Below are 53,341 nucleotides of genomic sequence, written 5' to 3' on the forward strand. Positions count from 1 at the left end.
TCCTATTCAAGAGAATTACTTTATATATAGTCAATATAGGCACAGAGTTAAATTTTTTAACATTTTCTAATGGTGGTGTGCCTCGTGATTTTTTTCATGAAATAAGTGTGCCTTTGCCCAAAAAAGGTTGAAAAACACTGCATTAGAGGCTTTGGAGTTGGATGGGTTAGGAAACTCAAGCCTTGGCTCTCTGAGCTCGAGTCAATTCCTTAATGTCTAGTCCTCAGGCTATCTATAAAAATCATGGTGCCTGGCAATAGTTGCTATATCAACACCGGTGTGAAAACTTCCCGACCTCCTCAAGATGGGTTAGGTATTTGCCCTGCCTGTGCTCCCACCATAGGTATGTCACCTTTTATAACACCTGTCACACTATATTGCACTTTGTTGCTTTCATGAGTCTGCTTCTTGCACTGAATCTTGAACTCCTTGCAGGTAAAGACTTGGCAGTTACATTTGGAAACTGGAGAATGCCCTGAGTGAAGCAGAATGTACCTATGCAAATCACCATTTTCCTATTTCTTGTGACCAGGACTTATGCTGAAAATGACTGCCATACTGAAAGCATCAGTGTTCAGGTCGCTGTAACGTTTCTTATAAATTGCACCAGACTTTCACATACTAACAAGAAGGAATGTCTTCTAGGAGGATACTCCCAATTCCATTTCCAAACGATAGTGACCATCATGAAAAGGATAAATCATAAGATAAAAATAAGGTATGTAAAAATTTAATGCAAGATACATTCTGCTATGATATTCCGATAAATAAAACAAGGTTATCTTTATTCTGCAATATAACATGTTTCCTATTTTCCTTGGTGACTAAAATATATCTACTTATTCTCAAGTATATTTCAGTTTATGCCCCTTCTATGGGAAAATGCCTAAATTTAAAAAATATATTTTATTGATTTTTCACAAAGAGGAAGGGAGAGGGAGAGAGAGAGTTAGAAACATCAATGAGAAACACTGATCAGCTGCCTCCCGCACACCTCCCACTGGAGATGTGCCCGCAACCAAGGCACATACCCCTGACCAAAATCGAACCTGGAACCCATCAGTCCACAGGCCAACGCTCTATCCACTGAGCCAAACTGACTAAGGCAAAATGCCTAAATTTTTATTTTATATTGTCAGTAGAAAATAGCTGATTATCTAAAAAAATATTTTACTTATATAAATTATGTAGTAGAGAATGCTATTATTAAATGTCTTTGTTAGTATAAAGAGACTAAAGGATAGGCCACAAGTATATTTTTTATTTACTGCAAGCATAAAAGGATTGTTAAAAAGTGTCTACTCTGTGAATGCCAGGTTTTTACTCTTTCAATTAGTATTTTTCTTGTTCTAGTAGGACAGTGGTATTAGGATTCACTCACTGGTCAATGCAGAAAACCTCAGAAAAGAAAATTTCATTCTTTTTTTTATAAAATATGTTTTTATTGATTTTTAAAGAGGGAGGGAGGGGGATATAGAGATAGAAACATCAATGAGACTGATGACTCCTGCATACCCCCAACTGAGGATTGAGCCTGAAACCTGGGTATGTGCCCTGACTGACCAGGAATTGAGCTGGGGACTTCTTGGTTCATGGGTTGACGCCTAACCACTGAGCAGCACTGGCTGGGCAGAAAATTTCATTCTTTACCTACTATTAATTTCACTATTAAATTTGTTCAAGGACACACAAAAGGGTCTCAAGTCTCTGCAACCCTCATTGCTATGCCAAAGCATGGATATGTATACAGTATGGATATATATAACAATTATATATACTATAATATATATATATAACAATTATCACTGGTTGGTTCTCTCCTCCAAAGAAAACTTTAAATCAGTTTTTACAAATCAGCATTTTTCATATTAATATGCATTCATAAGAAGTTTATCTTGCTATTTTAAGTTATAATTGTAATCATATTAATATGCATTCATAAGTAGTTTATCTTGCTATTTTAAGTTATAACTGTATCTCAGATTACAGTTATAACTTAAAATAGCAAGATAAACTACTTATGAATGCATATTAATATGATTACAATTATATCTCAGATTACAGTTATAACTTAAAATAGCAAGATAAACTACTTATGAATGCATATTAATATGAAAAATGCTGATTTGTAAAAACTGATTTAAAGTTTTCTTTGGAGGAGAGAACCAACCAGTGATAATTGTTACTATTTGAGTCTTTTGTCTAGTGATAAGGTCAAAGCAGCACAACTTCAGGTGGTTTGAGAATGAATGGTGGCAGAATTGATCTCTCCACCTAGAACCCAAACCAAAGTATCATTTCTGAATACTGGTTGAATTAAAAAATAATAATAATAAAAATGTACATATACTGACAATGTCTTATCAGTTCTGGCTGCTGTAACAATATACCAGAGATTGGGTGGCTGATAAATCACCACAATTTATTTCTCACAGTTCTAGAGGCTGGGGGATAAGGTCATTTGGTGTCTGTTAAGTGCCTCCTTACTGATTCATAGATAGCCATACTGCCTATGTGTCCTCACATAGTGGAAAGAGTGAGAAAGTTCTCTGGGAACTCCTTTATAAGAGCACTAATCTCATCATGAGGATTCCGCCCTCATGATATAACTACCTCCCAAAGGCCATCACTTTGAGGGTTAGGATTTCAACATATGAACCTTGGATGGGGGCGAGGAGGGGAGGGGCAGGCACAAACAGTTCATAAACACAAGAATACATTACTATATATATGTAAAGTAGCCGGGATTGTTTATATGTACTACTTATATGGTGAAATTAGAGCTTATTCACTTAAATGAACTATCCACTTTGATCAATAATGTTATATATGAACAACTTAACAAAGTTGAATTAAAAATACAATAAAGCATTAAGTTAAATAAATATCAGGTAAATAATGCTGTTTCTTTTAGTGACAAAGAAAACTACCCAAAGCAATTAAAATACTGTATTTTTGCTAATATCATGTCCCCCCAAAAGACATCGTCCTAAACTTTTTTGAGGTGGATGCCTGGCTTTAGAATAGCCGACATTACCCTACCCCCGTGGTCGGCAAACCACCGCTCGCGAGCCACATGCGGCTCTTTGGCCCCTTGAGTGTGGCTCTTCCACAAATACCACGGCCTGGGTGAGTCTATTTTGAAGAAGTGGCATTAGAAGAAGCTTAAGTTTAAAAACTTTGGCTCTCAAAAGAAATTTCAATCGTACTGTTGATATTTGGCTCTGTGGACTAATGAGTTTGCCGACCACTGCCCTACCCCCCGTAGCACTGGGAAAGGGGAAAGGGGCTGGCAGCTTGCCCCATTGGTGATGTCAGCAGATCATGCCCTGGTTTCGTAGAAACAGGTGAGCTGGGGCGGGGGGGGGGAGGGGGGGGAAGAACAGGTGGTTATTTCCATTCTTGCTTTGCTTCACTAGTAAAATCCTTCTGAGTTTTCCATTCACTTTCTGATCTACATGGTAGGATATCTCACAGATTTTACAGACACATTCTATACTCAAAACAACTAATAGAAATAAAAGCTCATTCAACAAATATTAATATTACAAAGATGGCTTTATTAATCTAGCATCATTTAATGAAGATGAGCAGCAATTCAAATACAAAATTCTTTCTCAAGCCCTTTGACAGATCTTACCCCCTTCGGTGCTTGGAAGGTACCAGTAAAACACTTTCGGAGACATAAAATACATAACATGTTTCCTGATAGGGTGTCTCAGTAGCCAGGGAATCTCTGTTATCTCTTTTGGGGGGCAGATAACCAAGGCATGCATGAAACCACACCCCAGCGCAGTTTCCATAACCTCAGAGAAGGTGACCAAACATGTATTATGCAAACATACATACAGAACTTGGCTGAGAGCGAATAGGGTTCTGTTAATAATTACACCAGAACAAGAGGTGTAAGTAAATCAGGAGTTGTAAATGGAGAAACACCCTATAAACACAGAGCTGGGCAAAAGTAGGTTTACAGTTGTTAGGATGCAAAACACTGAGTTTATCTTATATTTAAATTTATTAATTATTGCATTATGTTCCATGCAGACAACTATAAACCTATTCTTGCCCCACCCTGTATAGTTAACCCTTCAACAATGCAGGGCTTGGAGCACTGTCATCCTTGTACAGTCAAAATCTGTGTATAACTTCTGACTCCCCCAAAACTTAACTACTAATAGCCTACTGTTGACTAGAAGCCTAGCTGATAGCAAACCATTGATTAATACATATTTTGTATATTATATACTGCATTCTTTCAATACAGTAAATGAGAGAAAAGAAAATGTTAAGGCAATCATAAGGAAGAGAAGATATTTCCAGTACTATAGGTATTTATTGAAAAAAAAAATTACGTGTAAGTGGACCCACGCATTTCAAATGCAGTTCCAGGGTCAACTGGACACCCTTTGTACCTCTAAGATATAAGGGCAATCAGGTGTTCGATACATTGCTTCTGGCTCCAAGTTGGGAGACTCACAGCAATAGAATTTTGCATTAAGAGTTTGCAAGAGGCCTAGGAGGGAAGCTTGAGTGAGAGGAATAATGCATATCTTGGGTGTTTACCCTTTCGAATACAACTATGGTTTGAAACAGATCAATTGAGGTAAACACACCGCCCCCCCTCATTTATCTTTTTAAGAAGTATATTCATTTCCCAAAGTATGCTTGCTTCCCTTTCCCAGAATGCCTTCACTGCCCCTTCCAACCTTCTTTAGGGCAGATATAGCCCCCTAAGTTTCCATATAAAACTTCGATTCTATCTTTTCTTCCTACTGAATTACTATTGATTTTTTATTAATAATACACATAGCATAAAAGTTATCATCTTAACTTTTTTCAGTGTATGGTTCAGTAGTGTTAAGCATATTTATCCAACTCTATCTTGCAGACCAGATGACTAGCATATTCATGAAAGAAAAACTACTAATGAATGCAATATTGAGTCTGAACACAGGCTTATTGGCCTTTAGAAACATCCCAAGATATTTACAAGCAAGGACAACAGTGGCATGGATTCCATGGAATATGTAGAATTACCTAGAGTTTGGCCTGGCTGACAAGTTTCTCCCCCAGTACGGTAGCAAAAGTTTTCTATGCCACTGTTTAAGCTGGGAGATTTATTTTGATCATCTGTCTTGCCCAGAACATCAACTAAGGAAATAAATAAAGTCCAGACAGCTTTAAAAGGAAGCTAAGATTGTTTTGTCGTTGTGGAAAATATTATCGTAGTCTATGAAACAGTGTACAAATAATGCAAAATATTATAAACTATAGATTATATTACTAGTCATTTGAAAAATACTTCCATAAATATGTCATGAAAGAATTCTAAGTTCGAGGCACTTCAAGCATTTTCTTTAAAATGTTCTACACTGCATATGCTTTCTATATGACCAGGCCTTTAAGTAAAATATCTGATCTTCAGAAATGCAAAAAGATTTTCAGATATCGGTAAATCTTTGTCTTCCTAGGATTACAAAATATTTTTTCTGTATCATAAATTGACAGTAAGAAAGCAAGCAAATCCTGTACTTGTAAGTTAATTAAAGATCAGAGCAAGTATGCTCAGTGAGAAGGCCTTAAAAAAGAAAATTCATCCATGTTTTGAAATAAAATGTACCTAAAATCATGGCCAATGTTCAGCCAGCAAGTACCAGTTTGTGCCTTACCAGTGGTTCAATATTTTGATGGCCATCCCTACTTACAACTGTATATAACCACTAACTGATGATATAAAAAGACAGCTCAAAAATGTCAGACATTAAAAGACATTCTAAAAGCCAACTTGTGTTTCTTGTTGCTACTTCAGTGATAAACATCGTTATCAATAAAAGACTGAAGGAGCACTACCAATACCAAAAAATGCACCTCTATGCTTAGTATTAAATGCAGGTGTTTAGAATAGTCTTAATTAACAGTTTTGGAAAACCTATTATGTATTAAAGCAAAACACCACCTACATATGGGCGTCTTAGGGGCTAGCTTGGCTGGTCGATGGCTTGGATTTTGCTTGTATGTTGAGGATGTAATCATGACGGAAGGATGAGCGGACAGTGCGGTTCATGAGGGGCTGCAGGGGGCGGAAGTTGTCCACCATTCTTTTCTCTTTCTCCCCCTCGGAAGTGAAAAGGAGGGTCCGAAATTGCTCAAGCTAGAAATAGAAACAGGAAGCATAAATAATTTAAATGGAAAAACAGCTTCACCGCATTAATAAATTACTTTCATTTTTATGACTCTGAAACATTCCTCTACAATGGGACACAGCAGAACTTATGCTGGGTAGGAAGGCCTTCAGCATTGGACAGGGAGGAAGATGTGTGGAGAGGAGAGCAGCAGCAGGTGGTGAAACCAGCTGGCCCCTGACCAGTTTGCTCAGTGGATAGAGCTTCAACCTGGGGACTGAAGGGTCCCAAGTTTGATTCCGGTCAAGGGCATGTACCTTGGTTGCAGGCATGTACCTCAGTTGTAGGGGTGTGCAGGAGGCAGCTGATTGATGTTTCTCTTTCATCAATGTTTCTAACACTCTATCCCTCTCTCTTCCTCTCTGTAAAAAAATCAATAAAATATATTTTTAAGAAAAGAAAAAGAAACCAGCCGGGCACTTGGAACCCAAGGACTATAGGTCCAAGGCCCTGTCCCCCACATATTGGCCATTTGCCAAGAATAAGTTACTTCATCTTTGATTCCAGGAACCTCATCTTGAAATAGTTAAAACAGCAGCTCACTGAATGAAAAAGGAAAGGCCTGGTACATAGAGTAACAGCACCAAAAATGTTTTTGTAGTCTGTTGATTGTTGTTTTTTGTTTTGTTTTTCCTTCAAATTTTAACTGAATTGTTAACACAATGTATCCTTGATTGCTTACCACCCCTGGACACTGGGATGCTCCTTGCTCACACTGTCCAATAGAACTTTCTGAGACCATGGCAAGGTCCTCTGCAGTCCATTAGGGTAGACAGAAATCATAGATAGCTTCCAGGCACTTGTACTGTGGCCAGTGTGACTAAGGAAGTGATGTTTTAATTTAATCTTCACTTTAATGGATCCATATTTAAATTTAAATGGCCACATGGGGCTAGTGGCCAATGTATTAGACACAGCAGCTCAGCACAAAAGGAGCAACCCCAAACTAAGGGTTCGTGAGTGTGGCAATAGCATGAATCAGTAGCACCTTGGCTTTCTGGGTAACTATGGGGTGGACTCAACTTCAAGCCAGCCGGAAAACCTATCCACAACCTTTCTCATTATTCTGTCAGGTGCAATACAGCTTGAAGGACAACCTGGGGCATAGTGGAGTTGCAGAGGTAGGATTGGGACCAGAGGCAAGCACCAAACAGTTACCCTACTTACAAATTACACGTATACCCTCAATATGCCCTCATTAAGTAGAAATATGTCCAAGTAACTAAGGTTATTCTGTTTTGTTTTGTTTTGTTTTGTTTTTTACAAATTGAAAAGATTAGAAATAGCCCAGACACCATTAGATCTATAAAATGGATTGGTACAAAGCCATTAAAAATAATACCGAAGATAATGATTATTATCTACAAAGTATTCCACACATCACAGAGTGAAAAGAGCAGCAAAATGGTTCATACGGAATGATTCCATCTTGTTAAAAAAAAAAAAAAAAAAAAAGAAAGAAAAAAACAACAACAACAAAAAAAAAACTACAAATATCTATACAGATAAGAAAGCTGAAGGATTTTTCCAAACAATGATTAACACTGAGTGGTTAGGTTATAAGTGACTAGGATTATAGATGACAGCTCTATCTTTTTGTTTTCTGTTGAAATTTTATTTCCAAAGACCTCCATATAGGACATTGACCGAATGGTTTCTTTATTTTATTTATTTATTTTTCAGTGTCATGTCAATTTTTAAATATGAAGGATAGTAGCAGGTTAAACGTATAGGCCACAAAGCCCAGGCTTATGGGCAAGATCTGTATTTTGCCATTGGTTTTTAATGGATTTCATCACACAGAATTTAAAAAAAATACAGTCTTAATTCACTAGTTGCTTTCTTTATGACTTCTGGTTTTGACATATAATTAGAAAAGCTTCCTCCATTTGGAGATAAAGGGGAGCAGAATTTGTGATTCCAAAATATGCCTTTGGCATAAGGATTATTTTGAGCTGATTATTTTTATTAAAGTGCAGACACAGAGAAACTCTGAAAACCCAGTAGAAGTTACCCTTTTGTATATTTATTTGTTTAAGATGTTCTCTTTTCTTTCTTTTAATATATTTTTTATTGATTTCAGAGAGGAGGGTAGAGGGAGAGAGAGAGAAAAACATCAATGATGAGAGAGAATCATTAATTAGTTGCCTCCTACATGTCCTTCTTTGGTGATTGAGCCTACAACATGGGTATGTGCCCTGATTGGGAATTGAACCAGTGATCTCTGGATGCATAGGTTGACACTCAACTACTGGGCAATACTGGCTAGGCTATTTCCTAAGTTTTAACTTCTCTTTCTGGTTAATTTGAAGCATTTCCTAATTCATATTTAAATTAGATAAAAAGTTAGCACATCTACCTAATAAAAAGGTAACATGCTAATCGACTGTACCTTCACAGCGCCCACCAGCCAATCAGGAGTGAGTATGCAAATCAACCCAACCAAGATTGTGGTTTAATTTGCATACACAGCCACCCTGCTGCCAGGGGCAGGTGGGATGCTTGCATCATGACCATGCCGATGATGCAGGCATTCTGCACCACTCCAGAAGCTCTGGGCCTCAGAGTAGCGTGGGAAGGCAGAAAGGCGGCTCTGGCCAGAGCGAAGGCAATGCCAGCAGCCAGGGGAAGGAAGGCCCATTTTTTCACGAATCTTTGTGCATCAGGCCTCTAGTTTTCATAAAAATGTATAAGCATTATAAGTTAAAAACGGATCCCAAAGTTTGAGCCCCGGCTTGATTTGAAGAGGAAAACTAGAATTTCCTATACAGAAACATGGAAAGAATGTACCTGGTCATGATCAACCTCTACCGGCTGCTTCTTAATGATCCAGGTGACGGACTCGGAGAGCGGTGGGGTAGTCAGGGATCCTGAGTAGGTCCAGTAGTCCGGGCAGGTGGGCATCAGGCAGGCAGGGTCGAACGACCCAAATTCCACTATGGTATCCTGGCCAAGAGGAAGGGTCACCAAACTATCATTTCAGGGTGATGACAACCACTCTGGAAACAGGTGACAAGGCAACAACTCTAGGAGTGTCTGCGGACCAGCCGTGGTCCAGAGGAGCTCCTTCGGGCCTGGACTGAGTCACCCCCATGCCTGCAATCAGCTCTATTTCTGACACTCCTCAGTGGGAGCACAGCAGAACCCGTCTGCTCCCTCCATTCTAGTGAGTTCCCAGCAGGTGGTCTCCTCTGAATTCTTGGGGGCATTAGGTGGTGGCTGGTGCACAAATAAGGAGGCTTCCTTTTTCAAGAGATTAATGGTATCCTTTCTAAAATGCAGTGCAAATTAGGAGGAGCCAGGATCCTAGACTCTAAAGGGAGTGAGAAAGAAGAAGGAAGGCAAGGGGGGGGGGGATGGGGAGGGAAAGAGGAAGAGAACAACATAGGGACATCCAGGGAGCAGCCCGTTTGGGATTCTGAATATTGAACAGCTGGTCTTGGGGCTGGACAAAGGTCTCCATCCTGAAGGAGATGGTAATTGTTATTTAGAGGTGGACAAGCCAAGCTTCTGTCCAACTTTTCTCTGCTTCCTGCATGAGGGAGGGTAGCTCGAGTCAAGAAGGCGGCTCTACGTGTGTCCACAAGGACTGAGAGGGAGCAGGTGGCAGGAGCAGAGGGGGGGGCCCATCATGTTCCCAAGTCCTCGAAGGCTCAGGGCATGGCAGCAACACCAGTGGCCAGCACCCACCAAGGAAATCCCTTCTGTACCCTGAGGGCCAGGGGTGCTCTCAACACACCAGCACCATAAGCCAAGCTGTTGTCTAGGAAACTTTCAAAGAGAATCTGAATTACACTGAAATTAATTACATTTCCTAATTCAAAGGGCTTTGTTAGTATTTCCACCCTGAGACTTCAACATAAATATATTACAAGTGCTTTTGGAAAAAAACAATATTACCTTATGCTTAATTGATGGTAACGTATCCACCAATTTTTGTAGCTCTTTATGATTTCTCCCTAGCTAAAGAAAAGGCAATGAGGAAATATTAAAAATAATTGGCATCTCACTTTTGAAATTACAACAGAATGTGAATTAAAATTAACCACCTGGTGAGTACATAAAAGCAAACCAACCATACTACTTAAACTATACTTAAACTGGTAATTTAGAATATTATAAATATCACTGAATTAAATTAGAACAGAACAAAAGAGCAGGCTGTTTGCTGACAGGATCAGCATGCCTGCAGGCAAAGGTGCCCCTTCATTTATAAGGTCTGAAATTTAAATTCATTAAAATTAAAAACTGTTCCACAGTCAAAGTAACCACAGTTCTAGTGCTGTTGCCACATGTGGCTTTTGACTACTCTATTGGAGCGTGCATTTTTACACCATTTAAAATCCTATATAATAAAAGGCTAATATGCAAATTGACCGAACAGCAGAACAGCCAGTCACTATGACATGCCCTTTCCACCAGAGGGCAGATGCTCAATGCAGGAGCTGTCCCCTGGTGGTCAGTGTGCTTCCCACAGGGGAAGTGCTGCTCAGCCAGAAGCACAGCAGCAGTGGTGGGAGCTTCTCCCCCCTCCATGGATGTCTGACTGATGGCTTAGGCCCACTTCCTCTGCATCCCCTGAGAGCTCCCAGACTGAGAGGGTGCAGTCTGGGCTGAGGAACTCCCCCTCTGAGTGCACGAATTTCGTGCACCAGGCCTCTAGTACATTCATAATAATCTTGTATTTTAACCATTGTTTATTTTTATCCCAATATTCTTAGAACTTAGGCATGCAATGTTCTGTCTTTTCATCCTAGAATACTACACATCAATTAAAGTTGGTAACTTTTTCTTACCTTTAAAAATACTCCTATCACAGCCAAACCATTTTCTTCCAGTACTGCATCCTCAAAGTTTTCAAATTTGACTGAATTCCAGTGCACCAGGTGCAGCTGAAACACCATTAAAAGTTGGTTTGACACATGACCACATAGGATCGATCAAAAATAGCCTTATTCAACATATTTTAACATGTTTCCTCACTCATAATAAAGCCACTGGAAAAAGCATACAGAATCAAAAAAAAAAAAAAGAACAAGAAGAAATGTATGCAACAGCAGAAATTAATTTGGACCAGAGACATTTATTTGAGGAGGAAAATAAAGGAAAAAAAATAAATAGCAGAGTCAGTAACATTTCAGTGAGGGAGCAACATTTGTCCATTCTCACCCTGATTTGCATGAAACACTCATATCCCAAAACCATTTGCATATACAGGAGAGATGCTTATCTTGAGAGAAATAGATTCTCCTTATGGGAATGAGATAGGAGTTGAAGACATTTCTTTGAGTGAGAACCAGTTAAAATATGTTTCTTTTAAAGCTAACACAAAACTAAATTAGCGGGGAAATTGTTAGAAGAAATTCTATGTGCTTATGTGCTCTCTATATTCCACTACAAATGATTCCTCATCCATCATTCATGAATGCTTCATTACCCAGACTCCCAAGTAAGACCCTCAAGGTCATGCTTACCTTCCTTTCCAAAGAGGACCTGCCTCAAGTGCTGTTGCTCTTAGGTTAGAAATGCTTGTTAAATCTCAATCTTTTTGTCTATTTCTTCATTTAGGTTCCCACCATCTCTCACTTGGATTAATTAGATGTGGTAGTCCTGCACTGTTGCCTAGCTTTTTACTCTAGACTGATTTGAATTTAGCTTAGAATTCTGAAAGAAGTCCATTTTGTAATCTTAAGGTTGATCTAAGCTATATTATTTGAGATGAGGGCAATTATCATTTTACACGTAATAATTGGGAATAATCTAATATGCCCCTGAGAGAGCTACTTAGATTTATAGGAATCACCTGATTCTTCCTGAGAATTTCTTCAAACCGGAAACTCAGAACTATCCCCACCCCTCCGCAGTTGACACTATTCTTGAACTTCTCAACGTACCTCTGCTGGGTAACATTTGCTGTCCACCGTATGCTCAGAGCCCCAGGCATCGATGGCCCCCCAGTGAAAATGGAACTGCTTCAGTCGATAGTTGTCTTCCAGGGGTCCCCCCTTGATCACTGAAATGACACATCCAACACTTTTAGGGCACAGTTTTGCACCCCGTGGAAGATGGAGGGGAAGGCCGAATCTGTGGGCGAAACTCCTTTATGAACTGTCTTAAGTGGAACACAGTGTGTTGAATACAAGTGCTTCTAAACTTAATTTCCATGCAGTTCATACATGTCGAAGGGGGAGATCTGCACTCTGAATGACACTGAGACTTAACTACAGTCCAAGCTATATACAATTGTTAAAGGCCAATTGTTGACTTATTTTTCATGTTCTACATTTACTGTGCCCAGTTTTTTTGTGGGTACAGTAAAATGTATATTTCTCTTAGCATATATATCCAACCCAATCTCCTAAAACTGAAATATGGGGACAAAAGATATTCTATTTATTTTTTATGCACTGATACTTGGTTTTTCAGTTTTTCTAGATACCCTTCCCTTTCATTGAAATAGAATGGGAAATTTGCAAGTTAAAAATTATGCCCATACTGGTTTTGCTCAGTGGGTAGAGCATCAGCCTGCAAACTGAAGGGTCCCAGATTCGATTCTGGTCAAGTGCATGTACCTTGGTTGTGGGCACATCCCCTGTGGGGGGTGTGCAGGAGGCGGCTGATTGATGTTTCTCTCTCATCTATGTTTCTAGCTCTCTATCCCTCTCCCTTCCTCTCTGTAAAAATTCAATAAAATATATTAAAAAAGAACTATCATCCATCTCCCTTTGGACAGAGTGAACAATGTGAGTCATCCACACACTTCACCACTAGGTTCACCGTGTTGGATAAATACCTTTTATTTAGACTAATGTTTTCTGAAACTCATGAAATCAATACATTACAGTATACGCAAAATATTTGGGTGTGATTTTTTCAAGTCACTCTTCCTCAGTTTTTGGGTGGTGCTAATTTTCTTCTTTTGTTTGAATTTGCTAAATCATTTTATTTCCTCATTTCTTCCACCTAATGAGACCTTGCAGATATCTGTTCATGGTTAAACTAACACAACAACATGAAAACCATCCATCTCATCTATTGTAATGATCTTTAGCATTTATCGCATCATTTGTTGAATTTTATATACACAAATGATTGAGTACAGTGATCCCAAGAACCAAATACACTAGATATGTCATACAATGGTCTTCTATATATTGTACTGGCTTTTGAAAATATTTTACCTAACTTCCTCTTTAAAAATAAGTTTTGTGAGCAAAGACACCTATAACTTCTTTGGGTGCAGGGAAGTTGAAGAGAATAATACCACATGCTTCACTAAATTAATAGGAAGATGGTACTAAAGTGTACTGATCTATAATAATGAAAGCGTAATATGCTAATTAGACTGGATGTCCTTTCCAGACTCTTCCGGATGATCTTCTGAATGAAGCCGGGGCTGCAAGGGAAGCCCGGGTCCCGGGTGCCAGAGGGAAGCTGATGCCAGCAGCCGGGGGAAGGAAGGCCTACTCTTGCACAAATTTGTGCACTAGGCCTCTAGTATAAAAATAAAACATCTCCTCAAAATTCTTATTTTTCTGTGCCATCTCCATATTGTGAGCATGACTTTGGCAAATAATTAACCTAATCTTTTTAATTCAATTGACGTTCTGGTCCCGAGTTTAGTGACCAGGGCAGAGGAGACGGTGAGCTTTTCTCTCCTATCCCCAGAAACACACTGGGAAAACTTCCTGGATACTTACGGTGTGTGTCTTCTCCAAAGACAATGAGCAAGGCAGAGAGGAGATGTCACCAATGGGTGGCTTCGAGGGAGCAGAGCAGAACTGGTCTTCAGGTGTGTTTGGAGTCACCCACATAATACTAAAGACATTTTTACATCCCTTGCCAACATTTAAAGCTGGATGATTTCACATAAAAATCCACGCTTTCAACTGAACTTGAAAATGAGATGTCCTGACCATGTTGGGCACATGCTTTTACTGGATGACAGTAGGCTGGACTGGAGACATGGTCGCCCCCTTTAGATGGTCCCACCAGTTCTGTCTCCCCACCACACTGTAGCTCCTTAAAGGCAAAGCCATCCCCTCTTCCTCTTTCTATTATGAGCACCTGGCACAGTGCCTGACACTTAGGAGATCCTCAATGAAAACAGGAACTAAAAAAAATAGACTGTAAAGTGTTCGTTAGTTGAAACATCACTTGTAACCTCAACAAGAGCAAGGCAAATGGTGAAGTCGGGCAGGGCAGATGTGTGGATGAGAAGGGCAAGTACAGTTGGCAAGAAATGGGGCAGAAAATGGGCACAGAAGTTAGTGAATTAGAAAGCAGAGCAGTCATAATATATATCAATGATATACTTATTTATTTGAGGTTGTTGATATTTCGTTCTTTCTGTGCTCTGAGAAGAGATTAAACATGTAAAAATTAGATAGGAAATATAAAACACCTAGCACAGTGTCAGGTAAGCAGCCTATGTAATGTTCACTCCCTTCTATTGCTTTTTAGAAAATTTATCTTTGTTGTTTAAAATATTACAGATGTCTCCTCCCCTCCCCCATTGACTCTCTCTACCCCACCCCTCCCAGGACTTCCATACTATTGTCTGTATCCATTGAGTTATATTGTACATATATGTATAAAAGTTTTTTGGTTAATCTTTTCCTGCCCCTTCCTCCCCAAAGTAGACGTGAGGGAGGTAACAGAGAAAGGGATGGTGAAGAGAAGATAATACACAAGCCCCATACAAATAAAAGGAAATACAGAATGGGCAGGAAACTTTTTGGGGCGATGGAAATGCTCTAAAATGGGATTGTAATAATGGCTCCACCACTCTGCAAATTTACTAAGAACTACTATTTTGTTTTTCCAAAAAAGTAGATGTAGGACCACAAATACGGAAGGAGAACTTAGATTCATTGGTGATGCTCCTGAAAGTGTCAAGTAAGTGAAGCCCGATGGGGCAGGAAGCATCCTTAGGAGAACAACCGAACTCAACTCTTGCTCTTTAATGCCTGATATTGCTGACGAGAGTAATTTCAGTGAAGGTGATAATTTATAGGAATCTTTTACAGGACTCGGTATAGATATAATTCAGTGCCTTTTCCCACAATATTTTGCATCCCTCATATGTACTCATTAAAATCAATAACTGTTCTATTCTGGGGAGCCCAGCAAAACAATATTCAGCAGAGGACAGTGGTATAAAACACTTACAACCCTTCTCTTACCCTTTTGATTTCTGTAAGGCTGATCGTGATGTGGTATCCCCTCTTTCATTCCTGAGTTTAGTCATTTGAGCCTTCCCTTATTTTTCTCCGTTGGTCTACCTAGCCAAACATTTGTCAATTGTTGAACTTTCCAAAAAACCAACTTCTGATTTCACTGATTTCTGCTCTTTATCATGACCTTTCGGTTTACTTTAGGTTTAGTTTGTTATCCTCTCTCTAGTTTCTTAAGGGACATGAGTAGGTTATTAATTTGAGAAATTTCTTCCCCAATCCAGGCATTTTCATTTATAAATTTCTCTCTAAGCACTGCTTTTGCTGCATCCCATAAGGTTTGGTATATTTTGTTTTTGTCACATACCTTCCCCAGCTTGGTCCCTTGCACACTTTATCCTCATTTCTTTGTAAATCACACTGTGGCAGCATTTCCTACGTTTTTTTTCCTGGGAAATTTATAGACATTAGTATTGATTAGATCCTTTATTTTCTAGAATTAGAGTTGTTTCACGCCTTCCTTCCTTTCTAGGATGTCTTTGCTTTCTTTTAATTTTCTTTATTTTTTATGTTCATTCATTCTTTCTTCCTCTTTGAATGTTATTGATTATTTGGAAACAGCATGGAGAAAGAGCAGTGAAGAATAAGCAGGAGATAGGAGGTAGTCACTGAAATGTGGAAAAGAGATAGAGTTAGGCACTTATTAAAGATTAATGATATCTGAAAGAAAATAATTATTAAAGCACAATGAAAAGAAGTTACCTATTTTAGTCCTTCCTGACAAAACAAGTGGAAAATTAGCCACCTCCTTACAAACTTTCTTGCATTTTGTAAAAAAAGTGTGAAACTGACTCACTAGGGAAGGAATGACTCAGTTTGCTGTGTTGGTAGGTATTTAGAGAGCTATTATGAGGAAAATATTTTTTCCCATATAAGATTGCCCATGCAAATAGGTGGATGAAAATTCTTGGGACTATTGTTCAAATGAGAAAAAGCATGATTGAAAAATAAAACAAAAAGCCCAGCCAGCGTGGCTCAATGGTTGAGCATTGGCCCTTGAACTAGGAGGTCAATATATTATAATCTCCCAGTTGAGGTGGCATACTCTAAATGTAAGAAGGAAGACACTGATGAATCTGGAGAAAAGGAGTAGTTTCTAGCTTGAGAAATGTAATTAAGATATTTAGGGTTTGGGATCATGTAATACCATGGGGGAGAAAGAAAAAGTGGGGTACAACATAGAGACACTTAAGCCCTTCAGGACAGACTAGAATACTTTCTGAATCACAGCAAAGAAGTATGGCAGAGGGAAGAGAACCAGAGAGAGATGAGCCCATTGCAGGATCAGTCTGTTTGAGTTGGTCAGAGGGCCATGTCTAGGTATCAGAGCATCCCTAGAAAAAGGCAAGGAAACCCAAGGTACGGTTGAGAATCCTAGAGCCGGGATAAACACAGGAGTGAACACTGTATGTTTTACGTTACGCTTTTACTTCATTTATGAAGTTTCACAGACTCATTTCTTCATATTCAGAAGAGGAAATTAATTTTCTTTAAATTAGGATTTCTCTATCTCAGCTCTATTGATATTTGAAGCTGGAAAACCCTTCATGAATGCTATCCTGCCCATTATAGGATATTTAGCAGCATTGCTGGCCTCGACCCACTAGATGTCAGTCACACCACCACCCTCCAGTTATGACGACAAATGCCTACAGTCCCTGGGAAAAAATAGGTGGCAAAATTGCCACAGGTTGATAACCTCTCTTTAAAAAGACACGCTATTTCAAATAATTATTTCAATGTAATTTGGACTATATGATACCATCAAATTGGGCTTGGAAAGGAAAAGAAAAACGAAACCTGTATAGAATTCATCACACTCTAAAGTTTCAGGGAAACTTTGAAATCATTCAGATTAATTTATATCTGACTAAGAGAAAAAAAAGATTCAAGTGCAATATAATGTTTTAATTTTAAAATCTGTTAAAACTGTGCTTTTTGTCTGGCCGGTGTGGCTTAGTGGTTGAGTGTTGACCCATGAACCAAGAAGTCACCAGTTTAATTTCCAGTCAGGGCCCAGGCCCAGGTTGAGGGCTCAATCCTAGTAGGGGGATGCAGGAGGCAGCTGACTGATGTGTCTCTCTCATTGATGTTTCTCTCTCTCCTCCTCTCTCTAAAAAAAAAAAAAATCAATAAAAACACATTAAAAATAAAAAAAATAAAAGTGTGTTTCTTTTAGGTAACATTGCTTAACTAACAAAATTAACAGACTGTGAGTTTCCATTTTTCTAATATACTACTAACTTTAGCTAGTTGTTAAGACTAAAACCTCATGCACACATGAATATTATTTTCACCATTTCAGAGGCATTAAAACCTAATCAGTTAAATCTAATTAAATAGTGTTACTATTGACATAAAGGTGTCTTGTAAAGTCAACAAGTAGAGGAAATTATTACATATTCATAAACCCTACAAAATAAATTTTGGACACAGCTTTTAATTTCACACCCTATCTTCTATATCAGTTATAAATCTATACTTAGAAATAGGTTTATTTAGTAATAAAAATACTACCTATACTAGAAGAAAATATGCATAAAAACTTACATTGACAAAGTAAGTCCAATGTGTGCCATCATTGCTAACAAAAGGGGTCGTGCTTCCATGGAGCCAGTGTGATACAGCCTGTCCCCATTTGAAACTGCCTTTAACTCCAGGTGACACTACCAGTCTGGCTCTCACCTGATTTATCTGTAGAATCTTCAAATTCCACAAGGAAAGAGTATCCATTATTCCAGAGGTGTAGGCAGGTGGTCGGGTCATAAGAGATGGTGAGTGGTTTTAAGTCAGGATCGTAGACACTATCCCTCCACCGGATGTTGATGGGCGACTGGCGCTCGCCCCCCGGGGCCAGGTCCATTCTTTCCCAGAGAGGGTGTACTAGGAGAAAGCACATGGGGACTGCCATCAGGATGTCCCTTATCTGGGATCACACGTCAGGCGGTTCTCTTTGTGGAGATCCTGTTGACGCTAATGGAAACAAGAAGTCTCAGGACTTAGCCGTTTAGGAGCTTCATGGACTGATGAAAGCAGAAGACATGGACATGGACATGGGCAGGTCAGAGAGCCCTTTGCAGAGGAGCAGCCTCTGGTGTCTTGTCAAACTGCAGCCTCTCAGCGCACCTTCTAATTCCACTTAAACGAAGTGCAACATAGTCTTATGATAACACGAAAAATGCATGGAGATTAGAATCGATAATTTCCTGGGCTCTACCTGCTAAACTAAGTGGTTTTTTTTTAAGGGCTATGCCCATTTTACTTGTATTTTTAAATTTCTATTGAATTTATTGAGGTGACATTGATTAATAAAATTACATAGGTTTCAGGTGTACAGTTTTATAGTACACTAGAGGCCCGATGCACAAAATTCATGCATGTGTAGAGTCCGTTGGCCTGGCCACCAATAAGGGCCAATCTGTGGGGTGACTAGCAGGGTGATCAGGGGAGTCCCCCCAGGGGCACCTCCTTGGCTGGCCTGGTGCCGTCTGCTTGCCAGTCCTGCCCCCACTGCTGCCGATCGTCTACCTCTGCAGGGTAACCAGCAGGGACTTCAGAGGCCCCTGCTGGCACCCACCTTGGCTGGCCTGGGGCCTGCAGGCTGGGGACAGCTCCTGCATTGACCATCTGCCCCCTGGTGGTCAGTGCTTTAGTGACCAGTGGCTCTACCAATAGTTCTGCCATTTGGTCAAGTTGCATATTAAGCTTTTATTATATAGGATTATCTGCATATTGTATTATATATTCACTACCCAAAGTCAAGTCTCCTTTCATCACGGTCACCATTTTTATCCCCCTTTACCCTCTTCTACCCACCCCCCCACACACACACCTCTTTCCCTCTGGTAATCACCATATTGTTATCTATGTCTATGAGTTGTTGTTTTTTTTGTTTTTGTTTTTCTTACAAAATAGAAGCAGGCTCATAGATATAGAGAACAGACTGCTAAACTAGTTTTAAACACAGGATTATATTAATGTAATTTTCAATAACACACATATTTAACCAAGTAAATGGGGAAAGAGGAGAAAAAATTTTGGAAAGCAAATGTTCAGTCAACTGCTCTACAGCAGCAGTTCTCAACCTGTGGGAAAAATAAAGCACAATGGTTACCCAAGCAATACAAAAAGGCAGAGGAGGACGTCTCAGAGGTACAAATGGTGGCCACTGCCAAGCAGTAACAGAAACAAGGAAACCAAACGTTCTCATGTTTCCATGGCTCCCAGGGCTGGTCTGCAGGCCTGTGACAGTAGTCTTCTTAAAGGGCCAGAGCAGGCAGGTCTTCAAGAGGTGAAGTATTGCCCTGGATGGTGTGGCTCAGTGGACAGAGCATTGGCCTGGGGACTGAAGGTCCCGGTTTCTATTCTGGTCAAGGGCACATGCCTGCGTTGTGAGCTGGATCCACAGTGTGGGGCATTCAGGAAGCAGCCAATCCATGATTCTTTGTCATCATTGATGTTTCTCTCTTCATCTCTCTCTAAAATCAATAAAAATATATTTTTAAAAGAAAAATCTTATATAAATGAAGGAAGGAAGGATGGATGAAAGGCAAGAAGGAAAGAAAAAGCAAGGAAGCAGTGAAGGATGGGAGGAAGGAAAAAAGCAAGGGAGGGAGAGAGGAAGGGAGGGAAGAAAGGAGAGAAAGGAAGGAAAGGAAAGGAAAGGAGAGCAAAGGAAAGGAAAGGAAAGAAAGCCAAAGCTAAAACTGTAAATGCTTCAAGGTTAAGGCAAGCAGCCAGCTAGTCTTTATACCAGTGATTTTCAACCTTTCTAATGCCACGACCCACAGGTTGAGAACCTCTAGCAGGGTCACCTAAGACCATCAGAAAACATATTTAGCCGAAACCCGTTTGGCTCAGTGGATAGAGCGTCGGCCTGCAGATTGAAAGGTCCAGGGTTCGATTCCGGTCAAGGGCTTGTACCTTGTTTGCAGGCACATCCCCGGTGGGGGGTGTGCAGGAGGCAGCTGGTCAATGTTTCTCTCTCATCGATGTTTCTAACTATCTATCCCTCTCTCTTCCTCTCTGTAAAAAAATCAATGAGATATATAGAAAAAGAAAACATATATTTACATTATGATTCATAACAGTAGCAAAATTACAGATATGAAGTAGCAACAAAAATAATTTTATGGTTGGGGGTCACCACAACATGAGGAACTGTATTAAAGGGTCAAGGCATTAGAAAGGTTGAGAACCACTGCTCTAGGGTTTTGGAAAAGTTAAGAAAGATACTGGTGATTGTGAGAAGACAAGGAGTAATTTCTTCTTAGTTTGAGACATATAATATGTTCAGGGTTTAGAGGCCCTGTTGATGGAGAGCAGAGTGAGTCACCCCAATATCTCTTTGGCACAAGAATTATTTTAGGCTGAATTTTTAAAGAAACAGCTGACACACGAGAAGGTCTGAAAAAGCAGTTAGCCTCTTGTAAGAAACGTTTATATTTATAAGGGAGCCTCCATTTATAAGGATGTCTCCCTCTCTGTACCAGGAGAGTCTAAATCTGTAGACTCTCATCAATGGAGAAGGCACTGACTGAAATCTATATAACAACCTTACTCTTGTTTCCTGTGCTTTTCCTGATAACCTCCCATACTAGAGCCCTGCCCCCAAATCCTTTGTCTTTAGCTGAAGACTGTATTTAAGGTGGTGGCTTGGGCCTTTTGGGGGAGTTATTCAGTTTTCTTGAGTCTCTCCCATATATACAGGCGGTATCCATGTTATTAAACTTCTGTTTGTTTTTTCTCTTGTTAATCTGTCTTTTATCATTGGAGGGGGTTGGGTCTCAGTCCAGAACCTAGAAGGATAGAGCAAGAATTATTTGTCCTCCCCTACACTGTCATATCAGCCAGAAGAAAGGAAAATGGGGGAAATGGAGATATTTAAGGCCTTAAGGACAGTCTCAAATACTTCTTGAATCACAGCAGAGAAGAACCAAAGAGAACCAGAGAGAGAGAGAGAAATCCCATTGGAGGGATTATATGTGTGTATGCTAATGTCACCTCTTATGTAAGCTAGATTTGAAGATTACGAAGCCATTATGCAAATCCTGGGTGGAATATTACCATTGCTAAGGTTCCTGGAGTTCTGTTTATAATATTAAGTGTACAGACACATTTTGTCCCACGTGGGCACTGATAACATCACGGATGCTAATTTTTCTACCAAAAATTCAAGAACCAGGTCTTGTAATTGCCCAGGAACTTCATTTCTTTAATATGACTTTCACCCTTAATTCAAGCTACTGTGTTTCCCCAAAAATAAGGCATCCTCCGAAAATAAGACCTACTTACAGGTTTCCTTCTGAGTGAAACATAGGCATCCCCCGAAAATAAGGCGCCCCCCTTCCCTAGGCTAAACATGAGAGATTTGGTCCACTGATTCTGAAAGAAATGGAGTCACAAGAAATTCACCAGGAAATTTAGGAATTGGATTGTTATGATGATGTTCCAGAAGATGATGACATGATTGTCATTGAATAAATGAGTAAATTCTTGATACTGTAGGATTCACAGTTTGTCTGGTTTGTGTTGACAACTACCGTACTACCGTACCGTATACAGGTAATAAATTTCCTTTATTTTCATTTAACAATAAATGTGTACCATATTCTTCTTCATGGAAAAATAAGACATTCCCTGAGAATAAGACCTAGCGCATCTTTGGGAGCAAAAATTCATATAAGACACTGTCTTATTTTCGGGGAAACAGGGTAGCTTTGTCCAGTCAATAGTAGCACGGCATACTGCATGTCCACTCCCTTAATCACAAAGTCCTTAGGACAGTGGTCGGCAAACTCATTAGTCAACAGAACCAAATATCAACAGTACATCAATTGAAATTTATTTTGAGAGCCAAAAACCAACTTCTGTGCATGGGCCACGAAGTTTTAATCTCACTGTATGTGCACGCCCACACGTGGTATTTTGTGGAAGAGCCACACTCAAGGGGCCAAAGAGCCACATGTGGCTCGCGAGCCGCAGCTTGTTGATCACTGCCTTAGGACATCAAGTTCTGGTTAGCATCATAAGGTCTTAGGAACAAAACCTCAGGTCTGTTGATCAAGGGATCAGTTTCAAACTGAAGATAACATCTTGGCCTCAGTTGTATGTCAGTCCCAGGCCCATGAAAGCACATCATCTTTACCCTCACAAAACTGGACAGAATGACACCACAGCTGACATCACCACTGGCCCCAAATAATCAGTAGAGCCCATGACCTCAACTCCCTGAGTCACAATGATTAATAATTATTCCCGTATATAATCTGCCCTCATAGAGGCCATTGGGGAGCCAGGTCTTTGAGCATTAGCTCACCTGTGTCTCCAAACTTGGTGCCATTTTCTTACATAAACCTTTACTTTCTTTGTTGCAAACTCGTGCTGGTGTTTTATTGGGCTTTGATGTATGTAGGCAAATGAACCCCTTTAGTTTGGAACAGTCTTTGTGGCAAGTCCCTGAAAAATCTCCCCAGGCTTCCTGATAACACAGACAGACCTTTTGAGACATCCATGCACGATGGATTGAACTCACGTATATAATTTGGGTGTTATAGTTCTCTGCCCTTTAGAAGCACCATAGGTGGGTAAAACCAAGACCAACAGGGAATCATCACTAATGACCCTCTGCACCTCACCTCACTGCTATGAATGAGTCTAAGGATTTGACAAGGCAGCTGCTATTGCTATACAGTCATATATCCTTGTGCATGGCAGGGTCCCTGACATTCTTCTTTTCATTAAAAAAAACAACAACAAACAAAAACAAAAAAACAGACATTTGCCTGTGATTTACTCTTACATAGGAAACATTCTTTTTTCTGAGGTAGCTGTCCAAAGCTGGGAGTGCAAGATCTTAACCTTGTCGTTTTGGGTAAATGTACCCCAGCAGTACAGACATAAAGCTCCCCTGGCAATTTCTAGGCCAGTAGTTCTCAGAGTAATTCTGCCCCCAGGGGATATGTGTCAGTGTCTAGTAGAGACATTTTTCATTGTTGTGACTGGAGGAGGGTGCTACTGACATCTAGTGGGCAGACGCTTAGGATGCAGCTAAACATCACACAATGCATAGATTATCAGACCCTGGATTTCAACAATGCCCAAGTAGAGAAATCTTGGTGTAGAGCTGAAAGCAAAGACAAACTCAAAGTATTCTTCTTCTTCTTTCTATTTTTTCATATAATGCAGTGCTCTCACCTGTAGAGAGGTCTGAAATCAATGTTGTGGGTTTCTCGGTTAATAGAAAAGAACTTGTGAAAAACAAGAACTTTCTGTTTCAGGAATCTAAAATGGAAAATGTATATGAATTGGTATAATATACTCATATTATAATTGGATTAGAATGCAAATTCCTTGCAGGTAGGAGCCATATCTTCCTCCTTTTTTGTTGTCTTGTAGTGCCTTATCTGATATACACCTTTTAATTTTAGTATTGAACTGCTATTGTTGGGATAAACAACTGCATTTGATTGTGTGATGTTTTTAAACTTCTAGAAATACCTCTGAGATATTCAGACTTGTGGCTGGAGACTTGAGAATTCACACTTATTGTATATCAGTTTTGTGTGATTTAAAATCTGTTCATGACAAAAATTAAAGTTGTTTTTAAGAGTGAAATTGTTCTGATCTAAGAATGGAGTTGTTTCGATATGAGTGATGTAAACTGAGTCAGGATATCATCTCATTTGTTCTCACTGAGGGGCACTACAGGGGCTTATCCATAGCAGTATATGAAGAGACAACTACAGCAAGGGGACATCTATAATAATAAAAGTGAAATATGCTAATTAGACCGGATAGCCAAATGTCCTTCCGGATGACCTTCTGGATGAAGCCGGGGTTGCAAGGGCTGGCCAAGGTGAGCCATGGTGGCTGCGAGGGCCGAGCCCCTTGCACTAATTTTGTGCATTGGGCTTCTAGTTTAGACTATGAATACTAAGAGTTTGTGAGGACTACTGAGAGTGTTTGGTCTGGGCAATGTGGTCTGTTGGGCTGTTTCAGGGAATTACTCGGTTTTCCTGGGTCTCTCCTATGTATACAGGAGGTATCCATGTTATTTTTTTTTAAGAAAATATGTTTTTTATATTTTTTCTTTTCTATGCATTTATAACATAATTCACTTCAATCACAGAATACTTTTCTCCCCAATGCCACAAACTGTGTCACAAATGAAGCTGTTGCTGCTGCTTATCAAAATGTACAAGACAACTGATGCTTTTTATAAATCCACATTATATGTTAACTTGTTCCTCAAACTCCCTCCCCTCCCCCCTTTTGGCCTGGTATACATGTTATTAAAATTCTGTTTGTTTTCCTTTGATTAGTTTCTCCTTTATTGGGGCAGGAGACAATAATTCAGAAGGGTAGAATGAAAATAATTTGTCTTCCCTTACACATACAAGTGTTATGTGCTTCCCCTGCTGCTCTGCAAATCAGAACTCAGCTGGCTTTCTATCAGTTGTGGATGAAGGAATATAATGAAGAACATAACTGGGAGGTCTCATTCTTTTAAAAAATATATATTTTATTGATTTTTCACAGAGTGGAAGGGAGAGGGATAGAGGGCCAGAAACATTGATGAGAAAGAAACATCGACCAGCTGCCTCCTGCATCCCCTCAGCTACTGGGGATGTGCCCGCAACCAATGCACATGTCCCTGACCGGAATTGAACCTGGGACCTTTCAGTCCACAGGCCGACACTCTATCCACTGAGCCAAACCAGTTTTGGATCTTTTTTTTTTTTTTAATCTATATTTCATACTAGAGGCCCGGTGCATGAAATTCATGCACAGGTAGGATCCTTAAGCCTATTCAGCGATCAGGACCTATCAGGTCCTTCCAGCTGCCAGGCAGGGCCTTCCTTCTGGCTGCTGGCTGGGGCCTCCCTTCCCCGGCTGTCAGCTGCCAGGCCGGGCCTTCCTTCATTCTGTGATGCCCCTGGTGATCAGTGCCTGTTATAATGAGTGATCAGTCTCCCAATCAAACTTCCATACAGACAATTTGCATATTAGGCATATATATATATATGTGTGTGTGGATAGATAGATAAATAGGTTACCCTACTGAACACATTATTATTAATATATTTTTAATATATTTTATTGATTTTTTTACAGAGAGGAAAGGAGAGGGATTGTTAGAAACATCGATGAGAGAGAATCATGGATCAGCTGCCTCTTGCACACCTCCTACTGGGGATGTGCCCGCAACCAAGGTACATGCCCTTGACCGGAATAGAACCCCCTGACCTCTCAGTCCGCAGGCTGACGCTCTATCCACTGAGCCAAACTGATTTCAGCCACATTATTTTTTCAGAATATTTTAGGTTTACCTCTTTCTTGCCTCACCCATGACCACCAGCCTAGTTCCAGTCTATGTAGCCCAGACTTCATACCATGTTCTTGGTTGCTTTGCCTCCTCTCTCACTCTCCTCTACTCCATCTTCCCAAACTCCAGTCTTGACATTTTCTCCAACCACTCTGACCTTTCTTTGCTGAACTCGCCCTGCATTCACCCTCACACCACTTAGCACCTAACCATGTCTCACGCATGTGCCTTTACTTTATCTGCTCAAGGGGCCTGTGTCAACTCTAAGCCGTAGGGCCTGGATCCTGTACTTTTGCTGCAGGCCCAGGGCTGAACTTGGTACCAGGCACAAAAGAGGCACTTAATGCTTACCTTACAGATAGGGAAAACCAAACAAGTTGATACCAACGCTCTAGCCTTACCTCTCACCCATAGTCTCTTCAACCAGGCAAGCAGCTATACCCAGAACACCTCCTGCATCCACATGATCACAACGGCCTGGTTTTTTTCTCAGCTGTGAAAATCCTACTGGCCCTCAAGGTCAGTTCAAACCCCTTCCCTGACTGCTGCACATTACACTAAGCATCCTCTCATCTACTGTTATTCCTAGGCAACTGCTCTCCGAACCTGCACTGTCCAACATGGTACCCATGCACCCAGGGTGACTAGTTGAAATTGAAATGTGCTATAAATGTAACTTTTGAGGGACCTTGAAGACTTATATTGTTTGCAAATATATTTCAAACAAAAGCAAAATATTTCATTTATAACCCTTATATTCATCTTACTTTAAAGTGATAATATTTTGGATATATTACATTAAATAAAATATATTAGTCATATTTATTTCACTTATATACTATAATTCATCTATATTTTCCATATTAGTAGAATTATAAAAATGAACAAAATTTACCTCCCCCAGTTTTATTGAGATGCAATTGACATACTATTCATTCATTTTTAAAAAAATATTTTTTATTGATTTTTTACAGAGAGGCAGGGAGAGGGAGAGCTAGAAACATCGATGAGAGAGAAACATCAATCAGCTGCCTCCTGCACACCCCCCACTGGGGATGTGGCTGAAACCAAGGTACATGCCCTTGACCGGAATTGAACCCAGGACCCCTGAGTCTGCAGGCATACGCTCTATCCACTGAGCCAAACCGGTTCAGGCTATTCGTTCATTTTTAAGTGTGATTATTAGAAAAGATGGAATTGCTTACATAGCTCATTTTTGTGGTTCACTTTATTTAACTACTAGCTAGCGTTAGGGACTTATACTTTTCAACTTTCTGTTAAAAAAGTAAAACTTTATTGCCTAGATAAATATTTTTTTTTCCACTTTAAGCCTCAAAGTGCCAGTGTTGAGAATAAGCCAGTCTGGGTAGGATGTGGGCCTGGTGGTAGGAAGCCACACCCAGCAGCCAGAAAGGCATTATAACAGTTTATTTTATTGAGAACATGGTCAATGTGAGAGGAAATAAAATATACTTTCAATAAAAATATATTTGTGGAGCAGTTTCAAGTCCTTGGCTTTAGCTAGATTATCATTCCTAATTTACAAGCATTCATTTCTTACCTATGCTTTTATTATGTGCAAATGGGATCAGAAGAGACTAAACCCAAAGAGAAAAAAATAGGGAAACCTTGACCTAGAAGCAAGCCAATATTTCACAACTCTGAGTCAAACCCTTTAAACTAATGGAAAATAGGAAAAACACATCTTCAAGGATATATTTATCCATTGAATCACTCTACAAACTCAAACTCATCTCTCCACAGATACAAAGTTTATCCTCTCCTATCATTTCTTAACCAGAGGCAATTTTGTCCCTTAGCGCTCATTTGGTAACGTGTGCAGACATATTTGGTTGTTGCAACTGGTCAGGGATATTGCAACCATTTAGTGGGCAGAGGCCAGGGATGCCATCCAACATCTTACAGTGCACAGGACAGCCCCTGACAACACAGAATGACCACCCCCATGTCCGTGGTGCTGCAGTGGAGAATCCCTGCCCCATAGAGAGGTAGATGGTAACTGGTCTTTTGGCACGGGGATTGGATGTGAGAGGTTTTAGCAGAGACCACCTGCTGCCTCACTTGATCTGCTATGTTTACAGAAGAACATACATTCAACAAGCTGGTCAGCTAGAAGCAACCACAGTGCGTAACTCAGGAAAGAATATTCCAGGGTGTGATGCTACTGTTTTGAACTGCTGGCAAACATTCACATGAATGTTCAGATCCACAGAAATCATTCGCAGTCTGTGGGCAACCATAATAATAATAATAATAATAATAATAATAATAATAATAATAATAAAATAAAACAATAGCTGCCCTAGCCAGTTTGGCTCAGTGGATAGAGTGTCAGCCTGCAGACTGAAGGGTACTGGGTTTGATTCCAATCAAGGGCACATGTCCAGGTTACGGGCTCAATCCCCAGTAAGGGGGTGCATGCAGAAGGCAGCTGATCAATTATTCTCTCTCATCACTGATGTTTCTATTTCTCTCTCCCTCTTCCTTCCTCCCTGAAATCAATAAAAATATATATTAAAAAAAAACAGTTTGCTAACAAGAAACAATAAAGAACAGGTTTCAAAATATTTGAACTGGGATCTCGCCCTTGTCCCATTTCTGTAGGACATCATTTAAACATGTTCAAACTGATCATGAAAGGGACTTTCTAAACCTTACTGCAGTAATCATTTTGCAATATACATGTGTATCAAATTACCACGTGGTACACCTTAGGCTTACACGTGTTATGTGTCAATTATATCTCAGTAAAGCTGGGGCAAAAAGAACTTTCCACATTCCTTTCAGAGGACAGATAAACAAGTAATTAATTCTCAAAGTTCTCAAGGCATATAACCCACTCTGGAATGCCACTGACATCCACAGATCTTTAACATGCGTGACTGTTATGAAACAAGCATCCTGCTCTCCTTAAGGTAGCAGGGTACTCACAGGCTCGGTTCCGGGTTTTGTAAGTGCAGGTATAGAGGCTGCAGGGCCTCACTGGTGTGGATCTCAGAATTTGGCATCTTCTCCACAGAAATTTGCATAGAGAGGCCTGAAGAATGACCCTCAGGCTACTCATCACCACCATCTTTGGCTGGAAGTCTTGGGCAGTTTGCAAGGAACTTGCAGGAACCTAATAACCCAGAGGCAGGAGGAGAGAGGAGGAAAAGCTGTCAATAGTCAAGATCGAGGACCATATGGAATCCCCTAAGTAAGAGGGCAACATCCAGACTATCACTACACACGATGGGGTGAGAGAGACCCGAACTTAGAGTCAACAGGATCTGGATGACTAAGTCAGGCACCCTGCCTTTTCTTAGAGATTGGCAAATATTAGAGGTCCAGAGAAACTATCCTTAGCCACATGAATGAATAGACTGTTAACAGTAGAGTTCTTAAAATTGAAAAAGATACTTCTTGAAACCCAAATTGTCTAGGAGGATAGCTATATATATAAAAGCCTAATGTGCAAATTGTTTGACCAGGAGCTTGACCGGGAGTTTCACCACTTGCTATGACGTGCGCTGACCATCAGGAGGTGGCACAGAACACGGCAGGTGTCAGTGAGTGACGTGGCCAGATGGTGGAGCAGGTAAGTGGGCATTGCCAGACCAAGGTGGGTGTGAGCAGGGGCCTAATGGCCCTGCCAATTGCCCCGCAGACAGTGACCAACAGCCAGGGGCAAACCCTCCACCCAGTTCCCAGCACTTAGGGAGCTAGGCAGGGGGATGGTGGAGCAGGTGAGGTGGTGGTGCCAGGCCACAGCAGGGTGCCAGGAGGGGCTCCAGCTAGCGGCATGAGCTGGGGCTTGGAGCCTGGGGGTGCAAGCTGGGGCCCGATCTCCACAGGCCACCCTGAGGGACCCCACCCATGCATGAATTCATGGGGCCTCTACTTTATATATAAGAAGTAACCAAAGATGAAGGCTCCCTCTAGGCAGGCTAAATTTTTTTTAAAAAAATTAGTCTGCATCTGGATTGCATAAAAACAACAATCCAAGATACACCCTGCCAAAATAGTCAGGAGTGGTTTTGAAATCCAAGCTTAAATATAACCAGTGACTGCCAATTTTAGATGTAGCACTATTTTCCTTGGTTAGTTGGAAAATGCAGAAGATTCATCCTAAACTAACCTACAAGTAGATTCAATGTATGATTTCTGACTGCACTGATGACCTCTCTACCTCTCCTATATTCATAGTTGAGAGTCTCAGAAGACTATGCTTTCCAAGGCATTCACCACAGTGTTCTGAAATTATGGTAATGTTAACTTTGAATGCTTCTTCCCCACTCCCCACCCAATATTGCTTCATCCATTTTTCCTGAAACTTCTATCTCTGTACCAAGAAAGCAAACAAGGTCAAAAATCGGGGGGGGTGGGGGGGGTGGAAATGTTCCTTGATTATATATTCACTCTACTATAGAATTTAAAGTGTTTAGAGCAATTACTTGAGATGCATTCAGACAACTATTCAGACACCATTTGAGCAACAATGAGTATGGTTTGGCTGCACAGCTGAGTGCTCTAGCCCTGATGACTTCTCAACCTCATGTCCAGTTCACACTCTTGTCTGCACACCAGCCACATGGACTTTGGTTTTTCCAACTCCTGATGCTCCCTCTAGCCTCAGAGTTTATGTAGATGCTCCTCCTTCCATAGACCATCTCACTGCCCCTGTGGCTCGTTAACTCCTATCCACCCTTTAATGACCACATCCACCGTCACCTCCTAAAAGCCTCCCTTGACTGAGGCCTCTCTTGATGATCCCAGAGCCCTTTTGTTCTTGGTCACAGTTGAATTAAATACCTCACCAGGAATGTAATGTATGACTATTTTCACAATATCTAAGCCCCATGGTGGTAGAGAATATCTGTATCTGAGTCACAGGTGCATCTCTTAGGGCCACAGTGTCTGGCACATGATGGCAACCTGATGATCTAAAGAGGGAAAGACCTTGATCCTAATTTCAAGAACTGAGAACAGTGAAGTGACTGCTAGTATGTTTTCAGTATAAAGGGATTTTTCCTTTTCCTACACGTCACTTCACACGCTTGCAGATTTATTTATACACTTTGAAATGTATAAATAAATGTATTTACATACATTTATGAAAAAACACTTTAAAATGTTTAAGAGGAAGGTCTCATATCCCTTCCTATAAGATAGGAAGGACCCCCAAAGTTCTGCCTGATCTGTAAAGGAACTATTGAACCCAACCTGGTGTTACAGAGATGGGAATTCTGCCAGTAATCACTTTAATTGAGACATTTATTATAAATTCCTTTGCCCCAGGCACCATGTTGGGGGCTGGGATGCAAAGAGAAACAAGACATGAACTCTAGCTTTCAGATGTGCAATGTCTCCTCCTAGGAGCTTCTTGACATGCACATCCCATGGGAAGGAAAATACACACCAACCCAGTTCTCAGCAGGTGTTAGTGCTCCTCAGATTCTGCCCTCAGCCTATTGGAGGCCTCTAAACAGTTTGGCAATGCCAGGAGAGGGCAGCTGCCAAAAGGCACGAAAAAGAGAAGCCACTAAAGACACACATCACTTACAGACTTGAATTTTATTGTTCACACTGTCTTTCCAACAAGAGTGTAAGATTTTTTTAAAAAAGCACGTTAGGATCCCCAGGGATGCAGAGAAAGGAGGCACCTGTCCTGATTTCACTGTCCCCTTTTCATGTACCTCATTGCTGTTTACTGGCTGTGAACTAGCTCTTTTACCCTTGACTCCACCAGATCTGAGCTAGAGGGGAGAAGGCTAAACCCATGGGAACCGTGAGGTGTGTCCAGTGAAGGCATATGGCAGTTACTTTCTATTACTACCCTGAAAGGAACAACTGAGGGCTCAAAGCAGAATTCTTATTAACTAGAGGCCTGGTGCATGAAATTCATGCATGGGGGTGTGTGTCCCTCAGCCCAGCCTGCACCCTCTCCAATCTGGGACCTCTCGAAGGATGTCTGACTGCCTGTTTAGGCTGGATTCCGGTGGGATCACCCCTAACTGCCCTCCCCTGCAGGCCTGGTCCCTCCCAAATGCCCTCCCCTGCTGGCTGATTGCCCACAACTGCCCTCTCTTGCAGGCCTGGTCCCTCCCAACTTCCCTCCCCTACTGGCCATCTTGTGGCGGCCATCATGTGTCCACATGGGGGCAGCCATCTTTGACCACATGGAGACAGCCATCTTGTATGTTGGAGTGACAGTCAATTTGCATATTACTCTTTTATTAGATAGAATTAGCTATTTGTGCATGTGCCTGGACAAATATTGTATGTGCTGTGTGCTGTTGTCCACAACATTTTGCCAATGATCAGACTGATCTCAGGGAGCAGAAATGCATAACAACACATGGAAGGAGACTGGCAGGAAGTTCTTCAAACCCACAGAGGCTCTGCACCTGCACGTCTGACTTCCTACCTGGGGTTGTTAGGGCAGTGACACCTGAAGTATGTCTTCACTGACAAAAGTTGGAAATTCTCAAACCAAATTAGAATCACGTTTGTTATAGTAGTTTTATGTGTGTTTGTATATATACATTTTTGGAGGCAGCAGATGTGTCAAAATGTACCTTGTTTCTGTTTTTCTTTCTATCCTTGAATTGAAGCAGTAATGAGTGACTATCTCATCCAAAGCATTGTGCTGGATAATGATGAAAAAAGTCATGTTTTTTCACCATTCCCACAAGCTTGCAATCTACAAGGAAAAGCTATTTAAACGAACAACTTTTGTGGGGTTTTTTAGTTATCTTTCTTTGTAGTAAAATATACATAATATTGATCATTTTCACTTTTTAGTGGCATTAAATATATTTACAATGTTGTATACCCATCACCAGTATCTATACCCAAAACTTTTCATCACCCACTGTATAAACTCTACCCATTAAAAGACAACTCCTCATTCCTTATGATGTCCCAAACCCCAGTAACTTCTTTTCTACTTTCCATCTCTATGCATTTGCCTATTCTACATACTTCATATAAGTGGAATTATATAATATTTTCCTCTGAGTATAGTTTATTTCATTTAACATAATTAAATACTTCTTAATCAAGCTAGATATGAAGATAGCCCTGACTTAATTCAATGAGAACAGAGGGCAGAGGCTCTAAGTTTCAGGAGGAGGTAACATCTGAAACATGTGTTGTAGGAGAGAGACTTATTTTATTTATTTATTTTTTAAAAATATATTTTATTGCGCTGAAACCAGTTTGGCTCAGTGGATAGAGCATCAGCCTGCGGGCTGAAAAGTCCCGGGTTCGATCCTGGTCAAGGGCATGTACCTTGGTTGCGGGCACATCTCCAGTAGGGGGTGTGCAAGAGGCAGCTGATCGATGATTCTCTCTCATTGATGTTTCTAACTCTCTATCCCTCTCCCTTCCTCTCTGTAAAATATCAATAATATATATATTTAAAATATATATATACATTTTATTGATTTTTTACAGAGAGAAAGAGAGAGGGATAGAGAGTTGGAAACATCGCTGAGAGAGTAACATCTATCAGCTGCCTCTTGCACACCCCCCACTGGGGATGTGCCCGCAATCAAGGTACATGCCCTTGACCAGAACCGAACCGGGGCCTTTTAGTCTGCAGGCCGACACTCTATCCATTGAGCCAAACTGATTTTGGCAAGAGAGAGACTATTTTAATAAGAGGCACAAAGACAGAGAGATGGACAGGGTAATGTCAACAATGATGAGGATATTGTGGGGGAGGCAGGAGTACTTAGGAACCAAGGCCAAAGAGGACAATTGAAGTTGAATCAGGTCGAATCTTGGGCTTATGTTGTAATCAATCCCAGGTGGGAAAACATGTGGAAAAGGATTTCTTTCTTGCTCATAATCTAGATTTAAAAAAAATACAGTAAATTCCGGGAACACAATGCCAACTGCAAGATATACTCAACAAAAGGGACTTGCTGATACGCCCTTCAAAGAGAATGTTGTGATAAGACAAGGTCAGCAGCATGCCTGACCACCAAGAGAGTTGTAAAGATGAGTGGGTGTTCTCTTGGCCCTGCACAGGGGGCCGTGTGAGGGTCTGAGACCTGTCACTGAGACGCCCGGAGAAGTCTGGATAACTGATCCTTGGTTTAGCTCCAGAGCCATGAGGAAAGCCCTAGGGCAAGTCTGAGTTGGTGCAACAGGCCAGAGCAGTACTGCCTTGGGGACTGCTCTGCATTCTGCAATCATGCCATCTGTGCACAATGCCAAGGCTGGCACCTGATGACACCTCACCCAGAGGAAGTGTCTCCTGCCTACTTCCAGACTAGCTCTCGAGGACTAGGAGGACACAAGAGCTCCAGAGGCCTGAAATCAACCTCACCTTCTAGTTCCTCCTCCACCAAGCCCACCCAATAGTGGGCTGCATATAATAGTCTGGAAGTCTGAACTTCTGTTTGTCTCCTAGGAATACTGTTGATCTCACTGCAGGGGACACTGACTCTGAAGACGACCTTGCGTTGTTTTTTTTTTTTTTATAAAACCAAAATGTTGTTTTTGGTAATAAAGCCAAATGTATCTGAACTTCCCATAATCTCAAGTCTGCCATGAATATTTGTTAAGGTATTGGCCAAGCAGATGCTCAGGAGACACAGTGGAAGGTAGGGAAGGATGGGGATTTGAGATTAATTCACAGAATATAAATTTCCAAGAGACTGGAAGACTTTCAAATATTACTCCACGTGTACAGGAGGAAGCACTGATGGTTTTTGATGACTGTCAGCACAGTGCAGGATGGATGGGAGTGGGCAAAGACTGGAGCCGTGAAAGTCAGTGACGAGATAATTCTTTCAACCATCCTTCCTTCAATTCCATCACCCTTTTATTCCTTCATTCACCAAGATGTCAATCAAACATATTAGATGCCAGACACTGTTCTAGGATCAACAGGGTAAAAAAACAAAGTCTCTACCCTTGTGGAACTTATATTCTAGTAGGGGGAGACAGACAATAAACAACAATGATATAACAGATTCAGTGAAAAATACAGCAGGGTTAGGTGAATTTGGAGTGCCACTGGGAAAAGGGGTGTCTGATTTTTAAATCAATTGCTCAGGGGAGGCCTTATTGAGAAGGTGAAATTAAGCAAAGGATTGAAGGAGGTGAAGGAATTTCTTACATGGGTATCAGGGTGAAGGGTATTCTAGGAAAAGAAAATGGCTTGTGCAAAGACCCTGAGGTGGGAGTGTGTCTGGCACATACAAGGGATGGTGAAGAGGCCAATAGGACAGGACTGAGCCAGCGAGAGGATAGGAGATGAGGTTGAGAGGTAATGGATGCCAGATCAAGTAAATGTCTGGGCCACTATAAAGGTTCTTTCTCCAACTCAGGTTTGTCAGCCTTGGCGTTGTTGATATTTTTGACCAGATAACTCTTGTTTTCTGGGGGAGGCATCATGTGCACAGTAGGACATTTAGAAGCCTGTCTGGTCTCTACCTACTAGATGCCAGCGGCACGCTCCCTCCGACTGTGACAATTCAAACTGTCTCCAGACATTGCAGATGTTCCTTGGAGAAGGAGGATCAGCTGTGATTGGGAACTACTGCTCTAAGAGAAATGGGGTCACGATGAAGTTTCTGGAGCACAGGAGGGACTTAATCTGATATATATTTCTAAAAGATCATTCAGGGTACTCTATTGGAAATCAAGTGGGATGTAAGGAAGGAGAGAATCAGGGAAATCATTCAGATAATCCAGGGGTTAGATCTAAGGATGTTGCAGTGGTAGTGGTGAGAGGTGGTTGGGTCTTAGCTACCACTTGGAAATACAGCTTGTAAGATGTGCAATATGGGAGTCAAGGCTGACTGGTTGATTCTGGAAGAATGGAGTTGCCATGAACTGAGATGAGGACAATATTGTGTCGAACAGGTTTTGGGTGGGAATTTAGTAGCTCAGAATTGGGAATGTAGAGTTTAAAATGAAATTTCAGGGATCCACGTGGAGATATAAAATACTGAACTTGATAGTGGAAGTAGAGAGGAACAAGGCACTTTGCATTAAGAGATCACCATTTTTTTGGTTAAAAATAAAACAGTAGGATTTGCACTCAACTGGAGTAAAAGGAAAAGCTGAAGAAGGCTTCATGGTTTTACAGCTAGATGATGCTGGTGGCAGAATGAGGAGGGATCCCTGACAGAGAAACAGAACTTGGCACAAGATATAGGTGAGAAGGCAAAGATGACCCTCCTCATCTCATTATACACTGGATTTGAGGTCCAGGGTACAGATGAGAGGAAAGGTCTAGGAGAGTTGGCAAAGCAGCTCTGGTCCTCAGGAGAGGCTATGAGGCTAGAGAGAAGGTACAACCCCCCTCTCCCCCCTGAGTAACAGGTGTACAGAGGGAGACTGAAAAAAAAATGGAGTGATTAAGGAGGCCAAGGGATGGAGAAGGAACAGTAAAAGGCAATCAAGGAAGCACTGAGCATGGAAAGTCAGAGGTAAAGAGGATTCCATGAAAATCCAAATAAACAGAAACTTAGGTTAGCTAATGCTGGGCTACAATACCTGTAACAATAGTTGAAATTATTTATACTCAAGCCTAACACCAATCCCATATGTTACATTAAAAGTTATAGAGGTGGTTATTTATTTTTTAAAATATATTTTATTGATTTTTTTTATATAGAGAGGAAAGGAGAGGGATAGAGAGTTAGAAAACATCGATGAGAGAGAAACATTGATCAGCTGCCTCCTGCACACCCCCTACTGGGGATGTGCCCGCAACCAAGGTACATGCCCATGACCAGAATTTGAACCTGGGACCCTTGAGTTCGCAGGCTGATGCTCTATCCACTGAGCCAAACTGGTTAGAGCTAGAGATGGTTATTTAAACTTATCCAGTATCTCATAAAACCCAACCTTGTGAAACCACAAATAATATTTAATTATCAAACATAATATATAACAATGAACTACTACCATACATTACTGGCTTTCACAGAAAATTTGTCCTTACTTAAGTTTGTCCTTAAGGATGGGACAGTTAACATAAAAATAAAACGTCAAAGTGAGAGGGAGCTATGGGGGGGGGGGAGGGCAATTGTAATAATCTGAACAATAAAGATTTACTAAAAAAAACACACACACACACACAAAGTGAGAGGCAACAAGTGTTTAAGATTCTATAGAAGAGCTATTCAGGAAGCACTGATTCAGGTAGAAACCCAAATTATGTTCGGATTTTAGGAGGTGAAGGCAAGGGATTTTTATGAGAAAGAAAAGGGGAATAGATGCAGCAATAGTAGGAATTTCTCGGAGTGTTAATAAGCAAAGGAAGAAATTGCTATAGGTGCAGCTAAGCTAGCATATACTAATTTTAAAGAATGATCTCATTTTCAGCAATGTAGTCATATCTACGTTCCTATTAGCTTTGCAAACAGTTGTGTGGGATTCAGTCCCATAGGAATGTTTGTTCAGTTTTAACAATCCAAACTTGCAGGGGTCCTCAAACTTTTTAAAGTGGGGGCCAGATCACGGTCCCTCAGAGAGCTGGAGGGCCGGACTATATGAACTACTAATTCCTACTGTAACACCTTGGCTGCGCTCACTGCCCAAAAAACCTGGCGGGCCGGATCAGACTCCTCTGCGGGCCGCATGTGGCCCGCGGGCCGTAGTTTGAAGACCCCTGATCCAAAGGCTTCAGGAGTAAGGCTCCTTTGGGATGGCAGCTCCGACTCCATTTTGAAGTGACTCCATCCCCACTAAAGTTTTACAAGCTCAAGAGGGGGCTAAGGTTTCTGTACTATAGTACTATGCGATCACTAATTACTTATGCATGTCTTGAATTTTACTAACAGGTCCCTGGTCTTCTGTTTTGAAGACTTAGTTTTTTAAAATTTTATTTATTTATTTAATATATTTCATTGATTTTGTACAGAGAGGAAGGGAGAGAGATAGAGAGTTAGAAACATCGATGAGAGAGTCATCGATCAGCTGCCTCTTGCACACCCCCTATTGGGGATATGCCCTCAACCAAGGTACATGCCCTTGACAGGAATCAAACCCCGGACCCTTCAGTCCCCAAGCCGACGCTCTATCCATTGAGCCAAACCGGTTTCGGCTGTTTTGAAGACTTAGAAACCTGATTTGAAGAATCATTCAAAATCATGTATTTATTAAATGACAAATACATTGGGCTCTGCCTGATTAAGACATTTATATGTATGCAAAACAGACAGCAATGAAGTCCTACTAAAGGTAACGATTGCATTGAAAAAATTCCTTGATTCCTATCCTATTGACCCTTAAATTCCTCACCTCTTGATTTAGAAAGGAAGCCAGCTTGCAATTCTCTGAATTTCAATGAGAGGTTATGTTTCTCAGCTTCCTCCTCTCACCCACTTCTTTTCCAAGACTATGCTTCTGATCTGGGGGTTGCCAAAGGTTTCAAAACACATTCTCAGGGACTGCTTACTGTGCTGCGAACAAACCATGCAAGTGTGGCCTGTCCTGCTACCATCAGATTTCCAAAATATCCATGTCCACCCATTCACTCACACTTCCGCCAGTCTTCACTGGCTCAGAGAGGTGTGGACAGCACAGAATCGTGTCCTCGCTGCTCTCGGTCTTTTGGTGGATTTCAGTCCTGGCGCTGATGTAAAAATCACCTGAGTAGCCCTAACAGGTTTGGCTCAGTGGATAGAGCATCGGCCTGCGGACTGAAAGGTCCTGGGTTCGATTCCAGGCAAGGGCATGTACCTTGGTTGCGGGCACATCCCCATTGGGGGGGGGGTTTGCAAGAGGCAGCTGATTGATGATTCTCTCTCATCAATTTTCTAACTCTTATCCCTCTCTCTTCCTCTCTGTGAAAAATCAATAAAAAATATAAAAAATCACCTGATAAAGGAGGACAGCCCTCCGTAGCTGAAAGGTTTCCCATTTCCAACATATTCGACAACAGTGCCGGCTCTGAGGGGTGTGCAAGGATAGATGAGGGGCAGGATCCTGGGTAGCTTCCCGCACCAGAGAAATTTGGCTGCTCCTTTACTAATTAGATTTTCCGTGAAGAAAGTAGGGGAAGCAGAAAACAATGCGGGTTTCAGTAGCTGGGAGAGAACAGGTTCTATCCGAAGGAAGGTGTACACATTAACTTCTTGTACCTCTCAAACTTTCCCAGTTAAAATACAGGGCAGGGGAAGGCAGTGACATGAATATGAATGAGTTGCCACCAGCCTCAAGGCAGTAGCATTTAACACGGAATTCCACAAAGACTCAACATTTGTACTTCCGAGGTTCTCCTCCAATTCTGGGCGAAAGCAAAAGGCCAGAAGGACTGAGATTTGTCCCCGAGACCCAACTGGGATGCTGACCCCCTCGCTGGGGCTGGGCCTCCATCCACAGACCCTGGCACACCCAGGGGAAGGGAGAGACACGATGCTGACCCAAGTGAGCGCCAGCTGGTCGCGCCTCGGCTGGTGGGGCCAGGATCTCAGGTTTGGAGTCCTCACCTGTGCCCAGCTATTTCCCAGCAGTTTCTGGAGTTAGTCACATCCAACCCGCCCTGGCAAGCCTCCCTCCCCGGGGATGGTCCTCACACTCCCCACAGCTCCCCTGGGGCGGCTGTTTTCCCGCAAGTGCACTGCCCTAAAGCCAAGGAAGTGCAGCCTTTTGGTTGGTGCCTCCCATAGAGGAGGGCTGCAGGGGGGAGGGGAGGAGGGGTGGAAGTGGGGAGGGTAATGCCCTCCCAGGCTAACCAGTCCACCGTGTTCCGCGGTGACCCCAGCAATCCGCGCAAACAGCTCTCTGGTTCCCAGACCCAGCAGGGCAGCGCTGGGGGGTGAGAGGAAGGTCCAGCCCTCCCCCAGGGGGCCAGCCCCCGCTGTAGCCACCCTCCTCCCTCCCCCCTTCTTCCCATCCCCCTCCCCCAGCTCCACCGGCCCCTGGCCCTTACCTGAGCCTGTTCCCAGAGCATGAGCCTCACTTAGTCCCGGGATCGCAGCTGGCAAACTTGGTCATCGGAGCCACACCCCCTCGTCGGTTTCCACGGCCAGAGCCACGCCCCTCGCCCCTAAGCCACGCCCCATGTGACTCCACCTCCCAGTCCTTACTTGCTCCCCAGGCCACACCACTCTAGACGGCGCCCCTCTCAGCCTTCCGGCCCTGCCACCCGCCTCCCGCCGCAGCCACGCCCCCTCCCGGGCCACGCCCCCGAGCTCCGCCTGGGCCCGCCCCTCCACCTTGGCCACGCCCCTTAGCTCCCCCTCCTGGCTCCCCCCTTCTCCCGGGCGGAACTTTGTTGCAGGAATTGGAGGTCGAGTGGACGGCCCCCCAACTTGTCTCTGGAAAGATTAGAAAGATTCTTTCCAAAAATCGGGACTTTTTTAAAGACGCCATGGGATGCGGGAAAAATTATTAGAAATCGGGACTGTCCCGCCAAAAGCGGGACGATCTGGTCACCTTCCTCTAGAGTAGAGAAACCCTCCTGAGCGCTGGCTTCCTTTTGTGGGGTGAAGTCAGATGTAAGAGCTAGTCTAAGAGATGCTTTTCCTCCGGTCTCCCCATTTCCAAACGTCAATAGGATACAGGAGAGCAGGCGGCTCAGGAGGGGTACCTGGATAATGAGCAGATGGTGCAGGCCCGTTCCTTCCAGCTGGTTTTCAAGTCCACTTCACCCCGGTTTCCCCGAGCCAGTGTTCCTGTGCTCTGAATTTGAACTGTGCACCGGTGTTCCTTCTGGTCCCTTAGGCAGATGAGTGGAGTAAACTGAACTCCTGTATTCTTTTTTATTTTTATTTTTTTTTAAATATATATTTTATTGATTTTTTTTTTTTTTTTTTTTTTACAGAGAGGAAGGGAGAAGGATAGAGCTAGAAACATCGATGAGAGAGAAACATTGATCAGCTGCCTCCTGCACACCCCCACCAGGGATGTGCCTGCAACCAAGGTACATGCCCTTGACCGGAATTGAGCCTGGGATCTTTCATTCCACAGACCGACGCTCTATCCACTGAGCCAAACCGGATTCAGCTCCTGTATTCTTTTTTAAAAATTTCTTTATTGATTAAGGAATCACATATTTGTCCTCACCCCCCCCCCCATTCCCACCCCAAACACCTCCCCACCCCACGCATGCCCCACCCCCTGTTGTCCGTGACCAGTGGTTAGGCTCATATGCATGCACCCAAGTCCTTTGGTTGATCTCTCCCGCTTACCCCCACCCTCCCCTGCCTTCCCTCTGAGGTCTGACAGTGTGATCTGTATTCTTGATGTCTCCTCCAGATGAACTTCCCTTCTCTAGGAATCCAGTGAGCTCCTGCTGTCTAGGGCCTGTGGAGACATCACACAGACTGAAACTCTGCTTACAGCCCTGCGTGCTCTCACAGATTACCCCACTTTCCTTTCTCTGTCCATTTCCAACTCTAAGTCCACAAGAATAATGTGACTAGATTATATATAACCAGCTTTTCTACCCCTGTACAGAAATCTGATTCATCTATTTCAATCATCTCATTGAATACAAATAAGATGGGCCTCCAGGGGCTTACAGTCTGAAGTTGTCCCATCTTGGATTTAGGCATGACAACTGTGATAAGAACATTAGAGAAGGGCTTGACAAATGAGAAAGGATTTGGTAACCCCAGGTCTTCTTGAGTTGATTAGTTGGAGCGCTTTTGGGTAGCAAACAAAAAACCACTTTTATAGGACTGAATGCATTTCTTTAAGTAATACATTCTCAATAAATCTTCATTGTATACTTGCCTTTTTCACGTGTGGAGAAAGATAACATATCCCCATTGGCAGTAAGATTTGCTACTTTTATTTCTTCATATATCAACAATAAAACTTTTATGATAGCATATTTAGTTACTTTTTTATTCCCAACCTCCATTGCATTTCTGGCTCAGAGATAATGGGAACAAATGTTGCATTAGAAGGAACACAGAGAAAGGAATCTTTCAACAGAACATTCTGGCCCTGAGAACCCTGACTCATTTATAAAATGTTTCAACTGTCAGTCATATTTGCCTGAGAAATGAACTCACAGAAATGGATCCAAAAACAGTCTACGTAATTTACTGAGTTGATTTTTATACAATTAGTTCTAGCTCATCTTCTTCCACTGATGATTTGAGGCAGGTTACTAAAATACAGTCATTACTGGATAAAAGAAAGAGTTGAAGGGGCTAAGAAAAGGGAGACTTGCCGGGACCGGTTTGGCTCAGTGGTAGAGCGTCGGCCTGCGGACTGAAGGGTCCCGGGTTCGATTCCGGTCAAGGGCATGTACCGTGGTTGCGGGCACATCCCCGGTAGGGGGTGTGCAAGAGGCAGCTAATCGATGATTCTCTCTCATCGATGTTTCTAGCTCTCTATCCCTCTTTCCTCCTCTCTGTGAAAAATCAATAAAATATATTTAAAAAAAAAAGAAAAAAAAAGAAAAAGAAAAGGGAGACTTAACGGAAGGAGAATAATGCGGGCAATGATAAAATTAGCATGTAAGTATGCAGGCCATCAGATCCAAAGCAGTTGTTTAAGGTTAGCAGAGATTTAATTTTTTTTCAATAACAGTTGACATACACTAGTATATCAGTTCCAGGCATACAACTAAGTGATTAGACATTTACATAACTTATGAAGTGATCTAGTACCCAATAAGACTAGTACCATACTAGAGCACAGAGGAAAATGTCCTTGATAAAGTGGGGTGGGGGTGGGGCAGAGATTGGACCATGAACTTCTGAATTCTCTCGATTGTCATTCTCTTGATGTCATTCGCTCATCGACAGAATGGCAATATTTTTAAGGTCTTGCTATGTTCATAAGATATAAAAGCTAGGGGGTTTGTTTGATATGTTTTGAGTAGCAAGAGAAATCCTAGTCCCTCATAAAAGTGCTATAAGCTACTAAGTGGGAAATAAGTGTCATAAGGAAACATAGTTCCCTTCAATGGAAACCATTGCTATAATGACAAAGCACAGTGCTTTACTAGTAAATTGATGCTATGTACTATCCAAGCTTTCCTATTCGGCTGAGTAAAGTATAAAAGTCCTGAATGGTCTGGCCAAATCCAGGGTAGTATTTATTTATTTATTTATTTATTTATTGGGGATGGGGGGGAGAGAGAGGGGGAAATATCACTGTGAGAGAGACACATTCACTGGTTGCCACCCGCATGCACTCCCTCTTCCCCAGAAGCGAACCCACAACCTAGATACCTACCCTTGACTGGGAATCGAACCAATGACCCTTTGGTGGGTGGGCCAATGCTCTAACACTGAGCACACCAGCCAGGGCCAGAGTAGCATTTAGATTACTATTACCCAGGAGGACGAGTAGATTTCAATTTGCAAGTCAACTCTCGATTCATTCACAGAAACTGCCTGCATAACTTGTGCTGGGAAGTTTGGTGGCTGTGTCCACATTTGCGATTAACATTGCGTAATGGGTGATTGGCTGTGAGCAACAACCTATCCAGCACCTCTGATTTGTAGAAATAGAGGTCCTGCATGCAGGTCTTTATCGCCTTCCCAGAGTGACATTTCATTATAAGGAGCTGAGAATTATCCTGTGGGGTAGAGTATGAGGTCATTGTCATTGGCCAAAACTTCAGGGTAGATACTTCGAGATATTCATTCGTGTGCTTTGAGAGGAAGGTAGTTTAAGGTTCTATAATGAAAATTGGCCCCCCTCACCTTTTTATCAAGGCTGGCAGAGGAAGTACGTATGGGCAGGGCTGAACACTTTTGGGTAAACTCCAACAGGCAGCCTATTAGGTGATTAAAGACCAGAAAAGTCACCCCTGGCGGTGGGCAAGGATCACCTAATTAGTGTGCTCTTATATCCATCAGGGGCCAGGCAGATATACAGTCATTAGCTCATCCTAGCTTGATGCCTGTGTTGGTGGCCAAAGCTGTTTCATGTCTGAGGCACATCAAAAAGACCAAAAAGTCCAACTATATTTTTCTTTTTCTTTCTTTCTTTTTTAAAACACATCTGCATTCTTTTTATATTTTAAATATATTTTATTGATAATTTACAGAGAGGAAGAAAGAGGGATAGAGAGTTAGAAACATCGATGAGAGAGAATCATCAATCAGCTGCCTCTTGCACATCCCCTACTGGGGATGTGCCCGCAACCAAGGTACGTGCCCTTGACTGGAATCGAACCTGGGACCTTTCAGTCCACAGGCTGACACTCTATCCACTGAGCCAAACCGGTTTTGGCCCAACTATATTTTCCTAGCTGCAAAGATTTTAGCTTACAAAAATAAGCATTGTGTACCAAGGCCATGAAAAACTTTCAATGTAACATTCGAGAAGCAGTGTAAATATTTAAACATCTACAAGGAAATATCAGAAACTCAGTGTGAGTCTTGCTTTCACTACTTGGAAGTCATAATCTATTGGTCTTCATTCACAGGATAAGACACATAGGCACACACGCATCCCATTTAAGTAGTTGTCCTTTAAGTTCCCTCTGTAGAAATATAACACTGGCAAAATCACACTCATTCAGTTTGTCTAATTTTTGTCTTCAAGCAATAGTGATTAACTTTCACTGAAGTGAAAAAATGTTACCCTGTAAAAAATAAACCAAAGTTCATAATGGTGATGGCTGTCAATTAACTTACAAAACCTGATGAGCCGTTTGAATATCCTAGTTTCATAAGATTTTTGCATCTTAAAATAAAGCATAAAATATAAGGATGAAGACAAAAATATTTCAAAGCCTTGTTTATGATATATCCTGGAAGTGTTTTAAATTTTCTTTCTATGCCGAAACCAGTTTGGCTCAGTGGATAGAGTGTCGCCTACAGACTGAATGGTCCCAGGTTCGATTCCCGGTCAAGGGCATGTACCTTAGTTGTAGGCACATCCCCAGTAGGAGGTGTGCAGGAGGTGGCTGATGGATGTTTCTCTCTCATCGATGTTTCTAACTCTCTATCCCTCTCCCTTCCTCTAAAAAAAAAATCAATAAAATATATTTTTTAAAAAGTAATGATGCCAGTTTACCAGTGTCAGCACCAACTGTCTTCAATATACTAGATTCTGAGTTGCTGTTTCTGATACTGGGAAATTAAGAAGGAATATGCGGTCCCTTACCCAAAAGCATCTGCACAGTGAAAGTAGCTCCTCAGACTCGGTGCTATTGTTATTTGGGCTGGATAATACTTTTCCGGGGGCGGGGGCTGTCCTGTGACTGTAACGCTGGGCCCCACCTACCGATTACATATCACCGAACTCCCAGCCCCCCGAAGTTCCACCAACTGAAAATGTCTCTAAGTGTTCTTTGGGGGCAAAATTGCCCTTGATCGAGAACCACTAGGTTAAAATAGAATAGGTTTGCACATGAGGCAAAAATGTTTTATCACCATATAGTTTAAAGGGAGTAGAATCATTTTTTATCTCTCTGATTATTCTGAACAAATTGGGATAATAATTATAAACCTCTTTAAATTGTTTATTACATATCAATTGCATTACAATTAAAAGGTGAAGGATCACATTTGATTAAAACTCTACCACTTGTATTCTAGAAAATTAGTGAGTGGCGCTAAATAATTGTAGTAGATACTAGTTTTACAAGTGCAGGGTTTTTAAAAATCTTATGAAAGGTTTCCATATTCAATGATTAAAAGTTTTTATTTATTTTAATGTGTCACAGCCAGATATATTTAAAAATGTAAGAAGTAACATCATATTTTAAATGGTTTCACAATTTACTGTAGATTTAGGTGCAATAGGTTTAGGAAATTCCTGTTTTTGATCATTGAGGGTCAAAATTCAAAAGCAACAGCAGTGCTCACTACCTCTTGTTTTCTTACAGCAAATGAAGCATACACATACCCACATGCATTTCCAACTCTGATCAACTTTAAAAGGCACCTGGAATGAGTACAAAGAATGACTCACGTGTTTCCTGTTTGTGTGATCTCATATTTAATTGACCTTCCTGAGCAGTAGATCAATAGCTATGTGCTGAGAAACTGCTTTTCAAGAGTATTGTGGAGTATGAAAAACATGGAGAAATCAATGTCTTTATCCTGTCTCAGGAGACTTAATGCTTTCCGTAATGCTCATGGTAAACGGTAACCTCACTTTGTATCTGCTTTCTCTAAACTTGGAACATAGGAAGTCAATAGTGATATATTAAAAATGATGGAAACTACTTTACCTGCCATTGTTACCGCTGTTACTAATAAGTTATTAGGCTCCTATATGTGGAATGCTGAAATGAGCATTGTATGAAGCAAGTTACAAGGACACAAATCCTGTGGACATTCACTACTTAAAACTTGTACATCAAAACAAGCACTAAATTTGTGCAAGATATTGAAAAGTATAAGAAAGCAAAGACAATAGGTTGAGAGGTATGAATCCTAGAATGTAGCTGTTTTCCACCTATTTTATTGAGATTGCCACCAAGCTATTTAACAATGAATTCTTTTTTATTAGTTTCTATGTGATATGCAACGTGTGGTGTCTTTGGTTTTGAAGTCAAGTGATTGACAGTGGCTCATATTTGTCACTAAGGTTTAAAAAAAAATATTTTATTGATTTTTTACAGAGAGGAACAGAGAGGGATAGAGAGCTAGAAACATCGATGAGACAGAATCATCGATCAGCTGCCTCTTGCACATCCCCTACTGGGGATGTGCCCGCAACCAAGGTACATGCCCTTGTCCGGAATCTAACCTGGGACCTTTCAGTCCGCAGGCCGACGCTCTATCCACTGAGCCAAACCGGTTTCAGCTGTCACCAAGGTTTTGTCTTTCTATTCACCTGACAGAACCAATAAAAGTTTATATTTTGAATCATGTCACGTTGGGCCACACATCTGACAATTTCTTTTGTTGTTGTCAAAGAAATCTAAACATATAAGCACATCAGCCCATTATTAGAAATTTGCTTTATCCTGATATCAAAATCTTATTACCTTGAGAAATTTTCCATTTCACAGTTCTTTAATATTACGAATTTTGATGTACTTTAAACAATACTAAACAGTCAAAGATAATGCTTTTATAATTATAATTACAGGAAATTTACTCTATCAGTATAGTGTTCATTCATGATTCCGTTAAGAAGAATATTATAAGATGCTTATTCAAAGTTTTTAATAAAATATATTTGGAGATAATGGGTAAATTGCATGGACTTCCTCTTATAAATTCTAAGATTAAAATGTATTAATACATTTGAGACTAATAAGAATACTATTTAAAATATAATATATACATATATTTATAGTTAAATCTGAAAAGTACTTAAAAATTTAGAAAACACTTTTCTTTCTTTCTTTTTTTTTGTTTTTTTTGTTAATCTTTACCTGAGGATATTTTCCCACTGATCTTTTAGAGAGAATGGAACAGAGAAGGAAAGACAGAGACAAACATCAATGTGAGAGAAACACATTAATTGGCTGCCTCCTGTACCAATCAGGGACCAGGGCCCGGGCCAGGGAGGAGCCTGCACCTTCCCCTGACTGGAATTGAACCTGGCACCCTTTGGTCTACAGGCTGACATGCTATCCACTGAGTCAAACTGGCCAGGGCAGAAAACACTTTTCTAAATAATTACTGGGTTATAGGAAAATATGAAAACTATCATTATGATTATTTTGAAAATTTATAATAGTGAGATCACTGTACTTCTACTCTTCTTTTGTCATGTGGCCAGATCAGTACTCAGAGGAAACTGAACAGCCACAGATGTTTTCATTATTAACGAAGACTCAAAACAAATGAACTTATTAGTCAATTCAAGAGTTATTAAAAGAATAGCAACACAAGTTAATAACTGGAAGGAGCCGAAACCGGTTTGGCTCAGTGGATAGAGCGTCAGCCTGCGGACTGAAAGGTCCCAGGTTTGATTTCGGTCAAGGGCTTGTACCTTGGTTGCGGGCACATCCCCAGTAGGGGGTGTGCAAGAGGCAGCTGATCTATGTTTCTCTCTCATCGATGTTTCTAACTCTCTATCCCTCTCTCTTTCTCTCTGTAAAAAAAATCAATAAAATATATTAAAAAAAATAACTGGAAGGAGTGTTACAGGATTCCAGGGCAGGAGGAATAGGGAAGCTGAGACAGGAAAGTTACAACAAGGCCAAATACTGTGGGCAATTTGCAGCCAGCTTGTAACTACCAAGCCATTATCTTCCTGAGCCAAGGTCACAAGAGCAAATGGTTAAAAAACCTCCCTAACGAGAGAGAGCAGAAAGGGAGGGGAAAAGAGAAAAGGAAAACAGGGTCATTTCACTCCCTAAGCAGAGAAGCCAGCAGTCTCAAGGCTTGGCAAGATAAAGTGCCAGGTGCTTATGAATTCTGGGAAGGCCACAACAAAGTTAAAAAAGGGGGAGGTGACCTTAAAAATTACTCTGTACCAAAATATTAAGCAGAAGAATTTTGAAACCTTTTAGACAGGGGGGTATATAATGCCTTGACCCCCACCCAACCTGCTCTGCAGATTAGCTGAGATCCCTTCATAAGCCAGATGTATAGGTTTGCTTGCTTTGCTTTTTCAATAAAGGTGTATGCTTTAATTGCTTCAACAAATTGGCTTTTCACAACAGAGTCAAGGTCTCTGGTATAAATTCATTTATATGAGAAGACAAGGATCAAGGTTGGGTACAGTCCTCTCCATTGACTCTGGGGCTGTCCTGCCTGGTAACACCTCTCTGCTGTTGGTGAGAGGTGCCTCTAACAGGAGGACAAATACTTGTAAATAAGATAGATACATCAGAAAATAGAAAGACTAGAAACGAAATTCATCCAAAAACACGTTCCTTGAAAATACAACAAAAAATAGCAAGACTTCTGGAAAGCCTAATGGAAAATGAGAAAAAAATTAATGTGTTCACTACCAAATATATAGGGAGCATGGCAGCACAAAAATTTTATGGAAAATATTCTATAAAGCTCATGAGAATATTGGAAAATCTGAATGAATTCAATGACTTTCTTAGAAATTATAAGGAGTCTAAATGGATTTTAAAAGATGTATAAGCCCAGCCGGGTGTAGCTCAGCTGTTGAGCATTGACCTTGGAACGAAGAGTTGAAGGGTTCGATTTCCGGTCAGGGCACATGCTTGGTTGAGGGCTCCATCCTTAGTGGGGGGCTTGCAGCAGGCAGTCAATCAATGATTCTTATCTCATCACTGATATTCCTGTCTCTCTCAATCTCTCTTCCTCTCTGAGATCAATACAAATATATTTTTTAAAAAAAGAAGTATAAAATCTGAAATGACTAAAAGTGAGAAAAAATGGTAAATTTTCAGAGAACTGCTTACTCATTAGAGTAAGGCTCCATGCTATTCTCACCATTATGATGTACCTGTTCTGACAGGGCCACTACAATGAGACAAAGCAACAACAGCATCAACAGTTAGGCATTACTGTTCAAAAGTAGGAGGTAAATTTAAGATGATGTGTAGATGACATGAAATACAGGATTGCTTAACAGGAAAATGCAAGAGGATAATCATCAAATTGAAAGGGGAAAATCATAACTGACAAAGAATGTCTGTACACACACATTAGTGCAAAAATTTGAGGACAAACAAACACTTTGGCCGAAAAGGACAAAGCATTACATAAGCAATTAAAAAAAAAATCGAAAAACCAAATGACCATTTAACATATAAAATGTTCAGCTTTACATAAAGCAAAAAAGTTGCAAATCAAAGAAGTATTTGTACACTGCTGTAGCATTTTATTTGCCAAAAGAGCTTTAAGGACACGGGTAAGTGAACTTACACGTAGTGCAAACAAATATGTACACAGACATAAAACCTTTGAAAAGAATCTTACATTTTCGCATATCATTTGATGCAAGACAATGCAAAATAAACACATACATAGTTCAAGAGAGATATGTAAACAGACATAAGTTTTTTAAAAAATATATATTTTTATTGATTTTTCACAGAGAGGAAGGGAGAGGGATAGAGAGTTAGAAACACCGATGAAAGAGAAACATCAGTCAACTGCCTCCTGCACACCCCCCACTGGGGATGTGCCTGCAACCAAGGTACATGCTCTTGACTGGAATCGAACCCGGGACCCTTCAGTTCGCAGGCCAACACTCTATCCACTGAGCCAAACCGGTTTCGGCCATAAGAATTTTGAAAAGAATCTTACATTCTTGCATATCATTTGCCTCCAAAATTTAAATTTTAAGAATTTATACCAAAGGTGTTATTACAAGTGAGCAAATATTTATTATAGCATTTTTATTATAGAAAAATGAAAAATAAGAAATTAGAATTAAAAGCATTCATTACCACTATATCATAGATCAGTGGTTCTCAACCTTTCTAATGCCTTAACCCTTTAATACCGTCCCTCACATTGTGGTGACCCCCAACCATAAAATTATTTTCGTTGCTACTTCATAACTGTAATTTTGCTACTGTTAATGAATTGTAATGTAAATATCTGTGTTTTCCAATGGTCTTAGGCTACCCTGCCAGCGGTTCTGAACCTGTGGGTCACAACCTGTGGGTAGAGTTGAGAACCGCTGCTGTAGAGCCTAAGGCCATTGAAAAACACAGATGTTTACATTACAATTCATTAAAGTAGCAAAATGACAGATATGAAGTAGCAACGAAAATAATTTTATGGCCGAAACCGGTTTGGCTCAGTGGTAGAGCGTCGGTCTGCAGACTGCAAGGTCCCGGGTTCGATTCCGGTCAAGGGCATGTACCTTGGTTGCAGGCACATCCCCGGTAGGGGTGTGCAAGAGGCAACTGGTCAATATTTCTCTCTCATCGACGTTTCTAGCTCTCTATCTCTCTCCCTTCCTCTCTGTAAAAAATCAATAAAATATATTTTAAAAAAAGAAAAATAATTTTATGGTTGGGGGTCACAACAACATGAGGTCGTGACATTAGAAAGGTTGAGAACCACTGTGAAATAGTTAATGATGTGGAAATATATCCAAAATACACTAAGTTCAAGAAAGAAGAGGACAAAGCTTCATAATAGTATAATCTCGTTTGTTATGAGACTAATACAAACAATACGATATAAGTTTAAGGTGTGCACTATGTTGACTTGATACATTTATATATTGCAGTATGCTTACCACCATCTCCTCAGCTAACACCTTTACCACATAAAATAAATATAATTTATTTTTTGTGGTCAGAACAATTAAGATCTAGTCTCTTAGCAACCTTGAAATTTATATTACCACCTTGAAATCAATTGTTGTTCATACTGTGCTGTGCCTTAGATCTCCTGGACTTATCTACTGGTTGCAATTTTCTACCCTTAAACACAGCTCCAATTCCTAGTTTTGTTTTTAAAAAGAAATCTATTTGTATTCACACACACTGAGGAAGACCCAAGGCTAAGAAAGATATGTTCCAAATATTTGGACAACATTAGCAATGGTCATTGATGCTGGTGGAATTACAAGTGATTTCTACTTTTGTCTTTTGGCTTCTCTGTTATTTTCTAGAAAAAACTTAAATTGCTCTTTTTTACATTTAAACAATGATGCAACAAACATTGGGAAGTCATCATTCAACAGGGAAGAGATTTTCTTCTCATTTCAAATGAATGGCTTAGGCTATGATTCAGTATTTTACCGTCTTCAATCTTAGTCACATAGATGATTAAGCAAAAGCAAATAGAGGTATCTGATACTTTAATGAAGTTCCAGGCTACAGGAAAGCTGAATTGGATTTCTGTCTCCAACATGGCTTTTGCTTTTGATCCCAGCTATCAGCTTGTTGCAATCGCTATTGACTTTTCCTTCCCATGATGACTTTATCTTATCTAATATTTGCCGTGATAACTTGGTCTAGTCTGACCTTGTTTGCAGGGGTCAGTTATGTGAGCTTTTCCTTCTAGGAAATTTTCATTTTAGTGAAATGAAAACTCACTAAATAGTGACACTTCTAGAATGACTGGCCTCACTTTTGGCTGCCTCTGCCACAGCCAACTTTTGGCAACTTCTCCCGACTCTGTGCCCTGGCAACCAAAGTGGAGGAAAGGCGAACAAGCTTCCTCAGGCGGAGGGAGCAAACACTGATGGGCCGCCTATGATAACATACCCCCTAAGGAGGAGGGGGAAATGGTATGACTCTCAAAGTGTGGCAGAAGTGTCATTGTTTGCATTTTCTCATTGTTGCTTTAAAAATCCAAACTTTCGATTAACATCCGGGCCACCCAACCTAATTTTCCCACTCATGGTTTTCAAGCAACAAGGTCAAATTTGGGGGCCAGATGCATGAAGAGGCAGCAAGTGTGGTAGGATGCTTCTCTTTTTTCCGTGTCCTGCATGGAAAAGGAGAAGGGACAGGTTCCTGAATGGAGGAGCTGGGGATTAAGAAATTAAAGAAAGAGACCAAGAGGCAGAAATAGATTCATCATTTGACACCTGGACAAAGCTGGGCGCTAGGTGGGTGCCATCCTCTCTGAAGGAGAGGCAGCGAGCAGCCAAGCCACGCAGCAGGTTTATTTTATAGGGTCAAAGGAGCTTATATGCGTTCTTAACTAGGCCCTAGCTTTACTGGATTTACATATCTAGACCTGCTCCTGCTGACACCTGCACAAAGGTAAGTCAGAAACTGAATAACACCCCCGGCCCTTTTGTGGGGTGTGTGTGTGTGTGTGTGTGTGTGTGTAACTGGGACATGGACTCCGCCAGTGCCTCAGGCTCAGCTGACAATTTAAAGGATGTTCATGTGCCTTCTCAGGCTGCCCTCTACAAGCATGGAAGAGAGGAAAGCCCTGACATCGATGGACCCGCTGTGGGGGCTTCTGTTGGCCTCTGTAGTGCCCACGGGGAAGGAGTCTTGTCCATTCTTTATCTCACTCAGAGCATCTCTGAGGTTTTGCTGCAATTTCAGTTTTTGCCAATGATGACCTGAGATGCAGTGCGGTTCGGTGTGGTGGAGGGAGGGTTCCAGCGACACCTGTTTACTCCTCCCAATGCCACTGATGCCTGAACACCAGAGCCTTGATTTCTGCACCGTATGACAATCATAACCACCACACCAGTGAGGTGCTCTTTGGAGGATGAGAGAAAGAACCCAGCAGACCTAGTGTGTGGTGGGCAGCTCTTGCCTACTGCTCTGTGGCATCACTGAGCAATGTGCTCACCAGCCACATGCGGCTGCTCAATTTAACCAAGAATTCCTCTCCCAGCAGCACCAGCCCCACTTCAAGTGTTCCACAGTCACCATGTCTCCTGGCTGCCACTCTGTGAGGTCAGCTGTAGAGAATTTCCATCATAGTGTTCCATGGACAGCTCTGCTGTCACCAGCTGTGATTTCTCACAGCAGACACCCCTTCGGGCTGACCCAAACCATTCCCTTTGAATGGGAAGCTGGCCAGGAGTTACCTGCAGGAGTGTGAGGCAGGTAAGGCCCTTCTGGCCAGGCCTTTGTTCACCAGAGATAGAGGAGTGATATCAGCTTCCCACATGAAGATGGCTTCTCTGTCAGCCAGAGAGAGACTTCAGGCCTGAGAAGGTGGGAAGTTCATACCAGGCAAAGCCTCCAGAGAGGACTCAGTTCCTTCCCTCATGCACTTAATGGGACTACAAAGGGGTGGGGGCGGGGGATTCTGACTTTGAGTCAGCAGGGGAAACATTCTTTCAAGCTAGAGTTTGCAAAACACAGCTAACCTGTTTTC

At 41.3% G+C, this 53,341-nt stretch overlaps 1 protein-coding gene across 1 annotated transcript; it reads right to left on the minus strand.

The window, feature by feature from the left end:
* Window positions 1-3,541: 3,541 nt before the first annotated feature.
* Window positions 3,542-39,770, minus strand: CA5B (carbonic anhydrase 5B). Its single transcript, XM_084869895.1, has 8 exons — window positions 39,652-39,770; window positions 28,701-28,887; window positions 18,107-18,304; window positions 12,080-12,198; window positions 10,982-11,077; window positions 10,086-10,148; window positions 8,976-9,131; window positions 3,542-6,154 (listed from the first exon to the last, which is right to left on the minus strand). Exons 1-8 carry the CDS (start codon window positions 39,670-39,672, stop codon window positions 5,975-5,977), a joined length of 1,020 nt encoding a protein of 339 aa, XP_084726021.1. The 5' UTR covers window positions 39,673-39,770; the 3' UTR covers window positions 3,542-5,974.
* Between the last annotated feature and the right edge of the window lie 13,571 nt (window positions 39,771-53,341).

Source organism: Pipistrellus hanaki, assembly GCF_964339955.1.
Source record: "Pipistrellus hanaki genome assembly, chromosome: X".
Lineage (NCBI taxonomy): Eukaryota > Metazoa > Chordata > Mammalia > Chiroptera > Vespertilionidae > Pipistrellus > Pipistrellus hanaki.

Bases quoted from the DNA above. Each gene is read 5' to 3' on its own strand.
- CA5B (XM_084869895.1), bottom strand. From the start codon at position 39,672: ATGCTCTGGGAACAGGCTCAG. The intron at 11,078-12,079 runs GTACGTTGAGAA...ATGGTGTTTCAG, and splicing joins GCAAATGTTACCCAGCAGAG to CTGCACCTGGTGCACTGGAA. The intron at 6,155-8,975 runs GTACATTCTTTC...TTCTATTTCTAG, and splicing joins TAGAGGTTGATCATGACCAG to CTTGAGCAATTTCGGACCCT.